Source organism: Chelon labrosus (assembly GCF_963514085.1).
Source record: "Chelon labrosus genome assembly, chromosome: 23".
In the NCBI taxonomy this organism is placed as follows: domain Eukaryota; kingdom Metazoa; phylum Chordata; class Actinopteri; order Mugiliformes; family Mugilidae; genus Chelon; species Chelon labrosus.
In genome coordinates this window covers 7,584,525-7,655,412 of record NC_140356.1, presented here as the reverse complement: position 1 = coordinate 7,655,412, position 70,888 = coordinate 7,584,525, and the positions used below count along the sequence as shown (strand labels likewise).

The window sequence follows — 70,888 nt, the reverse complement described above, 5'->3', positions numbered from 1 at the left end:
CCTCGGGTAATTTTTAAATGGGGGTGGGACGTTGTTTTGAAAATGATCAATACCTATTTCTCTTTTTAGCTGAAAGGCTACAGCACATACTGGTGGAGGATCAAGGGACATCAAGAAGACTGAGAGGCGGAAATTATTAGAAAAATGAAACCACAGTAAGAACTTGAGTTTTAAATTGGACGTGTGGAAGGGTTTCGATTATTTTTATTTCATTTTCAGACTACAATTTGCCCAGGACTCGGACCTCAGAAGGTAAATGTGGTACAACACTGTGAGGGATTTTCTTGCAGTGTTACAACAATCCTGAACTCCACATTTAATAATTAAGTGTGTATGAGGCCTATTTCAGACCTCCTGCTGTCAGAATTATCCAGCAACAACAGAGTCTGTGACACCGTGTGGTTAAAGCAAATATTCATTATGAATTTCAATATAGCAGTCTGGTCTCGTGGGGGGAGCTGGGTACACTAAACTTTCGCAACGCTGGCTCCAGCCGAACTGATGACAGAGTATCCCTAAGAGTCTGTCACAGCATCCAGCTCTGATCTAGGGTAAGATTTCTACTGATTAATGGGACAGTATATTGGACTGCTGACAGTTTACATCAAGGATGGGAATGCATGTGTCTTAGAGGACCAATCAAATGCCTGCGTCAGAGCCAGCTGGAATAACTGGGATCCAGTAGTTTAAATAAACAGAGGCTTTGAGAAGATTCCACCGTGTGATTAATGGTAAACATTATCGCTCATAAACACTGGCAAGAGAGATGTAAGCAGGAAAGAGTGTCACGCCTTTAACAATGCATCAGAGCCAGTGTGAAATAATGACATAAGATTCTTGTGCTAGTTCGGTATGGAGTCCAACCAGTATCTCTCTCCAACAAACATTTCTCCAACATTTTGAACTCTTGAGTTGTGCGCAACGTCAGCCCAAAAACAACAGCACTAACCTTGTGAGCATAAATGAGGCCCTACCACGTCGACTGCATCTAGTTCCATACAACCAAACCATTTGAAGTGATTTGAAATGGTAGTACTTCCCAGAGACTGTTTCCAGATTCCTGGAAAAAAATGGGCCACCAGTTTTAAAGGCAAGGTCACACCGGAGGTCACAAAGACCTAATAAAACTGCCTCGATAGAAGAATCTGATCCTGCTGACGAGGCAGGTAATATTGCGACTGTCATACTGTTGGTGTAGTGAGATGGATCAAATCTCAACAGCTTGCACAATGCGCTCGTGGACTAACTAGACGGCAAATTGTTCTCGGAAGTGAAGGTAACCATCCTAATGTGGGAGCATATTGGCTATCATGTGACGATTTAACCTTTGAGGGCAAAGGCCAGTGTTTTAAAGGGTTCCAGTGGATAACACACAACAACTATCCAGTCATAGTTTACAGACTGACAAGCAACTTGAGACCCAGGAGTTTGGTTGAGAGACCCTTGAGCAAACAGTTCACACTTAAACGTAACAGTTTTAAGCAACCACAATGGTTTTGTTTTAAGGTATTTGCTTGATAAAAGTGTGTTAACTTGCAGGGAAACCTCTCAAAAAGACACTTCATTTTGGCATCGCTGAGATAAAGTACCAAAAACTGCAGTTCCTCAAATGGCCACTTGAGGCTGACTCCGAAACCGAGTCAACCTCCATAGACCTCCATGTTAAAATGATCCTCTTTATAGCAGAAATAAATGTTTATACAACTCTTTGAATTAAATCAAGGCTTAAAATTCATTATGAATGGCTTCTTTGATTGACAGTGCACTGGGCTCCACACACTCTCCACCTCTTTGACCACTTCTGACTGAGCTGGGAGAAGGAGTCAGGTACTGCCAAGATGGCGACGAGCAATGTCACACATGTTGAGCTTCAAAGTGGCTCTTTAGGAATCCTATAGGCGACACCACAGAGGGTCTGCTCACCTCTACATCCACTCCATGGCCAGTTCAGTAGCTTGACAATGAAAGAACAAATTGGAGCCCATACAGAAGCCTTTCTTCCCCTGAACTGGAAGCAACCATGAATGCTAACGAGTTGATCAGCCCAGTCGGAGCTAATTTGCATACTGATATCAGATAAAATTGGAGGCACAATCAAGATAACAAGATGGTATTGTGCTGGTGTGTACATGCAGAGACCTTCAGTTCTGTGTCATTATCCAGATAACATGTCCAGATGCAGATCACATGTTAGAGCCAGGAGTATTTTTAGGTCTTAAGCCTTCCTTGCATGATATTTTCATCTTTATTTGAATTTTCCACAGAGTCCACAGAGTTTATTTGTGAACTTGTCCAAAAGTGACACCTAGCATCAGCTGTATGGCTTCCTAACAATCTTGTGATCTGAGCCTCAGGAGAAAAAGCTGTTTGTGGAAGTAGCTCTTACGGATGTTAATGAGAAATGGAAACGGCCTGTTACTGTTAACGGCTGAAATTTAATTAGTGAATGCACTGTAAAAACACATGACATTCTCGGTGGAATCCTTTTTTTTCCAAGCCATCACAATTAATTGAATCGCTTGAAGAACGCTGCGCAGAGAAGCCTTAACGCCTTCTCCAATCACACCGACGGACAAGCAAACTCCGAGACACACGGATGGACGGACTGACAAACATCCACGCAAACACGCCACATCACTTCAGCTCATTACCCTCTGGCAGCAGCGGAGGTGCTTGTGTCTGCCGTGGACTCAATTACTTCCACCCTCCTTCTTCCTTCCTTTGGATGTGACATGAATAACCACACTATGATTACCTCCAGCTCTGTGATGCGCCACAACCCTCCCACTCAAAAGACTTTGTGTAATTAAAATCAAGACGGCCAAAAAAAAAAAAAAAAAAAAAGCCTGGGAAATAACTCGGAGTGTCAGGACGGAAGAAAGAAGAAAAAGAAGAAAATGAGACGGCTAGGAGAAGATGAAGTGAGGCGGGGTGTGAGGAGTCTCTGTTATCTGGTCTGATTACTGAGAGAGAAAACCAAGACGGACGGTATGGAACGGAAACTTAAAGATGTGTCTCTCCTTTATGATAAAAGGCAGAGGGAGTAGCTTTAATTTGACTCACGGACCCAAAACTCATATAATGCAGAGTCTGCAAACCGCTCAGGGCCGTCTCATTGATAACAACTTTTCTGAGTCAAGTTGAAACGTAAAATAAATTCCTCATTATACATTCAGAATATCTGAAGAGTTTTGAAGCTCAGTGTGGAACTCTGGACGTCGCCATCTTGGCAGCATGGGCACCCTCCTCTTACTCAAGCCAGCTGCTTCTTTAATTGTTCATAACTTTAAGCCGTTATAGAATTTGACCGGTTTTAGGTCATGCCATTTTATCACATAGGTTTTCTGGCGACTGACTCGTCTTTGGAGACAGGCTCAATTTCTGTTATTAGCTTCATTTTTCAGTCTCGGAGGCCAAAAGTAACCCAAGGCAGGTAAAAATTAGTTTCAACCTTGTGATTTAAGTGTACAAACATGTGTTTTCAGTAAATATTAAATGTGATTGGGATAAAAATGGGCAAAACAAATATCTGAAAACCCCAAATCAACTTGAAACCTGAGTTGCACAGCTTAAAAGAAAACATCCCTCAACTGAAGAGACGCTAAGGCAAATTGTTTTGGTTTTGTCAGCACAATTAAAAGTAGAAAGTGGCTAGAGGTAAAAGAGCAGTCATGCCAAGTGTTGTGACAAAGAAAGGAGAAGCAGACCACCCTTCTCAGGTGTTCCTTTATCCTCATCACATGGCTTCAAACCGACCAATAGAAACAAAGATGCTGAATTGGCTCCTGACAGGAAACAGGTGCGGCGCTTCTCCCGCTCTGAAAAGGACTGCCTTGTGATTTGTGTCTCTTGTATGAATAATAAAGCCTTGTTCTGCCTTGATTAAGTTTGATTTTATGTAGAGCTAATGAGCTGACAAATCTGCATCTTGGTGTGAAGCCTTGGTGTAAGCACACACAACAAGGAACCGAGCTCTTTTTTTCTTTTTTCTCAGATGATTAGCAGCAAAACAGATTCACCTGTGAAGTTGACAAGCTGATCCACCACACCAGTGTGAAAAAGACATTTAACATTTACCAAAGTCATTAAGATTTAATCACAACAAAACACCAACTTAATATAAACTAGATGAAGCTAGCGACAGAAAAAATGTTATTTACGCTGCTGCAGGATAAAAGCGCTCAGTGTGTTTGTTGTGTTTATTTAGCAACCAGTAATGAATCAGTGCCGCAAAATGTGGCAGCTAGTGTTAACTCAGGAGATCAGTCACTCAAATGTTGCTATTTTCATCCCTGGTGAGTGCTGTTCTGTTGGATTTATCATAACTGTGAGCTTTAAACAGCTGCTCGCCGCATCTGGACACAACACTGACGACTAAAACGTAAAGCTGCAGGCTGGGAAACTAAAACATGACGCTAAACTGTTCCATAGAGCCACAAAGCCTGGTGATAATTCTCTGTAAATTAGTCAACACAAGTGACACCTTTCATGCTGCATGCAGTAATTTCAGAAATTAGCGGTGCTTCCATGTAAGAGACCCATTTCACGGCGCATGTGGCAGTAAGATAGGCAGGTTGTATTCATGACGGTACAGTTTTAGTAAGCCCCAAACCAGAATACACATCACAGCCATCATTACTATTTATGGTTACTGTGTTGATGTGTAAAATGTCCCCTATTGTGGGATTCATGACTTCATAAGTAGAATATTTGGATAACATCCATGAGTGGCGTCTACAACTTTCTGTGTTGTAACTTCAAGCTCACAGTTTCCATTTGAAGGAAGTATTAAACCTTCAATCCTTTCGAGGGATGTCTTGATCTTTGTAGGGAGATTGGTATCAGGGCTCATCCAAGCATTTTTAAAATGATCAGATCGGATTAGATCGGATCTTTGGTAGTTGTTTGTTTCATAAACCAAAACCATGTCCCTGGTGGGTCAAAATGTCTTCTCCTTCTTCCTATGTTTTAATGAGTAACGTCAAAGCTGAAAAAAAATAAATAAAAAAAAAAAAATAGGAAGAAGAATCAAAATCTCGTGACTAAACATGTCAGCTTTGTGGAAGTACTTTACTCTGGAAAATGTGTCAACCAGGCGGCAATCTGTAAATTATGCAATGTGGATGTTTGGCGTCGTGGTAGGACCAACTTGAAACCCCACCAAAATGGAATACAACAAACCCTGAACGCTGTGTTTAAAAGAAGCAGCTCCATATCCCTCTATGTAAATGAAAAATATTTACATAGAGGGATATGGAGTTCATGGCGTTGGACCAGCCCATTTCTGTGGCAGAGATCACAAGTTTTCACCGTCTGTTGGAGCTTCTGGAGCCAAGGTACGAGCTACTGCCTCAACAATACATTAACTTTGACAGCTCTGTTTATTGGACTAATACAGCTGCCAGGGCACACGTGATCTAGGAGAATACAAGTACAGACAAGAAAAGCCTTTATGAATCACCAGGGGAGGACGTTTTGTTTATTTTAGATGGGATCGGGACTCTAATTGGCCCGATAGTCAATCAGTAACGGATCGGAGGGCGAAGAAACTTGATCAAGAAATTCCCTAGTGTTGATTCCTTCCAACAGAGTTCGTGAGCTTGTGGCTACAAAGATTTCTTGGTGTTCAGGTGGTAACATCAGCTTTAAGTTGTGACCATGCCACTGTCAGGCAACTGCTGGCATCTAGAAACTACCAAGGTTCAGTCTAGCAAGCCAACAACCAGGTAACTTAATGTAGGACATGCAAAGGTAGAATAAAAAAAATTCTATATCAGTTTTATTTGCCTGGAGAAGGTATATCCGTATCCTTTAACTCTTCTACCAACACAGTTTATTTTTTCAAATTCGTTTCTGTGAAGCTTTTCCAATGTGACATTACAAAACATGCATCAAGATACGTTGATGGAAACGTGACTATTGTTGGAATAAAAATCTTGTGCGGTTTAGTGAATGTGGCCACGTTTATTTATTACCTCGAGGGGCCCAACATTCAGCCCAGTCACACGTGTCGACATCAGCCATCTATATCCTGTCAGAGCCGCGCACGAACTCAATAACACACACAAACACACCACTCCAAGTCGTCCTTCTGGAGGACAGCAGAAAATGAGGCGCCGACAACCAGCAGCTTTTCCAGTGTTTTTCTGGTGACAAGCAGCAGCAGAAGCAGCAGCACACTGAATTACAAACACACACACACACACATAGAGGCTCTCTGTCAGACAGCCACGACCTTAGATGTAATGTGTAGACAGATGCTGTTCTTCATTTATTATCTCCAGGGCATTTGCTGTGCCTTTGTGAATGGCAGAAATATGAATTGGACTTTTACCAGCTCATCGGATGTAAACCCCCATCGAGCATTTCATTAGAACACCTGTACTTCAGCCGTTACGTGGAGTAGCAGCAGTGTAATGAATAGAAGTGTCTAGATGAAGTTAAACATTAAAATGTGATCTCAGTGACTTTGACCAATTGATCGTTGGTCTGACTGTTCCTGAAACTGCTGATCTCGTGGGACTTTCACAGCAATAGTCTCTGGAGTTTACTCCAAATGGTGCGAAAAACAAAAGACATCCTCTGAGCGGTGGAGCTGAGGTCAGAGGAGAATGACCAAACGGGTTGGAGGAGATTGAAAGGTTGTGCAAACTCAGTTAACCACTCGTTACAACTGCGCTGAGAGGGAAAGCATCTCAGAATACACAACATGAAGTTTGGACAGCTGAAGAAGACTGGTTTGAAGAATATCTATTACTGCTAAGGCTGCAGACGGAGGATCAGGCAGCTGCTGCTGGTTTTCTTGGCACACTCTGGCCTCCTTAATACCTGTCAATACATCACAAACACCTACAGTTTTAACAGGAATGTTTAGACTTTTTATATCCACTGGAGATGAAACCAGTTATTATCAAATCAATACCTACAACGTCTGTGTCGGCTGTGTGTTTTCCCTTTTAAAGCTGTCAAGGGCTGAACTAACTGGAGTAACCTTGTGAGCCTTTCCATTCAAAATTAAATATTTTCCCTATCTATCTTTGGCAAGGTCATATTAGTTATTAGGACAGTCCCTTCCCCAACCAACCTCCCAACCTCATGCAAACACATCTCTTATTCAGTGGAAAGATTCATTTGTGTCTAAAGAAAATCCAAAAATCCAGGCTGTTAATTATCTTCAGGGTTGGTTTTCTCTGCTCGGCGCGTGGTTCACAGAAACATTAATGCAAGCCGAAGCCCGGCCTTTGATGGCTTAACAAATCTGCCTCTGTTCAAAGAAGCAAGCATGCTTCGACAGCCAGGGAGACAAGAGAATCACAATTAAAACAAGCTAGTTAAAAGCTCAAACAGCGCCGCTACAAAGCGCCGGTCGTGTTCCTCCTTTTTCAAACGCCGGGTCGTGACACTCTCGGTAATCTGCGGGTTATATCTGCTTGATGCGTTCCCTCCTTCATCCTAAACATCTGCCAGTCAGTCACACAAACCACCCCCCATCCTCCCCCGCTCAACGCCCCCCTCCCACCTGCGTTCCCTCCTCTTCAGACGTGTGCCAAATAAACATCATTAAAAGCAGGCGGCGTTGCCCCCATGCGACACCCACCATGCGTGTCGGGTAAACACCACAACAGCTCATTAGCATGTAAAGTCATCAAATTACAGTGTGTGAGAGAAAGAGGATGCGATGACTCTTCTGTATATGTGTAGGAATGTGTATCTACAGTGCGAAGAAGCTAAGCTTTACATGTCCAGGCATGTGTGTGCGTGTACTCACCCTGCTTCACGCATGGACGCCTGCGCGTACGTGGCTCCGAGCAGCGGGGAGCACAGTTCATTGTGCAATAAGCAAACTTCTGTTAAAATATTCATGAGCGGCCTCCTCGGCGGGGTGCAGCAGGTTGAGTCGGGTCGAGCTCATTTAAACAGCAGAGTGAGCTAAAACGGAAGGAGAGGCTCTGGAGAGCTCTGGTTAGTCGAGGTCAGCGGTTGGAAAAACCTTTTGCAGAAGTGACAAAAGAGTCGAAATACCAACATTTGATGGTTTGAAAAATGTTCCAGAAAGCTTTGAAAAGTCTTGGAGGTGTCTGGTAGAGCATGTTCTTTTTGTCAGTATAAAGATTAAAGGCAAAGACTGGTCATATAGCTGTTGGTTCATCTTTTTGCAGCAATTTATGATGTGGAAGTAACTGTTGATTACACAATGTAATGTCTACAGGATATTGACAAAACCAGGGTTTTGATTGGTTCCCTGTAAGTCGACCACCGGCTAGCAACTCTCCTGGGGAAAGAAAAGAAGGCTTGACACAAAGGAAGTGTGGCCCCCTGGCTATGAGTGACTTTTCCCAGTTGGACGGCGGAAGCTGCACACTGCTAAACAAAGAGAGACGTTCAGTCAGAGGAGGCAAAGACGGCAAGAGGCAGGGTGGTAGGAACCGAGGAAAAACAACAGCGAGCCTAACAAAGGAAGTGCAACAGACTGTTCAAAACACACATGCCACGTGTGGCTGTTGCCGCTGATGGATGGATGGATGGATAGATAGATAATACTGTGTAAAAAATAAAAAATAAAAAATACAATAGTGGCAGCAATGACCACAGTCCAGTTGGTTCCTCACAGGGAGGTGTTGTAGAGTCGCATAGCCTGAGGGACAAACGACCTCCTCAACTTGTCCGTGGAGCAGGACAGAGACAGCAGCCTGTCACTGAACCAGCTTCTCTGCCTGACTATGGTGTCATGTAGAGGGTGGTGGACATTGTTCATGATGGACCTGAGTTTGTTCAAGGTCCTTGCCTCTGCCACCGATGTCAGGGACTACAGCTCTGCCCCTACCACAGAGCCCGCCTTCTGGATCAGTTTGTCCAGGCGCAAGGTGCCCTTCTCCTTAGTGCTGCCTCCCCAGCACACCACAGCGTAGAAGAGGGCACTGGCGACGATAGTCTGGTAGAACATGTCCAGCAGCTTCCGGCAGATATTAAACGACCTTAGCCTCCTGAGGAAACAGCTCTGACCTTTTTTGTTTACTGAATCTATGTTAGCTGACCAGTCCAGTTTGTGATCCAGATGTAGACCCAGGTACTTATAGGTCTGAACCACCTCTACACACTCCCCGTTGATGGTTCCAGGCTGCAGGTAGGGCCTAGACCTCCGGAAATCCACTACCATCTCCTTGGTTTTAGCTGTATTGATGAGAAGGTGGTTCGCTCCGCACCATGAGACAAAGTTGTTCACCAGATTATTGTACTCCTGCTTTTGTCCATCCCTGATACAACCTACAACTGCTGCTGGTCAGAAGAAAACTAAGACTGCAGCAAGACTACTACTAAGCTAATGGTAGTTTAAGAAAGAGCATATGTTTTGGTTAATCAAAAAATTACTGAAACCAATAAAAATAAACCAAGCTCTCAAAATGAATCGGAACTAACTAGAAAGCAAAAAGTCCAAATTAAAAACAAAACTAAAACTAATAACGATGAGAAACCCCCAGAGTGTACTGAATTTGCAATGACTGCATTTGTCATTTGCATGTTGAAATAATCTTTTAAGACCTTATTTGGCATCAATCACATCAACTCTAAAATTTTGTAAACTTTTGTCCATGATTAAAGATCAGGTTCAGGGTTTTTTTTTGTATTTGTCAAAAGCTTTTTTGGACCACCTATGGCCTCCATACATACCAGAATCATCTGTGCTTTTTATCAATGTAAATACAGAATACAATAAACATGAACTGTATGCATGTGTTTCATTGTTTTTTAATAAAAGATTTGACAAATGGAAGACACTATGTGTATATATATATATATATAATATATAATATACACATATGTAAATGTACTGAGTTTAAGTATGAAAAGCCTTCTGCAGTGATAATTTTTCTAAAGGCGGCTATGGAAATGAAACAAGAACAAGAAAAAACATTAAAAAATATGCCGAGAGAAAACCATTATAGTGTGTCAGGATCCCACAGCCCGTTGATTTTGGATTTAACAGACAAAAGCCAAACACGGTTAAACAGCACAGCGAGGCAGAGCAAACAAAAAGTCCCTCATTAGAGCTAATTCAGAGACGAGCCGCAGCCAGAGTACCAAAGTGCAAACAAACCGTGGCATAACTTTCTCAAATATTACGAGTTTATTATTTGACACAACAGCATGAGGTTGACTTATTTGATCCCGGACACATTTTTCCTTGCATAAGCTACAATTGCACCGCTGTTAGATTAAATGCTGTAAGCCATGGCTGGGTTTCAGGTAGCTGCGGCAGCGGTGGTGGTAGCAGCACAGCACTGGTTTCTCCTCCTCCTTCATTATACAGCAAACAGCTGGAGGCCTCGGGGAAGGTTGCGAGAGTTTTAGGTGTGTGTGTGTGTGAGAGAGAGAGAGAGTCCTGAGGGAAGGTTTTGGACGTAATTGGCATCGGCATGTCAAATGTTTCCGTGAACCAAGCTGGCACTCCTTTACGTCAAAAAAAAAAAACCTCCCTGTTCCCAACAAACGGAGCAGAGCATGAATGCGAATAAGTCCGCCGACCCCTGAGTGACTTTTAGCATCCCAGCGCTACAGGCAATAAGCGTGGAAACAGGACCGGGGGAGGGGGGATACAAAATCAGTTTATTAAAATGGATATACAAAAAAATATATACTGTGACTGGTAGATAATCTGAAATGACCCCTGGGAGATCGAAAACATCCAATAAGGTGATGATTTTCTGACGAAGGAGAAGCCACAATCTCTCGTCTAACCACACATTTTATGCTAATTCTGCTGGAACAATTCAAAGTGATGAGGCTTCATCCTTGATGATCTGAACAGACTTGAAACACCTCGCAGGATAAATATAGATATTAATGAGGAGAGAAAAATCTTTCTCCTTCTTTTTTTTTGAAACTGCTTAATACAGTTAAGATGCAGAGCTTACATTAATACCAACCATTATGCGACTACGTCAAGTCTGCTGACAAAGAATTATTTGCTAATGAATGCGAATTAGCTTAAATAATGACCACATTAACATAACTACTTATGTTCAATATATCACAGAGATACGGCGCAGGCACTAAGCAGCTCAAGTGCCTTTCATTTATCATGGTTCTGCCTAATTTATATTGCGTGTTTTAATATTTGATGGCACATATTTATTTTCCATTTTAGGATATGTTTTCTCATACGTATTCACCGCTCGTGGTTAATCTTCACCGGCTAATATTAGTCTTTCTATTGTTAGAGACTGGATGAACATTTTTGCCGTGGTAGGGATGGTCTGGAAAGGGTTGTTTATGGTTGTTCTCAAGCGGATATTTGATATGTTTTAGTTAGTAAATTACCAGATAAAGTACAGGTGGGTTACTTTTGGGACAGATAACATCTTTCTGTGTGAGACAAACGCAAAGCACTGTTTTTGGGACTGCCACTCAAAAACATGACTCTACAGATGTAAATAAATCCTTGCATTAAAGAATCTAAAGCTTTGGAAGCCCCCTTCCCAGTTTGAAATACCTCATTTGGTCAGATTAGAATCAAAAAATACGAAGTATATATATATATTTTGGGTGAAAAAATATTGTGACATCCAGTAGACAAAAATAGTCAAAAATCACAAAAATTCTGACAAAAATTTTGTTAGGTCTCAGGAGGATAGTTGAATGTTCAGATTAATTATTTTGTTCTGTTTACTAGTTGCTTACGCCTCTCTTCTAGTGCTAACCAGAATTTGCCTGGGAACCAGCCCAGCTTCCCCCGCACAAAAGCATTTGGTGGTGGAAAGGTGGTCATTTTGTTGGGAACTGATTATCTGCCAGGCCAGTCAAATCATTTGGGTGGGCTTTATGTGCTCTTCAGTAAACTGTACCAACCAATATTCTGAGAGATTTGTGAAACTAAATAAAGTTACGTTAGAGTTTTGAAGGCTAACTGGATGCTGATATAATAGCTAGCTAGCTAGCAAAGAGCGCAATAAATCTGTTGTTACGTAGCTAGCTAGCTAGATTTTTGGGGGGAAAATGATAAATTACTCAGCCTGACAAACTTTTTATGGACACAACCATACATAACCTTTTGTAAAGGGGTGATGTGTCTAAACATTTGTGCTAGTTTCCATGGAATAACCATGAACTAAGGCTGCTAAGGGAGTTCTTTGCATTTTATTTTTTTTAACATAATGTTATTATCAAATCACAATGTCTCTTTCACCCCTCCTTTGACCTCCATATATCAAAAATGGCAGCCCTGTGCCAGAGAGAGAGATCGAGGCTGACTAACTTCTAATTACCAGTAGTTATGGACAGCACTGCTATCAGCCATTATCACCAGCCAGAGGCTTTTATGGTCTTTCTGTGGCTGCTGTTTCTCTCTCATGCTCTCTGGAAGCCCCTTCCCAGTTTGAAATACCTCATTTGGCTGCTGTAAAAACAGTGTGTGGCTTGTTTTGTGAATTAGCAGGCAACGCGGCCCCGCGGACACAAATGGCTGCTTCCTCTCAGCGTGGGTTTACCTCTGGTAGTGTTTGTCGCGTCATGAGCAAGAGGTTCACCGGGAGGGTAAAGCTGACAACCGGATCTGCATAAAAGAGCCATCATCCGTAGAGACAAAGAGGTGCTGCCGATGAAGCCGCTCCTCGGAGCTGTTTTGGGTGAGAATCCAATTAGAAGAGCGTTATTGAACCGTGTGTGCTCACCAAACGCTGATTGGTGTTCTGATCGGATCTGACTTAGCGGCCGATATCTAGTTCTGTGTGAAAATTCTATTGTTTGTCTTTTTGCAGATGTCATTTGAGTACATTTTGTAATAAATATCATTAACGTCCATGATGGCAGGAGAAGCACATGTATCATGCTAGGGTGTGTGTGTGTGTGTGTGTGTCATTATGCTACGTGCTGACAGCTGCTAGAAGCGAGAGTTATAGCCACAGTGGCCTGCTACCCTTTAGGGGTGGCATCATTTCAACATTCAACGCAGGGCAGGCAGCCTTTCTTCTCCAACACACACACCTCAACTCACCTCAGCTAATGACAGTCCACTTAACACACAAACAGACCACACAGTCCTGGACGTGTCTGTTCAAAAACAGCAAAATCATTCCTGTAATTTCTCAAGTGGCCATTAATAATTTCTTTCTGGCACAGCATAGAGTGCACCATAGAGAATGTCAAATCCTATTAGGCACAAAAATGACTTTTAATTGGATGGAACTGTATACTGAATTTTTTTAATTTAAAAAGTATTAATATAAAAGCAAAATAACAATTTGGTTTAGTGAGTGTAGCAGTGCAGGAAAGCCTAACTAAGAACAGACAGAATCACTTTGTTCATGAAACTAAATTTGATTAAAATCTGGAGGAAGTGGAAGAAATGTATTTACCTCAGACGCCCTTCCTTTGTTTAATGTGTATTTTTTCGTTTGGTCATTTTATGGTTATATATATATATATATATATATATATATATATATATATATTAATTTCCTTCATGGCAAAGCCCCCATGTTCTGTTTAAACATTTCCAAACATGCCTTATTTACTCAGATGAAGAAACTCGTATCTCTGACCTCACCGTGGTTCAGATTTCGGCGGCACAGATGTTCTCCGTCCTGGTGGCCGATCAGAGCTTCGCTCAGGTTCACTGCAGCTACGTTGGGAGTTAAACCAAGTCACCAAACTCCACAAACTTTTAGAGAGGAAAAATCAAAGTTAAGGGCTGACGTGCCCCAAAACGTACAGCTCTGACACCAGAGTACAGCCTTCGTGCTCACAGAGAAAAGGTCTCATCGGGCCACATCAGTGAAAACACCTGTGCAGGTGAAGCATATAATGATTTGACAAGTGGGAAACAGGAGCTCCTGTTGAGTATGAAGAGGAGAAAGAAGGTGAATGAATGCCCTGTTCTAGAAATGTACCAAGGTATTAAAAATGTAGCTTGTAATGCCACTAAACTATAAAGTCTGGTATAGACTGCTGCTCACCACTGGATGAATAATGAGGTTGATAAGTACTTCCACATTATCATGCTACTTTTCTAAATTAGTTTTAGCTCAAAGCACCGGTGAGCCAAGGTTCATCTGAGTTTGACAAACCTATAAGTGTAGGCACCTTTGGTCCAAACTTAAAGCAGACTATATGATGAATTTTAAGTGGCAAGGGTGTGTAAGACCTTCATCTATTCTTGATCTAAAAGAATGATTAGAACCACTCTCAGGCTTAATTAACTTTTACTTTTGGGCCTTGTATTCATTAAACATGTTTTTCAGGTGTAAAGGTTACAATATCTAGTTTAGATAGCATAGGAGCTGTTAGCTTCATGTGAAGGCTGTTAACTACAAGGCTAGCTAGAGCTTAGCTAAAGGTTAGCTAAGTTTCTGGTCGAACTATGTGGAATATAGTTAAGACTACTTTAAGTCGGTGTATCTTTATGTAACTTACCGTTTAAACTGTATCAAGGCTTGAAGTTATGCATATTTAAGGCCGTAGTCATTTTGAATGACAGGTGGGGGGCCCTCAAAGGTTGCTAGCTGTCTGCCTAGGTATCCCCCGCCTTTGATCCAGCTGTTCAAATCATGAATTAGCAGGAACTTAGGCAGCGTCAGGCACTGCCAAGATGGCCGCAGCCGTAGACCCCACACTGAGCTTCAAAACCTCTCTTCAGGAAACCGAGTTGTGACGCCGTTTTATATCCAGACAGTGGTTGCATATAGTGCTGACTACTTTTGTAATTAAGTTTGAACATTTAGCATCTGCAGCTAGCGAGCTCTGGAGCAGCTTACACTTTTGTAATATTTGTGTCAGCACTTAAAGCACTTATACAGTTCTGAGGTCTCGGACGCGTATGAATGCAAGTACACACATCATGCCCCAGAGTGGACAAGGAGACTGAGCTGAGCTGTCAAAACTATGTCACCATTTTGTCATGGCATGCTAATGGTAAATGATGCCACGTTTGTCAGCTCTCTCACGGGCAGACTAAAAATACAGTGAATCCATCAAACTAAGCAGCAGGATACTCAGAAGCCTCTGAATGACTCCGAGGTGTCATTAACAGTGTCCCTGAAATCTGTCCGTGACATTGCTTCTCTTGCCTTGTCTTGAAACGGAGCGTTCACTCTCACTTGCCTGTTCATTAGGTACACTGGTGAAAATGAATGCATTCTAATACACTGCTCAAAAACACTGAAGGAACAGTTTTTAATCAGAGTACAGCGTCAAGTCAGTTAGACTTCTGGGTTATTGATGTGGTCAGTTAAGTAGCAGAGGGGGTTGTCAATCAATGTCAGCTGCTTTAGTGTGAAATTAACAACAGGTGCACTAGAGGGGGAACATTGAGACAGGAATGGTTTTACAGGTGGAGGTCACGATATCCCCCCCCCCCCCCCCCCCCCCCCCACACACACACACACACCTTTTATTTTCTGACTGTTTTTCACTAGTCCCGCTCCTCCAGGATGGCACATCAGTACACACACCAAATTGCCAAAAGGTTTGCTGTGTCTTCCAGCGCGGTCTCAAGAGCATGAAGGAGATTCTTCAACCCGTCAGCAGGACCGGTGTCTGCTCCTTTGCGCAAGAAGGAACAACAGGATGAGTGCTGCCAGAGCAACTACAACATGACCTCCAGCAGGCCACTGGTGTGAATGTTTCTGACCACACAATCAGAAACAGACTTCATGAGGGTGGCCTGAGGGCCCGACGTCCTCTAGTGGGCCCTGCGCTCACTGCCCGGCACCGCGGAGCTCGACTGGCACTGGCACGCATACAAGCACGTGGGGGCCATGCAAACTACTGAGTTGCATTTTAAGTTGCTGCTCTGTAGGTTGATAGTTTTTATCTCCATCAAACGATGTGGCATCCTCTCATCCCTAACACATTACCCAGTCCATATCAGTATCCAACATGATTTTGTTTCCCATTGAGATCTGATGTATTTTCAATGTGTTCTTTAAATTTTCCTTTCATAACGGTTCAGTTTATGTTGAAACAGTGTGAGAAAGGTTGTAATTAAACTGGATGATCATTGTGGAGGATGTAGTTTGTGGCGCAGTTAAACTGGATTAAATCAAACGCTAAAGTGGTTATTTATCATACCCCACCTTCTAAAATAGGCATGTCAAAATAATAGAAACGTGTCAATAAAACACAATTCGATAGCACTAAGATTTAATGCAGGATTGTTATATTAGGATGCATGCAGTACCTAATGAACTGGCAAGTGAGTGTAAGGCTGTCGTGGAGGATATATCGTCAGTACAGATTTGTGAAGGAGCCACCTTCTTTAAACACAATGACAAAAAAAAAGAATTCTGATTTAGAGATACGCGTTTGAGCTTTCGGGTTTTTCTAATTATAAGACCGTCACTGGAATTTTTAACTTTTAAGATTTTCTGTTTCAAATCTCCTTTTTAATCTTCATTTCTTCCATTCAAACTTTCGACTTATTTTCATTTTTAATTCAAGCTCTTTGGTCCTCATCACGGTCTCTGCAGACGTACCGCGTCTGAGGAGGAACTTTTTTTTTCCCCCCCCGCCGCAATCACGTCCTCCACCCGCTCGGAGTCAGATGTCACCTTGCAATCAGAGCTCACAGACAGACTTGTCATTTTCACCGCTTGAATATGGACTTCATTTCTGCTTCGGCACAAAGGGAAGGTGTGATCCATTACCTGAAAAGAAACCTGAAATGGTGCCATTTAATCCGCACTGTGCTGGATGTAGAACTTTGTGTGTCTCCATCAAGTTGGGGCTTTTTATTTCAGAGGCACGAGGAATGAACAAACACACCAAGAGGAAGTACTGGTGTAGGTTTTTACAAGATTTAATTGTGTTTTGATGCCAAATTTGCATACGCCTGCTTGTAACACTAAACCATGGGGGAAAAAAATACAACATGTTGAAACATATTTTTCTTCTTACCTAAAGAAACGGTCTTGAAATCTTGTTGCCGAGGTCAAACCAGCACACGCAAGATGAAAGTGCAAACAGGCCTTCCTCCACCTCTTTATCGATTCCCTGGCCGCGCAATCACCATAGAAATGGAGTGAGATTTTTCAGCCATGTATAATATGTCAAACCACCTACTTTCTTATTCTTGTGTAGAGACTAAAATACTGAAATATCCTTGAGTGAGAAGGTTAGAAAGCTAACCCTGACCTCTGACCTCCTCTGTGGAGAGGGGAGGTTGAAATGAGAAAACTCTGCCGGCTGACTAGTCTGACATGAGGTCTCACAGTGACCTCATGTGGCGGTAGAGAGGTACTGCAGTGTAGAAAAAAAAGACAGAGGCACAATTGTACCTTAAATTCATTTACTTAAATTAAAAAATGTACATCACATTTTCCTTTACAATAGACATGTCTTTTAAAAACTCAGTGGTTTGTTTTCTTCACTGTACAATAATTTGTATACAAATTCCTCTCTGACAAAAAAAAAGGAAGCCATTTATAGCCACAAATTAATTACTCATTGTAATGGCTGCAGTGATTCCCAGTAACACTCGGGCTTTAATTAGCAGTTAACGGACCAGATAATCTGAGAGCCGCTTCAGTCCACAAAACACGAGTATGCATCCTTTAGAATTTTTAATCCACTTCAGTCTCGATTTCAGATTGAGGCCGTTTTTAGAGCCTTGAGACTATTCGTTTGCGATTCGTCCAAATAGACGGGAGCCCCTGGTTGGGTTACCAACTGTGCAGTCAGTATGGGTCACTCAGACGTTGAGATGTTTGGAAAACTTATCATTAACATTTACACACAGTTAGAGGAACTACATACGCATTTAATACAACGGTGAGGACACCAGCCCGAATGGAGACGACAACACCACTGTTTTTGACAACGAGCGCAGATGAGTCTGTGACCTTTGCAGTCGCTGGAGGCTTCAAAGGAAGATGGTTAACATTTTGACTGGACAACTTCCTTTCTAAAAAGTTAGATGAGAAAATCGATGCCCTCGTGATTGCGTGGGAGATTCAAAGCGTTCTGAGAGGTTTGTACCGAGCGAGGCGGGTTTGGTAAAAGCACACAGTTTTCAGAACAGAAAGCAAGTGCAATAATCAGGACTTCTGATGTATATACTGAACTAAGAAAAACTCAAATAGACTGTGACTCAAAAAAAAAAAAAACCCACCCCAAAACATTTAAATTAACAAAATGTCCCAGTTCTCACTAAGTAAACAGCTACAGCTAGCAACCATTAGCTTAGCAGAGAGCTGAGCTAGCATGGCTCCAGCCTGTATGAAGGTAACTATAGCGACGATATATGTAAGGGAGTAGAATCAGTTTTCTCATCTAACTCTCAGTAAGAAGGAAAACGTTTTTGAGCCATGTTCACATTGCTTTTATTTAAAAAAAAGGAATCCAACTTTAGCTCTTTCTCTACAACTCTTCAAAAGGTGTCACGACTAACTGTCAGAAACACTGATGTTGCCATTTCAGTCCACCATGACCGTCTCTGCTCCGTACGAAGCCCGATGTTTACGGCAACTTCCACTACGCTACAACTCCAGCGATGTTGGATATGACAATTTACATGCTGTGTGAGGTTCAAAATACTGCTCTCGTCGTCACTATGATCGGTGTTGGCTATGTGGCGAGCAGAGACGGCCATGTGAGCGGTGCAGAGTCAACGAGACATCAATTCAAGAACAGCAGTCCAGTCTTCATAACTCCAGAGTCAAAGGAATTCAAACTGGGTGAAACCAAAATAAAAAAAAAGAAAACAGCGTATTTTTTTTTTTTTTACAACCTTCTGTAAACATGAGCGTAGGCAGAATATGGCAGACAGAAACGCAAAGATTTGGCAAAAGAAAAAATAATAATAATGGTAGACATTTAGAACGTGATACATTCTGTGCTTCAACTGAGAGCGGCCTCGTTGGGAGTTTCCCGCCGGGCTGCTCCTCAGAGTTAACAGATGACAAAAGGCTTCAGGTAAAAGCTTTAAGACTACGACGAGCCGTCCGACCACACAGTGAGACTGCTACCTATTTCACCCGTTCGTGGATCAGATTCATCTCTAAACAAAAATAGGAATCCACGTCTGTGAAGGCAGCCCGTTAATAACAGGCTAAATCATACAAATGAAAAAAAATCCTTTAATTTAGACTATAACTGGTTCCATTGCGTCTTTTGCAACTTCATATCCAGTTCAGCTGATTTGAATCAACAATGATGAACAAGAGGATTTGCAGAGAGAAGCCTGTGACACAGAACGTGAGCAACAATGACTAAAGTAAATATTCAAATGTCAAGGTCTCCCTTTAAACTGTGTTTTGTGAAGCCTGGGCTGCTGGGCCTTCACTAAACAGGAGTGTGACCGGAATAGCTACCGTCTCTCTCCAACTAAACTCCTCGCCTCCACTCCTGCATCCCGTCCCCATTCATCTCACAAAACACGCTAAAGTGTCTGATGTAGTTTGGCATTATATTTCTACATATCGAGCTGTTCCGCAAGAACAAAGACCAGCTTCACTCTCCAGAACGGTGACTTAAACTAAAGTGACGCCGAAATATTCTCGCTCAGTCTAGAAACTTCCTCTGCTTCATTGACTACTGTTGAAAAGAAAGAGACTACACCGAGATGACGTGGAAGAGCACTCACTGTGGCGTTACGTAAAAGTGCAAGAAAGAGGCAAAAGATAAGAATATAAAATAATATCATGATTTTTTTTCTTTTTTCTTTTTTTTTTTTAAAGATTATAATCCTGGTTTTGGGATTTGATTCATATTACTGCTCATGGAACCTGAAACAACCTGAACAGCAAAGACGTGTTTAATGAGGATCTGTGATGGATTCTTAAAGTGGCAATCTCAAAGATTTTCTTGTAAATAAATGTCGGTATATTTAACTCGATAAGGTAACACAATGGTGTCTGAGCCTGTGGCCCACTCATCAAACTATGGTCATATTTATATATCTGCATTATCAAGATATTCCTGCTAATGTAATCTCTATTTACAGGCATCTGGATATGAACGCTCCATATTAATTGACTATATTATGAAGTAGTCTCAGGAAATACGATGGGTTAGTCAGTGAACTTAGTGCTTACTGCTATCTGTGATTAGAAATGTGCCTAAAAAAATGACAGCGGCTACTTTTGTGATATTTTCTGACAGCGGATCAGTTTGAAATATTCCATGTTTGAGATTGCCACTTTAAATAATATCTGAACAGTCTTTGTAAAAAGAATCTGTTGGTGGTTTCAAGTTAAAATACCTTCTTCAGAGTGTGACCGGTGCTGACTCAATGAGTCAGACAAAACAGAAATACCATAGGGACTGAGTGGTAGCTTGGAAACTATCGCTAACACTGACCAGTGGAAGTAATGGGCCTTTGAAGACTCAAAAGTGTCAACAATTCCAGTTACTAGTTCTAATAAAGTGCGGGGAGAATACCGGTGATGGAAAATCTCTCTCGTTCTACGAACAGATTGTGCCTTGAAAAGAGAAGTTTAGACATGGGAGGCTATGTTCTCTCACTGCGCCACCTTCCTGAATGGCAGTCGGCGTTGTGCTCTCGTCTTGGACACGACCAGCAGCTCCAGGGCCAAAAGCTGCTCATCCAAAAAGGCATTTAAAAAAAACAAACAAACAAAAAAAAACTATTCACTGCACGTTTTACATACGCACACTTACAAACACCGAAGCGTACATTTTCTGTTTGTTAGACCGACAGTGACGACTACTGCTGAAATGAAGAACCAAAATAATAATGAGACAGCAGTGATGTAAACTAACAGAAAGGCTCTGTGTCAGTCAAATGGTGATCTGACGTCTTCACAGCTAATAATACACATTTAAAAAAAATACAGTCACTGACCACTCACACATATACACTCCTACCATGTTGTTGGGCTATGCCAAGAGGCACCGATCAGTTTAACGTGTAGATAGTTGAACATTGATTTGCTGTGATTTTTAAAGCTAAAGCTTATATAGCTGTTCCTATACATGTCTGGCAGTTAAGAACCACTTTTTCTCTGCTAGTTTTTTTTTTTTTTTTTTTTGTTAGGATTTGTTTTACATCCAGGTTGAGCACTTGTTGAAGTCTTCCTACCACAGTAGACAGCACTCCACTGACTGCGGAATAAAGAGAAAAACTGACACATTTAAGAACACGCGCACACACACTCACACATGCAAACATAGAAACAAGTAGGTCAGGAAAGTAGTCAGCTGGTCAGCGAGGTGGGAGAGGAGAACCAGCCCTCTCACCAGCCTTCAGCTGATTTGATAGAAACCACACTGACCCTCCCTCCTCTGTTAGCAAATTCTGTCCAGTGTGTCATGTGACTAAATACCAGCTACGCCCACATATCCTCTACAACATGGCCGAAGCAGGAAATCCAGCAATCAAAGCCGAGCCATCGTTGAGGAAGCCGACGCCCGTCACCAGAGGAGGAGGAGGCTCACACACACACACACAGCAGAGGAGTGTGGATGTTGAAAGTGTCTTCCAGATGAAACTCAGGAGGCTCTCTGCCTCAGATTTTAGCCCCGGTATGGAGGTATGCTGCTGGACCGCAGGGTATCTACAGCTCTGAGCTGGACGGCGGCTTGGTGGTGGTCATGATCTTCATGTACTGGGTGAAGATGGCCTCGAAAGCTTCATCTCTGTGGATCATGGCACCAAACACCAATGGCTGGAGGAGACAGAGACGCTTTAGCAGTTGCATACATGTTTGAACAGTAGCAGTTAAATTGTTAACCTGTCTTCATCTCTGCGGCGGGGCATTTTTAAGATTATCCAGTGGATTTTAAATGACACACCTCCATTAACGGGTGTCTGAATGTTCTCAACACATGAGAGAACTGTTAATAACTCTGTATATGTGGAAATATGACACAAAACTTAGAGATATTAGAGAAATTTGACAGTAACAAAGAGGTCAGTGTGGACTAGAGTGATGGATTAAACCAGTGATTAATAATAGTCCTGCAATTACCACATTTGGCCACTTGGGGCTGCTAATGTGTACAGTTGCCCAATCCCACTTTTAAGATGATTAAAAATATGATCAAAATATTGTGTCAGCATACATTTTGCAGTACCCCTTACTTCTCTATGACCAGTTGAATAAATTTCATTATCAATAAAAAAAAGTCCCATGGAAACTGGTCTGCTGCTACCAACTACTGTAGGTAAGTATAAATTCAAGGTCTTCAAGAACAAGTCACAAACTTCCTGTAGTTGTTACATACGCCTATCTAGCTCAACCTGAATGGTTTTATACAAGTGATCAATATATTATACATGTATCTAAACATAATTTTTCAGTCTACTGTATGTGTCTATAAAACAGTCTGTACCTTCTGAGTGGAAGGAGTGGCTATAGAGATGCCCATCCCACTTCCTGGTAGGACTGACAACACTTTGTACTGTAGAGGACAAAACAAGACATTATTGGAGTAGCTGCACATTATAATACACAAAAATAAGATGTTTTAGGATGTTCTTGACTAGATGTACCTTTTGTATGTCAGTGATGTCCACCAGCTTGATGACTTTATTCTTCTTGGAAGAGCTGGATCTGGAGCTGGAGCTCTCAAAGCACAGGTAACTGTCAGAGTGACAAAACAAAACAGGCAACTAAGTGAACGGTCTTCTTGTCAGTCAGGTGTAATCTCAGCAGGACAGCTGTCCAGCTTGATGCTCCTCTGATTGACAGATACAGGGAGGGAGAAAGATTCGGTGCAACTTGAAACCACAAACTCTCGATTCCCTGCGCCTCCCTCCACTGTAAGAATAACTACTTCTTCTATCCCGCAGCCTGAGATCCGATGAAAAGAAAAGCTCTCCTGAGAGGCAGACTTACTTCTCTGAGACGTAAAGCATTCCATTCCTGATGTAGTCCGTGGGCATCTTCCGGTCTCTGTTTATTAAGCAGCACCTCCAGCCGTTCTCACACACTGAGAACAGACAATAGAGAGAACACTCTGGTTAAAAAATAAACACGACAGTTATGTAACACAGGTATCTTTTTGTCTTTTGCGGAATTGTTATGTAAATATCACTTGCCAAACTCTCTTCTCTTTCACTTTTTTCATATGAGGTATTTTGTTAAAGAACTTCCCAAACTGTCCTCCTGACACTTTGATAGATGCCCTCTTATCAGTAGGCCCTAATCAAGGGAAATGCATCTCGATTTCTCTTTACTGGTCACCTTGAGGTCTTTAATGTTGATAAGAACAGCATGGGAGGACAAGCTGAATGTGAAACTAACAGTCAATGGTATACTGCCTTAAATTTAGTTCACTCTTCTTCTGTATGAGCTCTGCAAGGCTTAATCTGATACAAGACCCTTCATAAAATTCATTATACAAATGCTGAACTGGCCAGAATCTATGCTTCCATGATGATGTAACCAGATGTAAACAGTCCCCAGCTAATAACACACATGTTTTAGTCTTGCCCAAAGTTGGCGGCTTTTTGGGAGAGTGTTTTTAAGACCCTGGGCAGAGCTTATGGGCAAATCACTTCCTCTAATCCATTATTGGCCGGCACCCCTCCTGAAACTAACCTCCCCATGACAACAAAGCAAGCTTTGGCTTTTACAACCTTGCTACCCCAGAGGCTGAACTTGTTCGAAATAGAGGCTTGTCTGCACCTTAACACATGATAACTGGATCAAGAAAGAGCTCTATAACTTAAAGCTTGAAAAAATTAGATTCTCACTCAGTTCAGTGGTTGAGTTAAGACATTCCAAGAGACATGGAGGCCTGGAGGTCTGGACGTGGTAAACTCTCTTAACAAACTCTCTTTTCCAGGCCTGGAGGCGGACTAAGCTTCTCTTTCCAATGCTATTTTCTCCCTTAGCAACAACAGCAGCCCCCCCCCCCCCCCCTTTGTATGAGCGGGTATGTTGTTTGTCTAATGTCCCTGTTTTGCTCTGGCCTGAAAGGGGTTTGTTCACATGGTGGGAAGGGACAAGAGGGTTATTGACATTCCACTGTCTGGATGCACAATTATTTCTGTCTACTACCGCTGCATGTATGTACGCACAAAAAATCCTTTTCAATAAATAAATAAAAGGTTGCAAAAAAATTAATAAGTAAATAAACATGTGTGCAACCTGGTTCTAAACCACTGTGAGAAAAATCTACAGAATGAACAGTTTCTCTGCCTATTTGTTTAAACTGTGAAGCAATGAAAGTTTGGAGCTGTAGTAAGTCCCCTCACCCGGCAGAGGGCGCTCAGACTCCGGCAGGTTGAAGATCTCATGAAAGGCCCCCTTCTTGGTGCTGTGAGAGCGACCCGTGTCTTCCTCTCTGCTCACCCCACATGGGATGGTGGCGAGGCTGCCCCGAGAAACAACAGGCTGAACCTGATGAGCGATGGAGGATGGGGCACAGACGAGAAGAAAAAGGAGGACAGGATGAAAGGAGGACAGAAGTGAGGAAAAGACGAGGCAAAGGGATGTATGGAAGATAAAAAGAGGATGTGAAAACATGAAAAACACGAGGAGGGGAAGAAGGATAGAGAGGGAGAAACGGTAAGAGTCTGTACACATTTGACTGGACGACAGCTTCCCAGTGCTATAAACACTAGTGGCCAAACTTAAAACAGCCTCCTCAACTTTTCATACTGCATTAGGTGCTTTGCTGCGTGTGCACTTCTTTGCAGCAGGCTCAGGTGTGACGTGCAAAGCAGAGGGTGAGGCTATCATTCACTCAGCATCCGTACAGTACAGCAGTACAGACAGTTGTAAAGTACAAAAAATACTTGTTAGTTTGTGAGAAACAATAATCATTTTTAGTAAAAAAACACACTCTTGAACTACGAAGCAGCCACCTCTGGGGTTGAAAAAAGAAGCCAACACAGGAGAAAATCGGCCAAATGTGGCATACAAAAAAAAAATAGCTGGAGTGATTGGTCGTACACAAGCGTCAACCAATGGGATTGAAAAATGAAGCCAATGTGCAGTTCCTCAAATGACCACTTGAGGCTGGCCTCGAAAGTAAGTCGATTCCTGTCGACTTCCGTGTTTAAATGATCAACTTTACAGCAGAAACAAACATTCCTACTGTTTGATAGTATCAGGTCTGAAAGCATAATTAATGCCGTGGCTGCTTTAAGTAACAGGTGAGTGCTATCAAAGCTGGGAGGCGAGGCTAGCTGTCGGCCTCAGCTCCCAGCCTTTCACGCTCCACCTCTTTCTGAATAAACTATGAAGATGGCGACTGCTGGAGCCACGAAACTGCTCCGAAGTCATGGATTGTTCGTCCATCCAAGTTATATACAGTTTACAGTTTTATGTGATAAACGGACTTTATAAAAACTAACAGCAACTACACTTTAGGATCAATTACTATGTTCACTGAGGACTAGGGAGGATTTAATGAGCTAACACGAAATGACATTGGTCAGGGTTTTCTGTGTGGAACTACTCAGGAAACATACTGCTACTTCTCACAAAGAAATGGATCAAAAGTGTCAACGGTCTTGAAAATGTTGAACAGCACATGTATAGAAATCAATCCGCTGTAATGTTAAATAACATACAGTGAGAAAACTCTAAAGCTTTTTTGAAATTGTGGACTATTCTTTACGATGACTTTTTGATCCATTCTGTTCAAAATCACTGATAGCCAGTTCCAAGGTGTGTCACACATCGCACACACCCACACATCACACATCACACACACCCACACACGCTTTGAGGTGAGCTGGCGGCACATCCAGGCACAGTAGAGGAACCAAAGGGAGACACACTGGAGTCCCTACCTTCTCAATGACAGAGAGCTGAGAGAGAGAAACGACAGAGTACACCTGTGACTGAGGCCACAGCAGACATTCCACACACTCAAACATTCATGTAAAGAGACATCAGGTATCTGTGTGGCGTGTGCCGACCCGCCGTCTGTTCTGGGCCACGCGGCGAGAACAGAGAGTGAGCGGCTGAGTTGTGATGTATTATTGATAGGAGAGATGATATTTTGATACTTGATATTGATCTCTCTCTTCTCTTTGCTCGACCGCAGGAGAATAAGTGGGAGGAGGACTGGCACTTTAGTGGGTGGGTATCAAAGACTGACCCTGGCTGACAGATGATGGATTAGCTACATTTTGTCGATTGGATATGAGCACGAGTTTTATTAAATATTATTAAGACAAGCGTCCGTGTTGGAGTAGCTCACTGGGTACGTCTATAGAAATAACTCAAATCTACAGTGGATGGCAAACGCATCACTGCAGAAGTATCATATTTGAACTATATATCTCAGAGGCTTAGCCCACGCCATGCTCAGTCATCTGTGTTTACACGTCAGTTTGTTTAGGAAAACAAGCCCCTTCGAGAGGAGGAAGTGAAGGGGGTGGGAAATGTGGCTCCCTTACCCGCCGCGACACAGTGGCGTTGGTCCTCTCTTTGAGCTGGGGGTCGGTGGGAAGGCTGTTCCACACGATGTGGGGAGTGTCGTATTTGTCCCGAAGCTTCGGACAGCTCTTGAACAGGAAGTCTATGATGAAGAACTTGATACCAGCATACAGGCCTGAAGAGAGGAGAAATGGACACAGATGTGAAAAAAGCTGCTTTGGAAGGAGTGGGTATCAAAGGTACTCCTTTCAAATCATTCTTCAAATATCAGTGCTACTCATGGTATAGCCTTTTGTATTCTTCACTCTGATTGTTTCACATGATTCAGCAACTTTCCCAACTCAATATTTTTATAACACATGTTACAGCTATATTCAGATAGAGTTGGGACATTATGCTCATGCTAGCAGATGGGTCCCTTGAAAGGAGGTCCCATGCCAATTAATTTAAAGCGTACATCCAGCACTCACTGCTCTATTTAGTACTGATGCAGATTTCAGAATTATTATCTGCGTTGCACATCGTCAATGGCTCTAATCCACTCCTGTCACCATTTTCTGTTCTATTTTTCATGAATGTAGCGATGTGGTTAGCTAGTTATTGTACGACGGAATAAAGTGCCCATTGTTAATCCTGTCCACTCGCTCTGATTAGTCCATTGTTTCTCCATCTTGTATAAATCATTGAGCAAATGTGAACCATGGACCGTGTCAGCCATTAGCGTCACATTAATTAGAAAAGACACTTTCATCCCGGGCTGATCATTACCCACTTTCACTATGAAGTTAAACAGTGAGCTGGGCCACAACACAGATGTGAGACTGCAAATGTAACATTTACCTATTAGCACAATGTAGGTCTTGAACATACAGTGATTTTTGTTGTCTTGTCTCTTTTATTTCCACTAGTAAGGGGGTGCATTTAGGACACAGGGCCAACTGTAAGTATGGCCGAATAAACATAGCCTTTGTGTAAACCTCTTGTAAGGAAATGTGAGCCCACTTGTTTACAGGAAAAAGTAGTAACAAACATTATCAGATAAGCATGCAAATAGCCTGCAGTTGAACTTTAACAGACAGATGGAGAGAATACTGGATTTTCTGTTCAGTAAAGCTTAGGAACAGAGGAGAGCCTAACGTCAAATTGAGGAAGATATCCAAATGAATGCCAAAATAAAAATGAGAGTTCTATGCAATGGAAAAAAAACGGAGAGAGGCGGCTCGATCTTGTCCTCTCTGTCAGACAGAGTATCAACATAGCTGGAGGACACAGAAGCCACCACTAGAAAAGGTCCTGCTGGGAGAGGCTAACTCGATGTGCTTAAGAGTGAAACTACAACAGTGCTCGTATGATCCTGGTAAAGCTAGGGCTGACTGGGGCTGTTCCGGCCCAAGGCAGGTGGCTCACACTGCATGGATGCCCTTAGCTGATGTTACATAAAGAAACTTTGACTGAATTAATATTAATATCTGTCTGGCAGCTAAATAAAGTCAAGTTGTGTTTTTCTGATGTAAGCCATGCCAAGAATAATGGCCAAAAACAATGTGAAAAACTTCAAATGACATCATTTCAACGCCTCAATATTCCCTAGAAGTCTTACAGCACATAAGCTTTCTGAGAGAACATAGCGAAAACCAAGTTACGCAAGTTCTGTATGAATGCATTTGTTTGTGTGTACTGGATTGAGTAATGCATTCATCCAGGGCCCACGTGTACTATGTGCAGCATGTCCGATGGATAAAGCAGCTCTGTGTACGTCTCTCACCCATCATGAAGCCCATTAGTTTGTATGGCAGGATGCAGGAGGTGATGAAAGCCACCCATAGGCAGACGTAAAGTTTCCGGGTGCTCTCTGGCTGCACCCACATAAACAAGCTGACAGACAAACGTACAGACACACACACAGAGGGAAAGAGAAAAACAGATTAAGTTACATCGTAATGATTGCTTAGATGGTTGATTGTTAGAGTAAAATACTTTTTAAACGTACTTCTTTATCTTCTCCAAAACATCTGCCATCTTACCAAAAAGGTTCTGTAAAGAAAGTTGAAGCAGTGCATGAACCACTAGAACTGACTTATTGTTGCACTCTGATTTGATAATAAACATGAACCTGTGCTGCACCTGTGCTTTTTGTGCAACGTCAAGTACAAGCTGGAACTTCTCAGACACAGTCAAGTCTTCCTTCGGAGGCTCCTGTGTACGACAAAAAGACAAATTAGAAAAACTACATGCTGACCTGTGGTGGAAATATGCAAACAGGAAACAGGAAGTTGTCTTACCATGGGTTCAGAGACCTCAGGCACAATGCTCCACTGGATCCTCCAACCTCTGGAAAAGAAAAAGGTGTAATAATACTTTTCTACAGAAGTATATAAAGTGTTTGGATGAAATCAGGTCAACAAACTACTCCCCAAACTCTTAAGAACTTTTATTGTGACCAAGTGTCCTAGTTTGATAGTCTGAGTCCAGACAAATGTCTGACAAGTACTAATGTGCCCTCATTTCATAATGATCTTAAGATAGCCCACTTTAAAAGGGATTTTATTGTTTTACAGCTTCAGTAGCTGCGTGTATAAACAGGGGCTTACCTTGTTTGCTATCATGTGTTGGTCTTTTGCAGTGACAATTAGAATTACAAGAAATACAATACACACATGTGTGTATGTTTTAACCATAGCCAGAACATTTGGTATGAGGCTTGCCACCCACAGTGCAAATCTGTTCACTACCAGCACAGCTGTGGCCACAGTGTTTAACTTTCAATATAGTTTTGTCACACAGAATGCACGATACATGGTTCAGCTAAACAATCCAATAAGAACTGGTGCCATGGGTGTTCCTCTGATACAGGACTGTCCACTGACTCAATCATGTTTTTACCTGGCGATGAGGTAATTTAAGGACAAGCGCAGGATAGCCAGGAAGAGGAACATGGGAATGGCCCAGCCATGCCAAGCAGCATTCATGTAAATCTGAAGGGAAGAGGAAACACAGTACAATATGTATGCAGTTTAACACTATGTAGTACAATATGCATTTTGTTTCTGGTGATTGGTTAACTGAGCAGTTAACAGCGGCTGCAGAAGGTTCAAAGTCGCCACGTTTTATTTGACAAGCAGCTCAAGGAAACTGTGCAGCTTTAAGTATATCGATGATAAGATTAAAGAATGAGGTGCCCTGGTCTGACCCTGATCTGACTTATTTCATTTCGGGTGATATAATGGCAGAGGGCGATGTACCATTAGTCACATGTCTACACTAAAGCAGGGTCAACTCTAGACACCAAGATGGTCTTGGCATGATACGGTCACAGTCGGTGGGCTGAAGATGATTTAGCATAATCACTGACTGTGGACATTAATGCAGATCTGATTAGAGCTCTGCAGTCTTTGGCAGAGTCACTGCAACACATCACTGTGAAGCAGAAATAACTTCATTTAATTTCCTGGTCATGTAACAAGGCCGTGAGGCCAAATGGGGTCAGAGTGACACTATAGATCTCACATTTCTATTTAAGCTTAGACATCAACAAGAATTAAGGCCCTGTAGTTAAAGGCCTCTGACAACTAGTCAAGTTGCAGTTTACATCCAAGCCTGTCCAAACTGATTAATACAACTGTGCTTTGTAGAACGCTATGATGTCAGATCACATGACCTTGGATTATCAGAATCAATGTTTGTACCAAGAAATAATAAAGAGAAGAAATTCTGTTTCATCAATATAATAAACATACGTACGAATGGGCAGACAACCAGCCTCCAGGCATGGTTGTAGCCGAAATAAACATTGGTTTGTAGCAATAGTAGAAAAGGTGTGCACTCACAATGAAGGCAATAGCTGAGGTGTAGACGGAGTGCCAATTAGATAAGGCGGAGAGGTTCCTTAAGAAGTTGGTGACAGGTCTCGCTCCTCTCTCTGAAACAACAGGGGCAGAGGGAAATATTCAGTGTTGTTTAATTCTAATACAAGGAACAGAACAACATTGTGTGTCTTGTATTGATATACACTCACTTGCTATTTCATCAGGTACACTGGTGAAAACACACACTATCTAATATAACAGTCCTTGACTTAATCTCATCTTCATGAAGGTTAAGGTATTCAGCATTTTGACAGCACATCTCTGTTTTATTCAATCCAGTTTAACAGCATTACAAACAACATCTTCCAAAATGATAATGCAGTTCAATTACAACCTTTGTAACGCTGTTTCAACAAAAACTGAACACCATAACCTCCATAAAGCTATGATTTAATGCAGGACTGTTATATTAGAATACGTTTGGTTAACTAGTGTACTTAATAAAATGGCAAGAGAGGGTACATTGTATTAATTATGATGTACCTAATATGTACTTCTGAAAAGGAGAAGTTGTATCCTTAAGAAAAGCCATATAAGTTAAGGTATGTTTTTACAGTGGATCTGAGTCCATTCCAGACTGAATAACATGTTTGAATGATGAATGCCAAATAATGTATTCCTACTGTACAGGTCTGTAGTATACATTGTTATAGAATGACGTATATGTATGCAGTGGCTAACAAGCAAAGGTGATATTCTAACAGCTGCTTCTGTTAAGAGTGTGTTTGAGTACTCACTGAGGCGTCTCATATTTTCTGTCAACCTGGATGGAAAACACAAGAAATGAAGGTCAGGATACACGTAGATGCTCACGTACAAGCACTTGAAAAGAAAACTCTGCTTTATGTGCGAGAGGAGGTGGCGACACTTCGGCCTTCGCCGGTTTGGTATGACTCACTCTCCTTTATAGAGGAGCAGAGAAAGACGCAGAAGAGAAACCAAATGTGAAAAAAGCTTCCAACTTCCTCTGTCGTGTCTCTGCGCAAAATAAAAAGCTGATATGAAATAATCATCTAGGAACCAACGCAATGACACAGTGAGTCAGCCACAGTGTATGTGTAGCACATTCTGATTATCAAAAGACGACTCCTGCTTGGCTATAAACCTTTAGTACTCCCCTGCTGCTGTCTGAATGTCTTATTCCACATCTCTTTCAACAGCCGCAGAACCCGTACCTGAGGACAGACACTTCATGTTCTGATGAAAAGCAGATTTCACCCACCTTTTAGCACTTAGCGGTTCCTCTGCCTCCACAGTGTTTTCCTCCGGCTGGAAGCGGAAGTCTTCGATGTAAACCCCGAAGCGCTCGTACAGCCACTTCTGCAGCCTTGAACTCCAGACCTCCTTCTGCTGTTTATCTGCTGAAGGGAGCAGACACATCCAAGTTAGGTTAACTCATCAATGAATTTGTCTCATGGATTGTCATCGGGTCCAGACTGAACCAATTAAACCTGCTCTGGTGTGCATGGAGCGGTCATAATAATTTAGAAATTAACAAAGTAAGAGAGAGAATTGGACTGTGGTATCTTTTTATTGCTATCCCCAAACCAAAAACGTGAGAGCAAAGAGGAAGGGAACTGATGTAACAGTTTGCATCTGCTGCCATGTAAGATACAGCTATTAGCATAGCCAGCTAACTACTTTGAGTCCTGTAATACATTTTTCTAAGGGGAAAATGTCACCAACTTACAGGTTATGGGTTATGTTATAATGACTAATAAGGATCCTAATCTAACCTTAATATTCAAGAATGATATGCTGCATGAAGTCATCCATGAAATCAGAGGCATGTAGTGTTGCTTCTAACCTTACAGTTTCACGTGGTGAATGTGGCCTTTTAGCTTAAGAGGAGAGGAGCTTAGCCTAATTGTTTATGCTGAAGTGCCCCTGAGCAAAGACCAGACCCCTCAGCTGCTGTGGTGAAACCTCACATTTATTTCCCGTGGTTGAACTGAGCAGCCGCTCCAGGTGACAAACTGCCCGAGTGCTCTGGCAAATCTCCCGAAAATAATAAAAGTGAACCAAAGTGAAAACTTTCTTTCTGCTGCCTACATTCTGTAACAAGTCCATTTAATTTGAAGTTTGCACAGGTACCTAACGTCCCATCCGCGCCAATTACTCCGTTCAGCCTTTCACCTTTCACTAATTATGCCTTTCTCTGTTCCTGTATCTAAACAAGTCCTAGCACACACATTCCTAATCTATCTCGACGCAACAGTGGCACCGACGCACGCCTCCGATGCCAGCTGGAGCTCAGGCGTGTCTGCCCCAGATGAAGTGATCTACAATCATAACCCATTTTCCGAAATTAGCCTCTCTGTCTTTCCCTCCCATTCCCTTTTACTGAGACCACACACACACACACACACACACACAGGGTGTAGGTCATTACCAGTCAAAGTACGGAAAACTGTAATTCAGACACATCAACAACGTCAGACTTTTGCTGCAGTAGTAAGCTCTCGTCTCCTCTGTCTGGCGCGTTTAAAAAATTAAATGATTAAAATAAAAACCACACTATGAAGACCTGACATAATGGTAACAAATAACCTCCACAGTACAATAACTTTTGACGCATTAATGCGGTTTGTTGTATTTTTTCATTGCTCCATACAGCACACTGGATTTCACCTCGCTAGTGTGTATCTGTGTGTGTAGTCACGCACTCTACGCGCTGCTTTATGTCCTACAATAACCCACGGACACTTCCGACACAGTCTGTCCTTACTGAGCACCGCCACACACACCCTACATCCCCACCTCCCATGCACGCACACACACACACACACACACACACACACACACACACACACACACACTAACACTCTTCTTGATTTACTCCCACACTCTAAAGACGTCACAGCCATCCTTCCCCACTCATTTCCTGTCAGTTCCACAAACTCCCACTCACCCCCACACCCACCACTCTCTCTCGCTCTCTCTCTCTTTCTCTCTCTCTTGTCCTCTAATGGTCTCACCTGTTCCATTGTTTGAGGGCGACTGCTGTTTTCGGGGAGGCTGCGGCGGAGAGTCCTCTAGCCTGAAGTGGGGAAAGAGAAGAGGGTCTGTCATGTGTCAGTCTCACTTCTGTATTGTCAGAGCTGCTGGAAGTCCTCAGGAAGATCACGTGTTAATACGAGGAGAGCTGCTGAGCTGGATAAATCAACAACTGTCACAAGACGCACAGAGGCACGTATAGAGACAAGAAGCAACTTAGTTCAACTGTCACATATCTCATTAATTAAAAAGTTATAAATGTACACAGAAATGAATGAAACAGCACTCAGAGTTTATTAGCTTTGGAAAGCGTCTCTAGTTGGAAATAACCGAAAAATTAAAGCTTAAAAATACTACGTTGATCTTCTCTCCAAGGAAAACAAAGTAATTATTTGCCACTTTTGGTTTTCAAGAGAACTAATTTAGTTTTGTTTTACAGGTTCCTAATCATTTACAAGTAGCAACTCCACAGCTGTGCTCAAGGGTATGTGGGTATTAGTTATGCTACGCTCACATGCATTTCTCCAGCTGGATAGTGCAGACAAGGGATTAAGTGAGGAAAACTTCCTAGGTCATGGTACATTACTTCACCTCTTACAAACCCCTAAACCGTCTCCGACATTCCTCAGGCTAATCACTTGGAGATCACTGGAGGAATTTCCCATTGGCAGTCAGAGGAGTATCATCTGATCGCACACAAGCGCACATGCAGAGCCATACATGTGGCTTGTGGTTGCCAAGAGATGCAGGTTTATCCTGACACCAGCATGGCTTCTGTGTCACCGCTTGGCAAGTCCGACTGGCGCGTGACTCGTCTCTGTTTTTTCCTCTCGCTCTTTCCATCTCCCTTGAAACCCACAAACACACCTCCTTGTGGAACTCCCCGCCTACCAAGCTGCTAAGGCTACTATTTATAACGAAAACCTTGGGAAGCACTAGCACACACGCACACCATCCGACTTGACCCATGATAAACTCGGCCCAGCTTAAGTGTTACAAAGTGCAGTGTCACCGTTTCCTGTCTTTCACTCATTATTGCTTCCCATCTGGCACATTCAGTCTTCATCTCCTGTCGTCCAGGCTGCGCCCTTGACTCTGCTTTATGTCTTCCTGTCTTACCTGGTTTTGAGCACCTCGTTCATCTTCTGCTCCAGGTCTATCCTTTTGCTCCGCTCTCTCTCCAGCTCCTGCCGCAGGGAGTCCACATTGGTCTCTTCCCGCAGCTTCCTCAGCTCCTCCTCTGGAAAACAAAACATCCAAATTGGACATAAGCAACTCTGAACTCTGTTATGAAAACAATGAAATCCAAAGAGCTCTGCTCACATGGTCATGATAAGTATGAGCGGAGGTATTTCCAATTTAATTTATGTGGACAATTTTCTACAGCGTCTCAGATAAGCAACCATATCATTTCCAACTTCAACTTCACTAAAACACACAATCAAATCTAAAAAAATCTGATTTAAGCAAGGAACATTTTTGCTTTGAAGGTGGAATGAATTTCTAAATGGAGAACTTTTGTTTGTGTATCTCTCATTTCATCTCTCCTTTCATCTGCATCCTTCACCTTCACCTGTCCCCCATGCTTCCTCTTTGTCAATCAGCTCTTAGCATCAAGTGGTTTCAGGTATCTGGTCTTTCAAAGCCCGGGGTGCAACATCAGCAGTGTTTCCTCTCACTCTATTGTCCCCGACTAAAGGGACACATGAATATTGGAGGAGGGAAGGCAATGAAAGTGTGCACGTGTGCAGAAGTCACGGTGAATCGATGCAAAGCATGCATGAAGTCGATTAGAAAACAAGAGGAAAGTACAGATCCCGTTCTCCAAACAGGGTTTCTGATGGACAGCAAGACTCATCGAGTCCGTCTATGGACACAAAAAAACACAAGAAACGTCACCTGAACCAGTTGTAACAGATGCTAACGGTCCGAACAGTAAAGACAGTGATAAAAGCAGAGCTGCGAACTCTGCTAATTGAAATACATATCACCTGACTCCCTTTACTCTTCCGGAGATCATTTCATCACACAGGCAGAAGCGGATTCGTATTACAAGAATTCTGCTGCCACATTCTCACCACCCAATCTCATATCTCACTCCCGTCCTTTATCTCTTCCCATTAACGCTAATAAAACATTCATTACCAGAACCTCCTGCAGCTAAAGCATCAGCACCCTGGGTGCTCTTCCAGAGAGAGGACGAGGACCCTGGGTGCTCTTCCAGAGAGAGGACATATACCGTATCTCCACGTCCTTTTGAAAATCACTTGCACTGACGCATAAGAGAACATAAGCTATGATTCTTTCCTCTATTACATCATGAAACGTGACTCCTTTCATGCATTCAGCCCTCCAGCACAGTTTGCCTATATCCTTCACCCCATCTGCTAACAGTTTAACTGTTTATAGTGGAGCATTCGTGTATCTAAACAGGACAAATAGAATGACGGCATGTGCGTTTATGTGTGCGTAAGAGTAAGCAAGAGGCCGGCCAAAGGTTGCAACGGGCTAAGCAGCTTAATGCTGGCTGGGCTTCTCTGTGCCAGGAGATCTACAGCCAGCAGTAAACCTATTAAGACAAATGGCTAACAGTAGCAGCAGTGCACTATGGTTGGTGCAGGCAGAATAGGATCAGTAGTTTATGATATGCTATACCCAACACTAAACAACAACAACGCTTGACACTGAGAATGAGTTTAAAATGACTCAATTATGCTTTGCTCTTCCTGTTAAACGTTGTACGGCAGCGGAAACCGAGACTCACTCCTGATTAAAAATGAACACGACAGGGCAGCCAGGATTAACTTGGTGGCAAATTTAAACCTGTCTTAATAGCTTTTGAGTGACGCAAAGATGATGTGGCAATCAGGTGAACATTAATTACCTATTCCACATCCACCTGAACAAAAGCAACACAAGCATTAATTTGGTCCACTTAGTTAAATTAAGTCTAATATTAAAGCAGGAAACTCCAGTATGTGCCATCAGACGACGCTAATGCTAATGGAAACTTAACATTTCCTGCTGCTGCGTCTTCACATTAAAAGCATTTAACTGGCAAAACATCAACAACAACACAGATGATTCTCATTATGTTTTAGTCACACAAAATAGAACGTGTTTACTGCTAACATTTACCAAAACTATCTGTCTATACAACAAAACAGCAGCCGTGAACTCAGGGTCACAGTGAGCTGTTAGATGAAGGGTTGCAGGCAACAGACTGTACACCCCCAACTTCTTAGCAAGGAAACCAGTTCCAGACCAGACACACTTAACTCTTATCAGAACATGGGTCTACTAACACGCCATTTGGATTTCACTATGGGCGTGTTTGAACCGATTTGTTGTAAACAAAATTAACTCCACGGTGCTCGGGGAACATGGATTACTGTTGCTGTTACTCTTTGGCTCAGCAAAAAGCCCAACCAAACAATTTGATTGGCAAAGCGGACATTGCTGCAGCAAAATCAGTTGCCAACGGAACAACTCCAGACCAAATATTTTATTGCCGGGGGAAGTCAGTCTGGCTTCCACGGAAATCACTTCTATTTTTTATTGATTAAGAATGACTCATTTCAAGATTGCTCGCCCTAAAAAGGGTGCAGGAGTTCATTTAGTTCATGGTTTCAAAGTGCATTAGATCATATCATAATGTCAGTAACAATCCTTAATGTGCAACTGACCTATTTGTCCTTTTACTGCCACTGTTGCCGTCACTCATTGATACTTTCAAAGTCCTAATCCTGTTTACCTTTTACCGTCTTACTACACCACCCCTCCCATTTCCTCACTCTATACTGAATGCCAGTCCCTCCCTTTTACTTGTGTTATTATTCCTATGTGTTTAAGATCCTCCTTACACATTTCCTCTCTGTAGTTTCCTTCCTTCCATACTGGCCATATCCTTCCTAACACAAGAAAGAGAGATGCCTCATTTCAACAGTGAACTGCATTGGGGCCACAAGTGTGTGGTACAGGACAGAATGTATAGAATATGCTTAGTGTGTAAGACAGCGAAATATAGAATAGAGTCACTTCCTTGTTCCATAGAGGCCCTCCACGTTAGATAGCATATTAATAATACTGTCAACACGCCTGTTCTGCTTCTAAAATTGGATCGCTGTCTTCTATATTTAAATCTTCATCCTGGGTTACCATATCACAGGGTCTCTTTGGCCGATATGAAGGCTAGTATCTAGATCATTTATCTGTAACACAGACAGGAGATTAGCTAAATGCTCACATTTAATGGCGCTGACCTTTTCTCTTCTGTGGGCTTTCCGTGGAACTGATTTCTGTCAAAACATAAAAACTAAAGAACTTCCAATTGATTGTGTGCATATTATCGTCTAATAAAGATTTTCAAAACAGCAATCCCAGCGATGGTGAAGGCAGTTAATAAATTAATAAGGATGGCAATAATGGTGATGTCAGCTTTATCAAACTTTGGCCAGAGGCAAGAACAAACCTTCTCTTGCAAAAGTAGAAACAGACTGCTCTGAACGGAAAGGTTGTTTGTGGGATATCTGATACATTCTAGTCCCACTGTCATCTGGTTATTAGAGTCAAAATCGGAGATAATGTTGTAGCGTGTACAGTTGAGGTGTCACAAGACAGCAACAACCGACCATGGAGCATCATTTCACTTTCTGTATAATCCCAATTTATGATTTTCATAATCAACACCACACAGAATCCAAAAAGTTAAATTATCATATTATTAAGTTAACATTAACGACTGGATAGCCGTTTTTATTGTAATGGCCCATTACTGTAGGAGAACTGCTATTTTCAGCTGACCAGAGACAAGGCTGGATAAAGTTGCTGTGGTTGACTTGGTTAAAGATGATCAGATGACCACATGTATGGTGACAAATGGGCAAATTTGATCTATAACACTGAGACAGAAGTTGGCATAAACACTAACTGGTGCAATAAAGATGAGGCTATCAAATGCTAAACTTTGTTTACCTGCGCAGGCTTGTTCAGCTGATTGCAATGTTGGCTAATGCCCAAATGCTACATAATCTTACAATGTACATATACATTAGCCAATAAATTCCTGAGTTTGAAGCTGACAAACTTACTGAGGTTGAGGTTACTTTTATGGCTTTTGATTTTATCAACGGCTCCACTATAAAGAAGCTCAAAGCTGTCAAAGGTGTAGTCCTCCATCTTGCACACAGCCATTCGTCTCTGCAATCGGCTAGTCCCTGGGACACTCCCACAGGTACGGGATGGAAGAGTGGCCGACTTGGTTTTTTCCTGAAATCGAGCCATGGCTGCAGATTCCTTTAGTCCGGCACGGCTTGTTTAGGCCCCACTGCTAAGTGATGATTTAAAAACTCCTTGAAGCCCATCAGAGTTCAGGTAAATGCTCCATGTCCAATCCAGTGGCAAAGCAGAGATCATGGACAGGTTCCTCTGAGCTAATTTATAACTAGCAACACAACAAGCTATTGTGACAGGCCTCCACACACAGAGGCATGGTCAGTGATCAGAGCTGGTCTGAGTGCGCTGGGCTCTGGGCAGAAAGAGAAGGAGGGCAGCCGAGGCAGGGAGAGGTGGGGCTTTGCTGGGTGGCCAGCGCGTTAAGAGGGCCTGGAATCTGAGATTTCTGAACGCAGTGGAGTTGTCAGACACGCACACATTATGCATGTTCATGTGTCAGTGCAGGCTTGTGTGTGCCTATCAGATTTGTGGTGTGTTTGGCTTGTGCAAGTTGATATTTGTGTGCGGGTGAGGACAGGCGAGTGCACATGAGGAATGGACATACTGTGCAAGAAAAGCAAACTGCTTTTCATCTAAGCAGGCAAAGTTGTTCAAGACCTCAAAGGAAAAGTACTGTGCGAGGTTTTTAATCCAGGCCAGAGACAATGGCTCCTTTCATTGAAGAAGGTGGGGGCACAGGGAGTTTAGAAAGAGAGAGAGAGAGAGAGAGAATCAGCTGCTTCACATTGGCCTCTCATTGTTCCCATTCACTACAGTGATTGCCACAACACTTGTTGACTTGAACAGAGAGGAAGGCTGAGCTTTGAGGCCGATATGCAGACGTTAATACGCCATGCACTGATCAAGGAAAACGTGAACAGGATGTTGGGGTAGAGAAGACAATGTAAGCCCATCACAGGTCATCACATCATTTGTCCACCTTTTTTTTTCTAAGACATGTTCTTTTAGTTTTACCCTTGTCTTAGAAATGCACATAAAGCACAGATCACACTTAAACTTTAACTACACATCCTCATTCTGCAAGTGTCAAGTTCACAACAACGAACTTGACACTTTTTTTAAAGTGGTTCTGCATGAATTACAGCTTCAAATTACCACAAGTTAATGATTTACTCTAAGATTTATTCATTCACAATTCTCTCTCCAATACTCTAGTTTGACCCATCTTCCTTGTAATGCCAATCAGGTTGTACTTAGACTGAAGAAAGAATAAATATTCCTTATTTTATCCTAATCTAAAATTCTCTTTTCTCTCAGTGGCCTGTTTCCACTCTGGCCCTGATATCTTTGGATGCCCTAGATTTCACTCACTTGGTTTCACTTTTATCCCCCCTCTACAACATCAGGTCGACATCATGACTAAATCTTCAACTGTCCTCCCCGCAACATCAAAACAACAACACTTCCTATCTTGTGTCATGCTGTGTCTACTGACCTGTTGTTCATGTAGCATTGAGCCAGACTCCTTGACAGGCAGCGTGTGTGGGCTTTACTGTATGTCTGCCTTGTCTCTGTGTGGACGGCAATGTTAATGAGTGTTTGTGTGAAGCCTCAAATATTTATTTATGGAGACGTAGGCATGTAATAAATAATCTAGATTAACAATGTTCTATAATCTAATCTTCTGTCAGCAGGGACGGCACCAGCTGCTTGTTTGGAGAGCGGTAATCACATAATAGATGTCATTACATCAGATATCTGGTCGAGACTGCAGTCTCCTCTCAGCAAGTGCGTTCAGGGTACCATTAATGGTTCTTGAAAGATGACATGCAGTTCATTGGAGGGCACAGAAGGGCCGTACATCCTCGTGTTAGTCATTTAGCTTACTGCTTTTATCCATACGCAGTTCAACACGTCACATACAGTACTTGGCAGTGGGCATGCCGCATTGACAAAACAATTGGGTGTTCATTTCCACTTGGTGAACTTCGTCTCTCTGCCCACACGGCCACCTGTTGCATTCTCACCGACCTGAATACAGCTCAAGAATGATGAGTAAACACTACTGGATCCAACCTCATGAGAGTACAGCACAATCCAAATGTTAAAACTGTGACACAGAAAAGAGTACAGCAAGAGAAATAATGTAGCTCATGTACAATGGGATATCTGTACCAGTTGTATGCGTACAAAGAGAATCAATTACTTTATTTTCTCTAAAGCTCACCTCTGACAGAAAAGAGCATCTCCTTAACAGGCTCTGTGAAAGATGTCTTCATTATCATGCAGCCTATACTGCAGCTGCCTATTTAGGAAGACAATGAATTATTGTGTCAGTACAAGCAATGAGCGATGAAGCAGACTCCTTCAGAATAATCACTTGCATAATTATCTCAAAGAATACAAAGAGTTTTCAGTTACAAGCATTTTCTTCTGCATTCCATCACTCCACATTTGCAATATGCCCAATTACAGAAATAAATATATATATTTTTGTGCTCCGTTCAGTCACTGTCACCCTAATGCTATATATTCTCATCTAACAACTCAGAAACACAGCTATGTGCAACATAGCTTTGAATTTATAGTCTGTTTTTGTGGTTTGCTATAGTTTACTGTAGATAATGAAGAAGCAGCATCACATCCAGCTATTTTCAGGGCTGTCACAATCTCCGGGTGGCAGGAGGATACAATGGACACTAAAATATTTAAGGGAATGTTGGTATGTACTGCACTACCGTCTTTCTGCGGTTTCAACCAACACGCATTACAAGTCTTCACAAACAAAACGGTGCATTTATATTACAAAATGCTGCCCGTATTCCTAGAGGACACACAGCACTCTGTATACAGGCAGTCAGATTTACTGCTAAGTAAAAAACTGAAAACCAAACTCAATCCAATTCAAAGCTTCAGGGGAAATCAGAGACATTTTGCTGTACACAAATTCAACTCCACAGTGCTCAGATGATTTGTATGACTATGTCGCTTTTACTCTTTTGTCCATCACGCCTGAATCCCGCCCAAATGATTTGGTTAGCCTGGCAGATGTCTGCTGAGGCATAATCTGTTCCCAACAGAGTGGTTTCAGACCAACCACAACAATTTTGGAAAGTTGTGTACACAAAATTGTTGGCGCCCAAGTAGCACCGCCAGTCAAAACTTTCAAACTTGTGAAAGTGACGGCAGAGGAAGCTGCAGCTCTTGAAGTCGGAACAGGAAAGGTCTGACCATACGAGTCACAAGTGTAACAAGTGTCACCACTGTCGTTTCCAGGGAGCGCAGAACTTGCCGTGCTGAATTTGAAACAACACTACCCTGTCAGAATTCAACAACCATGCATGTACCCAATGTACTAGAAGAATGTGTCCTATCCTTAAAGTGTTAATTTCCGTCAGTGGCAAATAAAACATTTGCACACTACCGTCTATTTGACGAACGCAACTGGGGTGTACTCACCAATAACAGTTCCAGTCATGGTGTGTTTATGATTATTATATGGCATTACGGAGAAAGCACTGCATTTCAGACCCAGTTCATCTCTGATGCCATTAGCTTTCACATGTGCTGTCACTGTGCAGCCTTTCTGTGTGTGTTCCTGTGCCCTGTGTGAAGTAGGACAGCCGCTAGGACACTATCGATCAGCCAGTCACTGTGGAGCATCAAGCATGGCCTGTTCCACTGCAGTGACCTTCAATGCACGACCTCGCGCAGGATAGCCTCCCTCTCACACACACAAATACACATCAAGTTGTTTCCAGTGGTGGTAAAACCAATAAACACCAATCAAGGGAGGGCCTGTCTTTTACACTGTGCAATGTGAGATTATAGGAGCTCTACGACATGTACACACTTCAGCCTGCCAGGAGAGACGGCGACACAAAAATACCCAGCGCATGTACTGTGTGCTTTTGTGTGATTTGTGCTTTTTTTTTTGTTTGCCAATATTGTTTCAGCTCCAAGTACAAATTAGGTTTGGAGACAGAAAAAGGATGAGGGCAAACAGACACTGTGGTATGAGTGATATAGAATAAGGGATAATAGCAAGAGAGAACCAAGAGGAGAAAGACATAAAAGCTTAGCAAATTAAGCCTGCTCATATAATGACACGAGGAGATTGCCACTCACACTACCATCCCTTCCATATTAGCACTAGCAAGAGGGTCAATTCAGCTCAGCTCTGTTTCCCATGGGACACTTCTAGATGATGTATCCCTTTGCCTTTACATCCTTCCCTATAATAATCACAGATACATCACAGGGTTATCACTCAAGGAAACTGTGTTCTCCGAGAGCTTATCGTAAATCTTGGTGTACGTAACGTGCAGACAGAACACTCGCATGCACACGTGCCCGCATTATTCACTGCAGACATGACGTGCAGATACACTGCTGAACTGCTTAATAATAATCTACACTTCCATTGTGTTTGTGTCCTCTGTGGTTTCTATTATAAAACTCCAACCTTACAAAGCTCTGCAGAATAGAAGATCAAGGCAGCCAGCCAGTCGGCACATAATGAAGAAACCTAACCTAATTATTAAATTACCAAGGACTTCATAATGTGTGTTAGCAGCTGAAGATTGCTTTTGACTTACCATTAAAACAATAATACATAAACAATAGCATTTGAACACTTGGCAACACTATATATTAATATTGATATCTTCTTTTACAAAATGTAATTTTGAGTCATACAATCCATACTGTAATAACATCGATGTATATCGTAATGTAGTACATTTTCTCTGTGGAGAAAGGCTGTGCACATTAAATATTCATTAAATATTCAGACAGGAAGGTTTTTCTTTTCACCTGGCAGATTCCTAATCCAGCAACACAATAGAGCAGCAGCTCCCAATTCACTGAACTACTCACAATGGCATTATACTGAGAGATGTTAAAAGAATAGCTAGCTGGCTTTAACATGCTAGCTGGATTTAACATGCTAGCTGGCTTTAGCATGCTAGCTGGCTTTAACATGGGGCCATCGATTGCCAGATGAAATAACACAATAGTGACTGAGACTACGTCAATGAAAGTATTGTAACATTTATATATTTGCATCATCAGTGGATTATTTTGAACATTTTAAAGGAGTAATGGAACAAGAAGAAGCAGCCACAGTGAGCTGTTAGATGAAGAGCTGCATTCAACAGGCTCCACAACCCCCATCTGACCAGGTGACCAACTCCCTTTCATTGTGCCCTGCTGACTCATCAGATCAAAGACTTATAGATTAAGGCCAATTAATCCCAGACGTCTTTATTTAACCACATTTACCGTTACTATAGTAGTACTACAGTTATCAGCACAGCTAATTACCAGAAGGGGTATGTGGGTCATTTTTTTTTATGTAATGAGTGAAGTGGCTCTCTTACTTAACAGACAATGGAGCCTACTGCTGCACTTCACTCTGTGAAGGCAGAATGAGGTGAATGCACATTGTATTTATTCAATGATGATAACATTAAGAGCGAGCGCTGGCCCTTTAAACTAATCTGATTAGTGTGTTGAGTGGGTGTGTGCGCATAAACACAAACATAAAAAGGAGACAAGAGCAAAGGGGAAGAAAACTGAAGGAAGCTGCAACGCAACAGAATGCCTTCACAACCCCTGCTGCATATGTGTGTGTGTGTGTGTGTGTGTGTGTGTGTGTGTGTGTGTGTGTGTGTTTGCCTTCTTCTATGTAATCTCACGCCCCGGAAACATAGCTACAAATTAACTAGTTGAGTCTCCTCAGAATAGCATGGATCAATCACAACAAATGCCGAGGGAAAAGACAAGGGTCACAGTATCACACACATGCCATCTGGAATGGAAACTCATGCCTCCTGTGAAGGCAAGAGACAATACACTTAAGCGGTGTGTTTGTTTTAGCATGCAGCGTGGGCCTTGGCTTTATTTTAGGCAGCAGAGAGAAAGACGTCAGAGTGAGAGAGAGAGAAAGAGAGAGAGAGAGAGAAAGAAAGAGAGAGAAAATACGCCTACACTCAGTTCACTCTGGATATGAAAGAGATCCAAGAAGACTAAATAATTTCTTGGGTTAAAGCCTGATGCAACACGGACACTCAAGATTTAAAATGATCTGAGTCAGTTTCTTTTGCTCCCATTTCCTAACAGAGCCCTAATGCCTGGTCCCACTGGAACTGCAGTGTTTTTAGTGTGCAAAGGCCGAATCACTTTCTTTATCCACTCTGAAAGAAACAACACCATAATGTGAACAGCACAGTGAAATTAAACACAGCAGACAAGTAGAGCTAAAAAGCCTGCGACGAGAAAAATGGAGCTCATTCATATTTTAGAGGTTTAGCTGATGAACTCATCTATAGTAACTTAAAATTAATGAGCACGATGTGCTGGCTGTTAGTAAATGGTGACCTTTTACGAACCCTTAAGCTCGGTTTACACTCATACAACCGGGCTACGCAGAGCCTACGGTGTAGGGGGCTACACCAGAGAAAGCATTTGTACCCGTGTGCTGGTATTGTTCTTTAATTGCGCCAATAAAACGTGAGGCGCCAACTGGTCGGCTGTATTGAGTCGGAGTGTATTGATCAATTAATAAAAGTCTGTAACTGTCAATGAAATGTCTGGAAATGGTGAAAAATGGGTATTACAATCTGCCGCAACTCGCTGATTTTGCCAAAGTATTTAATTTTCATTAATTTAGGGTTGTCATTCTAAATGGTAAATGGCCTTGATTTTGTATAGCTCTTTTCTACCAATTGGTACTCAAAGCGCTTTACGGTCAAAGACACATCTACCCGTTCGCTCACACAAGCACACACACATTAACACACCAGTGCCACGCACGGGGAGCAACTGGGGGTTCAGTGTCTTGCTCAAGGACACTTCTGCATGTGGCACGTTCCTCTGGTTCGTGGACGACCCGCTCTACCTACTGAGCCACAGCCGCCTACTACAATAGCTATTAACATCCCTAGACAGAAGTCTCCATTGTTAGTAACAGAGTTCACCATTCCTGTACTAGTGATTCAATGGAAACCATGCTGCTTATGCAAACTGAGCAATTCTATTGAAGTTGCTTAACCATGGTATGTGGTCAACTTTTTCAGAAGTGAGACAGGTAGTGATTTCCTGCATTTTTTTGCCACAGAGGCTGATCGGTTTCCTACAACAGTGAGCTGTTGGATGAAGAGCGTCAGGCAACAAGCTGAAGTGTTTGCTGAGGTTTAACCTTAACGTGTCTAAAGTCTTTCACTGTTCAAACTACGGCCAGTTTTCTCACAGTATAGCATGTTGTTTGTCTTAATTAGCTATGTTCCAGAAAATCCATTACACAACACATAAACCTATAATGTCTCGCTACAGGGAATCTTTTGTTTCACCGCGCTAATCCCCTTAGCTTACCAAACTGCATATAAGCATATAAGTCTTTCTAAAAATGACAAATAATCACTTATATAGCAGGCTATACTGTGCAACATACACTCAGCAGTCCATTGTTCACTGCACAATCACAGCAGAGGAAAGCAGAGGAGAGGGCAAAAGAAAGCAGTAGAAATACAGCAGAACAGAGCACAGAGGGCTCAGGACTCCATTAGGTGCTAATGGATTGTCATGCTTCAGAGTTCTCTGAAGTACGGTTACGCTGGTCAGAGATGGGATGAAAGATTGACAGGCGCGAGAGAAATGGATAACCACAGTGAGAGAAGAATGAGAGAGACAGAATACAGTAGAAAAATAAAACAAAGAACTTGGGAGTGGTACTAAAAAAATGACCTAGACGTACTGCTACCCTTTCCCTGTCAGCAACAGAACGCGTGTGAAGGCTGAGCCTCTCATAAATTGCCAAGTGGCTGCCGTCTCAGCCACAGCAACATGTCTTTTCTTAACTCTCTTGGCTCGATGAAGCTCTCACGCCTGTTTTTATCTGCTTCAGTGCTGTGAATCCAGAGTTTACAATAATACGAGAAGGTCACAGTGCTGTGTCTGAAAGAGAGACACGCAGAGCTGAGAGTGACGCAGAAATGGGAAAGAAGTGAACGCCGGGTAGAATGTGAAGGAGCAGCTCGGTGGAAAGGAAAGGAGAGGAAAAGGCAAAAAGAGCTGTAGAAGATTTTTTTTTAGAGCATGGGTGGGTGGAAGAAGAAAAACAAGGGAGCAAGGAAAGGGAAAACAGGAAGGAAAAGAAGTCCCTGAAAGAAAAGCCCATCTAGCTAGCATCCTGACAGTGTGGTAATGAATCCTGTCCTTTTAGCTCAGGCGCAGGCATTATGAGAGAGGACATAGCCTGAAGTATTCTCTTTCGCACACACTCTCTCCCTGTCTATCACTTTCTCTCTAATAGACATACACAGGCTAAAGGGAAAGGAGGGGGGGGGGGACTTCAGTCCATTATACACCACATGACTGACAACGTGCTACAACAGCATAGGACAACCAGTGGCACCACTTATTGGATACCAGGTTTGACACACTCGTAAATGCGTGAGAGCAGGGGACTCAATAAGCATCCTCCGCCGTCCTTTGTTTCAAATTAGTCTTATTTGCCACATTCCCTCTGCCTCTGCACAAAACCCTGTAATTTCTCCCCTAGTCACATTTTCTGGATCTGGTATACGAATGAATCCATCACATCCACAAACCTCCAATTACAGACTGTCAGTGGAGACTGCTGCAAAGCATTTTCATCTTCATTTCAGTTGCAGTGAAGAACGTGATTTTGCCGTGTGGGAGTAAATGTTTTCATACATGACTCAGTCGAACTTAAGCGAGAGTCCACTCTTGACCTTAAGAGCTAGTAGTTTGAAAAACTATGTTAACTCAAGGTCCACTTATACACCACTCCAGTTTTCCTCCATCGGATGGTCCTGTTTTTCCGCTGTACTAACAGAGAGGTGCTGAATGGTTTGTGGTGAGTGCTCTGTCCTTGTGACTTGAAGATTGCAGGTAGATGTTGAGACAGCCCAGCCACGGAGTCCTTGCTGGTTCAGAACAGTCTGTCCTAGTCTGACATTGGCGTGGGATTACTTTTGAGTAGAAGGGTCCTTAACACTGATGTTTCGTGGTTAGAATCAAGTCAACTGGGATCAGAACCACTTCCATGAACAGAGCTTATACATCTGATCAGCTCTTTGTGAGTTCACAGCGGGTAAAACTACCACCACAGATCCAACAAGCACATTTAGCCCTGAACACAGAGTTGTTCTGGAAGTACTCTCCACCATTAAAGCTCTCCAGTTATGCCTGTCTGTTTTTTATCTGACTTGATTCTTGCAATAAATATTATTTAAATGTTACTGAAATTGTAGTGCTGATTCAAAAATTAATTTCACAGTCTGATGTAGCGTGGCGAATTGATTAAAATGATCTCAGCAGCTGCTTGCTTCCATTATAGTCTAGTGTAATTTCATGGCTGCTAACATACAGTTTCCAAAACAGGAAGCTACTGTCATTGTTACTGTCCATCAGATGGCACATTTAGCCAAGTTCATTTGATGTTGTGTGTCGATTTGTCTCCCCTACATGCTTTGGAGTTGATTTGAGAAGCTAGATTTACGTTGCCTTTACAGAACTAGCTGAAATATGCAAAATCTGAAGTAGACAGAAGAGAAATCTTGCAGTGGTTTTATTTGAGCAACACAAGTTGAGCAACACATTACCATTATACGCGTGTGTTAGACCAAAGTTGTACAACACAACCAAGAGACGTGAACAAATCCTGACTGTCATCTGAGACCACAAAGCACAGCAATATCACAAGACATACTTAGGTTGGAGCTAAATGTCACCAAGAGTTGTACATCCCTTTCAAAAAACACAACACAACAATAGTCTTTCTCAACAAAGCTTCTCATCAAATAGTAGCAGCCTCCTGCTACATCTGGTACACAATCAGACACTGCATGGAAGGAAATGTAGATAAGAAACACACTTAATCTCAATCTAATGCTTACTAGCTCAAACAACCTTTCCACCTACGCATACTGTACACAAATGAGTATACACATAACCCTTAGTGTTGGCAGAGGGGTTGCAAGTTCTAAAAAACAGTGTCCAGAAACACGATCCGTGTCCTACACAAAATGGTTTTTGAATATGCTTTCATAAAATCCTTTCGACTGATTTTGTAAACATGTGCCATTTCCTGCATCATCTTGTTAGAAATCTCACTTTGGTCTCATGTGACCGGTTTCGCACGACTAGTCTCACTTGACCAGACAAGGTTAGCCCACGTGTGACAATCCAAAATATAACGGAAACATAACAGATCCAAAACATAACAGAAGAGCACTGTGGGGCCTGGTAGCTGATGTGTGGCAGCATTTAAAAAGCATGAAGAGCTGGAGAGAATTCTATTTTTGAACAACTTGCAACGTTAGTCTTGGGAAAATCTCTTTCATAGCTAAACAAAATTGCTTCAAAACTGAAATTTCTTTTTGAGGATCAATATTGAATTGAATCGGGACAATGTGAATCGGAATTCAATGGAAAGTGGTCGTGTAACACAGCCCTAATCTACACCGTATGTTGTGTGTTTACTCACGTAGGAAATGTTTCTCCAGTAAGGCAATTTCCAAGTGACCTTTGACTTCGTTGAGTCGGTCTGACTCCGACCTCTGGAAGTCCTGGATGGCCGCAGCCATAGTGGGAGACCCCGAACCAGCCTGTGCATCCGTACACACACACATTCACACAGCACATACACACAGATATCACAAACAAACAAAAGAAAAAACAAAAGAAAGACAGATCAGCGTTTAAAATTCCTGATTTGACACAATATGCATACAAGGCAACATAAGCCGGGAGATCCCAGGGAGAGGTCCCAACACATACACAGATTAGCATGGTGCATGACTCACACTAATGTTTCCTCCCGGTTTAAGTCCAGCAGGAGCGAGATAGGAGGAGGAGGAGGAGGAGGAAGGCGAAAGAGAGGAGAATCCCCCTCTTCTGTCTACAGCAACACTGATGACTCAAACAGCACTGACTAAGGGCTTTAACCCTGACACAGACACAACTAGCAACACAACGCGTGTGGAGGTGGACGAAGTGAATGACGGCGATTGCGAGATGACGAACGTATGAGAGAAGAGTGGGTAGAGGGAGAGAGTGTGAGGGAGAAAGGGGTGAGCGGGGTAATGGAGGAAGAGGAAAGGGGAGAGCGAGAGGAGGAGAGAGAGGCGGCTGTGCTAGCGGATGATGAGCACTGCAGGTTGAGCATTGCTGCTCAACTACAGCAAGGGTCCTTTAAGAGACTCCTGCCACACACACACACACACACACACACAGCGCTGCAGCAGCTTCTCCCTGACAGCAACCAGCATGGTTTGTGTGTGCCTGCATAGACACACTGCAATGTCTCTAACTGCAAAAAGAGAGGGAGAGAGACAGCACAGAACTGACAGTGACCTGAAAAGATGTGCTTTGGGAAAGAGCCAAAGCCTAACAAGACAGAAGGGTGGAGAGACGGCGACACAGAGATGGAGAGAGCGTCCCTGAATGAAGAAGCACTTCAAAGAGAACACATAACAGCCTCTTCAGGAAGTGTGTCATGAAGAAGGAGAAGAAGAAGAAGGACAAGAAGGACTGAAAGAGGAGAAAGAGGGTATGAGAATTACATGGAGAAGGGGGGATAAAAGAGAGAACGAAAGCAAAAGGGGAAGAAAAGGCACGAGGGACAAGAAGGAGATGAAAAGAAGTTCTGCTGCATTATGAATGCCACAATCCTCTTTGCATTTTGTCGGCTCTCTGTCAACATGTTGGTCCAAGGATGTTACAAACATAAACGCATCTTCATGGTTTATGCAGGCGTCCGTTCTGAGTCAGAACCTCCTGGTTATCAAAAGTAGGTCAAGTCCTGACGTCACCCCCGGCCGATAATCGTCTGATTAATTATTGTGTTCCCCCTCTCCCTCTGTCATGACTGCGGCTGATGTGAGCTGAGGAATCTCACTGTACCCTGCTCTCAAAACCATCTGCTAAATGTGATGTGTAGCAGGGAACACGGACCAGACATGATCATAGCATGAATGCAAACCCATCAAATACAATTCTTAAAACATCAGTGTTGTAGATATTAATTGCTCCACGCCCCCAATCAGTCAGCGGTTAGTTCTGCTCATAGTGCCGAATCAAGTCTAAAAATAAGACTAATCTTCTCAATCTGGTGTAAAATAGAGACGAAATCGTGTTGCCAAAGCCGTTTACTGCATCGCTTTTATGATGTGGTGTAAGGCAAAATCCAAAATCTATGTTCAGTTTTTCTGAGCTGGGTTTCAAGACACTCTGCTCTCTGAGAGTCTCCACGATTAACACTTCTCCTGACTCTGACTGGATACGTGTGGGTGTGAGCTTGTGGGCCGTGTCAGGGACCAGATTTAATTCACTTCAACTCATCACACTGTGTTTTTTTTTTTTTAACCGCCTAGTGTCCTGCCTACCGAGCCAGAAATCTCAGATCAGTTTCCTCACTGTGGGACTAGTTCTACACCTCTCCTCCTTGGGTCGGCCATTTCCCAGTTATTCCATGAACTTGATAGACTCTGTGTGGATCCAGTCGAGATCTTAAGTCATTTTTTGTCTTCTATTAAGTAATGTTGCACGTACGCCTGGTTGTAAGAGTAGACTGGGCGTAAAATGTGCTTTAAACCCTACATGGAATGAATACTTGTTGCAGCATCTAGGTGTAGCGCTACTTCTGAGACTAAACCTCACACCTTGTCAGTGGCATAAAGGTAAATATCTTGACCAGTCTTCACAGTAAAAATAAAAACATTGATACCATGGCGCAGCTAATGTACAGATTTCCTGATCAGATGGCATCCAGACACATCAGTCTTAAGGATATAAAAGGGAACGTATCAAGAGATTTAGTTTTTTAGCAAGGGTTCATGCAAACAAGATATAGTTATATATAGCTATAGTTTTAGATAAATATTTATCAGAAGGCTGATAGCCAGACATAGCACTTATTGGCATCCAGCTGCTACAATCAATACCTGGTGTGCAGTCCCATCTCTTTAAGGCCTTTTTCTTTTCTTCTTGTCTTCTTGTGTTCAGCCTCTAGATCAACATTCTCATACTTGTTGCCTTAGCACAGGACTGACACACACATATCCTAGTTTACGCTGTAGAGCAGCTCCTGGGATCTCGCACGCTTTAAACACCCAACTCCCTCCCTGTTGTTGTGTGCATTTTAAGCCTGCAACTCTCTCAGGGGGCTCACAGTAGGAGGAGAAATACAGAGGGCGTGATTTCGCAGCCTTGTTGTGCTCATTAACACATGTCACGAGAGACCTCTGCCGCGTTTTGGCCGATTATCGGTCAAACAAGCTGCTGGTGGTATTTTTTTTGCTCTGCCACGTCTGATGTTTAACAATTAACAAACGGATCCGCTCTGTCACAAAAAAGACAAAACAACGGACGCTGACAGACGACAGTGAATGTGAGGCTGTTCCAACCTCCAGACTAAATGAGCACGGTAGCTGCTCTCCAAAAAATCTTCTCTGACAGTGTAACAGCAATGCAGTCAAACTCTACCAGACACACATGGGTATACTGTCTATGCAGCTGTCTATTTCTACTTTCACTTTTATTTCTCCGCCAGTGAAACCACTCCTTCCTGCTCAATTTCCTGCTCAATCAACACAGTGATTTTGAAAATTGTATGAAAAGTACTTTAGTTGTTCCTGGCATGAGGCCTCTCATACCAGTATATACAGTACTACAGTATATGGCACACACAAATAATATAAATCCCTAAAAATAAAAAATAATCTTTGAGGTATACTCAGGTACGCTACAAGACAAACATCTGACCTACTACAGTGATTTAGACAGCAGTCAGTGGTCTTCTTGGGAAATATGACCACAACCCCCTAAAGCAGCGTCAGCTATAACTGTGCATCTCTTCATTAAGTTACCTGGCAATCTTAAACCTACATATTTGGTATTCTACAGTGAATACAAATCCAGATCCATAGAAAGACAACTTTCAGTGTGGCTACTGCTAACATTACAACAAGTCCAAACTGATTACAGCCAGGAATTGTTTCTGGATTTTACTGACATTATATTGCTGATCCTTAGCCCTTAACTGAGAGAGATAAGAGACTTGATTTTCAATCCCAGGGGTAAGATTACAGGCCCATGTATCCATGACTACTGAGGGGACAGCTACTAAAACTGTAATAACAGAGGCTTATTTCCGTAGCGTTATTATTTGAAATGTATTTACACTGTATCTTTGAGACCTCATTTAAAAAATAAATCCATCAATAAACAGTGCATATCCAGAAGGAAGAAATATTATTAAGATATTCAACATACTGACATCATCTCTTGTGGGAATGCTCGTTATTCTTGAATGTGGAATAACATAATCATTTCGGCCCAACTAAAGATATTTGTTCAGGGTAATACTATTCTGAGCAGTGATTCTGGGGAATCAATTGGAAATTATCAAAAAAAAAAGTGCTTCAATTTAACGTAGGCCTTACTGAGTCAACATATCTTTTGTGTGGTTGCTGCACCTGTAGCCACTTGGCTCCTTTAAATGCCCATAACCCACCTTTATTTATGCACACATTCTTTTATTCTTTAACAGTTTGGGTTGCCATGACCACCTTTATCCAAACTGATCCATTACTGCCAAGTTATGGAGTCATTTTTATGTGAATAAAACCCCAAACCCATCTGCTATTCTTCATGGCTTCCCATCTTAACCCCTAATAACAGGTAAACTTTTCTAACTAACTATTTCCTGGTTCAGAAAAAAATGTCTAAATAGTTTTTTTTTTTTTTTTACCTGAACAAATGAACAATATTCCATATATTCTTAAAAGAAGAAACAGATATTAAAGAGAGACAAATGCAATGAGGAAGCTGCTTGATCTAGCAGGAAAAGTAAGAAGCCAATGAGGTCACGTGCAGTCGTCTGTGCAATGACTAAACACCATCTGTCCAATGACATTCTGCCTATTTAATATGGATGACACAGGTTAGTTTGTCAAAAAGTATCAGTGTATTCATTCTGCAGCCCAAGGGCACACTCTGTCCTCTTTTTAACAGATGAGGTAATCAAGGTGAGGTTTAGACCTAGGTCATGTGATCTGATCCTGCAGGGTGGAGACAGGCAGACGTCGCTGCAGTCTGGGTGGGCTCCAGTGTGACAGTAGGGAACCATAAAGGGCAGAGAAGATGAGCATCCGCCTAGCCCTGGCAGGCTTTATATATAAAATGTATAAAACAACATCTTCCATGGGTGAAAGTGCATGCCTCTTTCATGTGTGTGTGTACGTGTCGCAGCAGGGATAAGAGCTAGCTTGGTCTATTTTGGGGCTTCAGAGTGTGACTCATCAGCGCTCTGATGTGGGCGATGCCTCCCCAGTGGGCTGGCGCTCACACACGACAACCCCAGCGCACACGCAGACGCACAAACACCAGCTCACAGTCGCACAGGTGCACACGTGGCATTCTAAGGGCATGCAAATACTGACACGTGTTGCAGATGCGTCGAGAACATGATAAAAGAGCTAGACTATTATGTCACTGATTTGCTTGAAATCGCTAATTTACCACCAGGCCTGATGCAGTTTACAAGGAAAAGTCTTTTACAATCTTCAAACAGACTCCGGTTTAGTTACATCAACTGTCTATTTGAAGAGAAACAAAGGAGGACAAAGATCCCCTGGGCCTTCATTCAGGAAATGATACAATCAAGTCGCTAATCCAGCGTGTTTAATTTGGGTATCTTCCAATCAATGACAGTCATGACGACAATGTTGGTGTTTTCAGTCACAGCAAGGACAAAGGGGAGCATCTAATTTCATGAAATGGGAACAGCATCTAGCGTGGGAGGAAAAAAAATAAATGTTTTTTTTTTTTTTTTACAATTGCGCAAGTTTGCCCTTTTCCCCAATCTCATCACATGTCACGTGTCCTCTCCTCGAGACATCTCGGACTCCAGCCGTCTGAGGCTACATTCCTGTCCTCTTACCTCCTTCATCGCTTTCCCTGCTTTAATCTTTTCTCTCCTCCCATTTTTCATTCCATTCCTGCTTTCCAATATCTGTTCATCTCGCCAGCGCTAGCACTATTTCCGCTCTTGGCAGCCCCTGATTGCCATCTCCGTGTCATGTCCAGAGTTGAAAAATCTTTACCGCTGTCACCTCGTTCATTTCTCTTCATCATTACAAGCCTTTCCTGCGTCCTTCTCCTGTTCAAAAACCACATCAGAAAGGTGAAACAGCGGCTACTGCATGGTTCTCTCCCTCTGTTTTCGTGTTGTGCTAGATCACTCTGAGGCCGGAGCATCTTTTTCAAATAGAATAATTCATGAGTATATAAAAAAAAAACGCCGCCATATGTGTTCGCCCCAGCCAGTCTGTGCTAACACAAACAAAAACAAAAAGATGACTGTTTACTCGGTGTGGACGAGGAACACAAAAAGAAATAAAGATGATAAAGAGAAAGAGAAAATGCTCAAGAGAGGAGAACAGCAAACCATATCCCTTTCTGTGAAACCCAACACACATATGCACTATGTGCCTGATGAGCACTCACAGGGTCTCGCAGGACGTCCTCTGTCTCCCGTAGAGCTGCTCTGGGCTTCAGCTGCATGTCGTCATTACATTCGTTGTCGGAGGCGGGCGGCGACTCGGCCAGATCCGGGAAGTCCTCTCTCGTCCTTGGGCCTCGGAAGCGGATCTTGTCCAGGCGCTTTAGCATGGTCAACACCGCACACCTGGGCTTTACCTTAACATGGCGGACGGCAACCCTGCGGTGCACGATACAAAGGACAGAATGATGAAGTGGCGGCTCGGAAAACTGCCTCCAGGGAACACTCATTAATCCTTCTAATTTGTAAACATTGGTTCTACTTCCTTTTTGTTTGCTCTTCCTAGAGACTACTCGGTTATGAAAGAATAATATTAATACTGGCAAAAACATATATAAGTATTTTCTTCTTTCTCTAACCTCACTCAAATCCAGTATGTACAACAGTGCTGAACTGAAAGCCCTCTCCTTTGCCGCAAACTGGCTAATTAAATAAAAGTGACGAAATACACAACTACCATAATGCAAGGTTGGCACAGCAACAGAATAATATTTTTTATAATTTATGTTTTCCATGGGTACAGGCAATGGGTATATTCTTTCTTATGACTAAAAAGTCATTAATGGGATGTTCTGCTGCTTTTCTTTGTCATGATATAATAGTAGGGCTACAACAACTCATTGATGTCATTGGTGGCGTCCACTACGTGGTGTCCATGGTTGATAGCCAAGTTACAAAACTATTAATTGACAAAAATAATCATTTGTTTTAGGGCTACATTTAATATGTTTGGACTATATACTATTGGACTGGCCCTTCTGATCTATAAATAACTGGTAGATTGATTAATAAAGTCAGTAACTGCCTAAACATACATATATATCAGTTCAAAATCATGTTTATTAGCAATACTAACTAAATAAAGTAACCTTAAGCTTTCTTCAAAAGCTTAAAGAAACCGTTAAGCTTTGGGGAACAACTAAACACACAATTGCCTTAGATTAAAAACAATATTATCTTGTGATTTAAGACAACAAACTCATCTTGTGTTGCTCAGTACAAACACTAATGTCCCCAAAGATGATATAACACAGGACAACCTCTAATTTTAAATGGTACCGATGTAAATGGCCTTGCTTTTATATAGCGCTTTTCTACCTATTGGTACTCAAAGCGCTTTACAGTCACAAACAGATCTACCCATTCCCTCACACATTCACACACCAGTGCCATGCACTGGGAGCAACTGGGGGTTCAGTGTCTTGCTCAAGGACACTTGGGCATGTGGCACATTCCAGGGGATCGAACCGCTAACTCTCTGGTTCGTGGACAACCCGCTCTACCTACTGAAGCCACAGCCGACAGATGTCTCGTTTGCATTTGGGTTTTGCGCTCCCCTTTGCCCTACACAGGAAGATAAGGCAACCACATCCTTTAACTCCACTGCCAGTTGACAGCAGCAGATCTGGCAACCTCATTTATTGATTTCATTTCCATGGCAGGAGTGGTGGCATTGTTGAGAAATGTTGTGAAAGGCTTAATGGCTGTGTTTCGGTGTCAAAAACCCAGATGCAATGATGGCAGGCTGGCTGTTTGAGTCATCACACAGAGCCAGTGTCTCTTCATATGAATAGAAAAACAAGCAAAATGCCAGTCTCCGCTTCGTCTCAAATTCAAATACCCGAATACACAATATTTCACTGTGATAAGTTGCGATGTCGCGATCGGTATCCGGACCGATCAGGGCATTTCTTCAAATGGTTGGATCCGATCAAACTGATCCAAGGCCAATTTTATGCATCTCCTTTACATCTGCTGTGAACCGAAAACCACGTTGAAGAACGTGACTGAACACGTTTTCTGTGTGGTATTACTTTACAGAACTGAGAGATTCCTGTTTTATAGTTTTGTAATGCTTGTCTAAGCAGAATTGTGATTTAGTATTTGCTGTGACAGTGTCAATGTCCAAGTTATACAATATTAATTGTTTTGTCAAAACCAACCAGCTCGGTTGTGCGTATAAGTGTTATTTTTGTGATAAGATCCAGTATAGTTTTAGTTTCTTTAATGTTGTTTATTTTGCACAATGCAGAGGGTTTCACTGTTGTAAAAGTACAATGAAAATCTTTCTTTTTCATAATGCATTGCAGAGTTATTGAACTGTCAAGCATATACGTCTATACTGGATAGATTTTGAAGTTTACTGTACTACAGTTGCACAGTGCACACATGTTCTAGGAGAATACAATAATAAAATGAAAGCCTTTATGAATCACCAGGGAGGGAGATTTAGTTTATTTATTAAACATGTAAAAAATAATTTAAAAAAAAATTGTACCAGGACTCAGATAGGCTGATACTCAGTATTAAATGATCAGGATTGGATCTGGGGCAAAAAATCTTTGTGACATCCCTACTGCTAACATGCTTGTGGACGGCATTGTATTCTTGCTTGCAGCACCGTTTCTGTGAATCTGAGATGCTGACTAAATAAAAAAAACTGTGTGAACCCACTGTAGTACACAGCACATGATTTGACCGAACGCATTAAGTCACAAATAGCTGTCACGACAGGCCAGCATTCTCTCCATCACCTGAGCGCAGAGCTACACGATGTGCATGCTCAGACATGCTGTTTTTTTTGACTGCTGCGATTTGGTAAAAGATTAAGAGCAGTTCTTTATGTAATCCTCGGAGATTACCTAATCTGCTCGACTGAATGACTGTCACACATCAAAATGATGGTTATCTGAGTGAGTTGGCGTCAGACTGTTGCTGCTTGTGACTGACTGTCTAACTGATAAGCTGATTGGCTTGGTGTCAGACTTAGCCGACCGTTAGTCTTAGGTTTCTGTGTAAAAACCTCAATCAGGCTGCCACAATGCCTGGACCTACCAGCCTGCTTTACTCAAAGGTTGTGCATTATTTAGGGGCTTAGTATGAATGAATGAAATGTGATCGACTCACTCACTTCTGTTTCATGTAAATACAGGCATGCTGATCTGATCAATCCTGGTGTATGATCTCTGCAGGAGGCAGAAATCCATCTAGTCAACAATCATGAAGGGCATTCCAGAGCTCTTCATGATGGGTGACCAGTAATTTAATAATTACGATTTATTGCAACCGGTAACTTCTCTGTATAAACACGGCTTGTCTGATGGACATTCGACTGTAATGGGGGAATGGAAACTCCAGGACAACAGCAGGGAGAGGGGCATGCATGACGATCCGTGATCTGATGATTTATATCACAGAACCGATGGTGAAAGTAGCCGGCAGCCAACGACACCACATCCAGTCTGAACAGACAGCACTTTGCTGCACTTTGGCTTCCTGTCTGAAGTCAGGGTAATGGTTGCAATCATGGCAAACTGAGGTGACCCCAGAAACAGTCAGACAGATACACAGAGGCGTTGAATGGTATTTTTAGTGCACAAACCTGACGTTTTACAAATATCACCTTTCCACACACAACCCACCCACACGGCCAAATGTAAGTGGAAATTACAGACGTGACAGGCGGGTTTATATTTGCCCCCTGAGGGGTGAGTGGAAACGGGGTAAGTGGCAGGTTAATAAACACGTCCCTCCACTTGTCAAGACACCTGTCACAAAGAAATCTGTTCTCACGATAAGCACCTGACTCCACTTCCAGCACGCTCAGAGCACAAGCCCAGTCACCCGCTGGTCAGTTCAAACTCAGCATGCAAACGGCCATTTTCAAAAACTACAAAGTATTCAGTGAGTGCCAAAGAAGGCCAAAACATTCCTCCTTAAGATCACGTTACACGTTCCCAGGTTTTCCTATCACTGCCGTGTCTTCTGTCCTGTTTCAGGATTTCTCTCTCCGGTCCAGAGGCAGTTTCAACCGCAACATTTTAAACAAGAGGATGAAAAGATGAAAAGAGAGGACAGGGGGAGAGGGTAGAGGAGGGTGCTCCAGCTCAAGGTCTGGTCGCTGTGGCTTTTACTGTGGAGATATACACACAGCCTTCATGAGTCATTTGCTCGGTTCTGTACAAACACAAACACACCTCCATCTATCTTTACCTAAACTAGAAGTCCCTTCTAGCACACTAGGTAGAGGAGCCATAAAATGTAACACCAGAGCACCAAAGATATGCACGCACACATGCACATGAACCCAAATGACAAGACAGAAAGGCTGACTGTGTTTGTTTATTACTGCATACATTAGTCACGGGTGAGGAGCTTTACAAGTTCGGTGTGAGCCCCCTGTGCAATACACTGTATGTGTGCATGCCCGCGTGCGTCCGAGTAATCTTCTGCTAATGAACTGTAGTAGCCGGAGGTTACTCCTGGTCACACGGGTCACTCTTACGGCAACAGCCAATCCCAATCCCTCCCTGAAATCAGGCTGTAGCTGCCCTCCAGTGAACTTTGGCCTACATACATGTATCTCAGTTGCAATTCCTGCAAACGATTAGATGACTAACAGAGTTATTTCAGCAGCTACTCTAGTGGTCTATTTATCCCGTCAAGTCAAATAAATACAACTACAGAGTGCACGATGTTTCACAGATGTAAGGATTTAAATTTTTCTCCGTTTCAAATATTTTATAAATCCATTTTTACAACATTTATGGATATAATATACCATTACGGTGGTTTTACATTCAGTGGCACTTTATTATTTTTCTTGCTACATTCAAAATAGCGGCAAAAAAGCAGCAAGCTACGATTTACAATGGAAGCTGACGATATGAGGCTTGTTGCTATATACGACAAGCTACATATCAACCGTATTAGACGTTCCAATAACACAGTGACATATTAACCAATCAAACGTCTTCTTTCACCAGCTTTTAAATGACTTGGCGGCGGTATCGGTGGACACGCTTTGCCGCTTTGTAACACTTGTCCCTTGTAGTGTTCACACAGCATTTGTGGTGGGGTCTGTCAGTCCTACATTAGATTCAAATCTCCTTCATAGGTAACAACGTACAAGTTTTGTACGTAAACTTTTCTTTGCATTATACACTGTAATAAGATGTGTATGAGGCTACTGCTAGCCTGCAAACCAAACATCAAATTGCTGCCACTTGACATGAAAAATGCTCAGTTAACACAATGTTTCAGTAACTGTGGCTCGTACGCTCATTACTGTAAAGTCTCACAACTCGGCAGCCATCTTGGAAGGCACTTACGTCAGAACAATGCTGGTCCTTATCCGAAAGAATTTTGAGGGAGCCAAGGGTATGACGTCAATGGTTTCCAGGACATATTAACATGTACAGAATAACTTGATAAAAAAAACGCTTTTGAGTTTGTTTTTTTCTAATCTCTTCTCTGTGATGCCTCTGGATGAACTATTTATCAAAAACAAGTTGGTAATTTTCAGCAAAATTGTCCAAAACTGTGATTTCTATTATTGCAACAGGCCAACTAGTTTATTAGTATAATACAAGTCTGTGTGGTAAACATAAGACACTAGTTGCCATTCCATTATATTGGTAGTTTAATGCCATTAAAACAAAAACAATAGTTCCAGATAGGGTTAGCACTATGAACAGCTTAATGAGTGTGATCACCCTGCAGAGTAACTCTCGTTCAAGCTGAGCAGCCTTATGAGTTCATCAAGGAACACAGAGGCACTTTAGGTGTAATCCTTCACCATCACCCTTGACATCTATAAGAGGATATTATAGCCCCATGAGGTAGAAGTAGCACATCCGGTATGACGTTGTCTATCAATGAAAGAAAAGGAGGAAAGTGGACGCACTCAAAGAGCCCCACACTGAGCACAACAAGCTCACGCCCTCATACAAGTAGACCACTTTCTGTGAAAGCTCATTTTCTGAAACATTAGGCAGTCAGGTTTGCTAATAACCGCTTGTTAGATGAAAATGCCACAGTGTTGTTGTGTTTCCGCTCCGGTGAACGGTGCGAAGCCAGTTTCCTTTTTACAGGTTCTCTCACTCGAATGTGCTGCGTAAACCCATGTAAGGACATCCTGTCTTCATTATCATAAATGCTGCTTAGCTTCTGTAGAAACGGGCCCGGGTATAGACAGGCACTCGCCCATGGAGCTATTCTCAACTTCTGCAAGTTTCATAAGACACTCAGAGGGACAGAGAGAGGGATTAGCATGACCTTTAAATATCCAAACGACAAGCTTTAGCCAGAATGTTCCGACGGGTAGCTGCAACTTTAGTTTCATTCACTTTCCTGCATTCATAATGAAGTGAGAGGCAACAGATGGTCAGGAGACAAAAAACATCAGGCTACCGCCGTGTTGTGTAATAACTGAAACAAAGTATGCTGCCAGGTGCTACTGTAAGAGAACAGAAGCCTTACAATTTTCCATTCAGCCTATGAGAAGCTATTGCCCTAGTCATGAATGGAGGAGAGTCATTTAATAAGACCTATTAGTTTAAGGCTAATCAAAGGTCTCAAGCACAGAGAAACATGTACAAGCACAGCCTCGGCCATCATGTTCTGACACAGGAATAATAGTAGGAACAAGAAGAATACACAAGCGTTTACCTAACCCACTAATGCACTCCTCTAGACGGTGTGTAGCTGGGTGAACAAAAACAAAAGTCTGTTATTACGGCATGTATTTTTTAAAGCCAACACCATATCTGGGCTATTTTTTCTCAGCTTCTGAATGACACAGTTTGTCAGTTTGTGACACGATCGACCACGGGCATCATGTGAGATATACAAGAACAAGAACAAGCAGTTCATTAGCAAACACTTTGAACTAGCCAATGAATTATTAAGATTTACAGTTTCACAAACATTAATATGACAGAACATCATGCTGACTGTGGTTGTGACGCCGAGGCAATTACACACACCTGCCAATTCATTGAGTATACTAGAGAAAACCAATGCATTCTGATGCAACGGCCATGCATTAAACCCTAGCTGCATGAGGGTTACTGTATTCATATGTTCGAAATAACTGAGACAGCCGTTGATTCAACTGTGGTTTGTAGTACTATTGAATGTTATTTCTATTATTTTGACAACCCAGTTTTAGTCAGTGGGCTAGGCTAAATGACAGTAGCACTTTTGTGTTCAGTTCAAGTTCCGGTTTAACATCACCACAAACTACATCCTCCATAATGATCATGCAGTTGAATAACCACCTTTCCGATGCTGTTTTAAACATAAACCGGACATTATAACAGTCACAAAGGTGGATTTAGTGCAGGACTGCTGTATTATTCGATTTCACAAGTGTACCTAATGTTTTGGTACGTGACTTCTCGTTAGCCTTGAACTCAGCACCAGTCCTACTCATTTCGCCATGCGGTTACATAAACATGCATGTAAACAATCAATATTTCCCTAACAACGGCTCAATCTGCCCCCTCCTCATAAAACTGGAGGCACAGCAGCAGCCAGTCGGATCAAACCTAATCAAATTTCAACTGTGTTTGAGGTCAACAAGGCGGCGATCTATTGGGGGGGGCAGGAAACTGAACCCTGTCCCCGCTGATATTTAGGTTTGACGGAGCTCTCAAATGAGAGGTGTCAGAGCTTCCTACCGCAAGTGAACACACCAGCGCTTCCTTCAAGTCATTTATTTAGGCGCATTAAGCGGCACATTAAACAAAGTGCGGGCTGAATTATTTTACCAGTGTGAGAATATTTAAACACATTATTCAGAGATAGGAGTGCAAGGGGTGGTTGTGGATTAAAGACACGGAAACTGTCCTTTAAAAAGAGACAATGGATGTTTTTGAACTGAATCGAAAGCGGACGACCGTTAGTTTGACGTTAGCTCGGCTAACCCCACTGGTTGAACACTGATGTGTCCGTTATACTTAATTAAACGCCGGAGTCTGAAGTTATATAACCTTATAACGGTTCTATATGTTTATTTTCTACCCGCAACGTTAGGAGACACAAAATGAGCCCCAGATAATCCGCATTTTGGATGACACCTCAGAGACATAAAACAATACAGGATTTTGTTAAATAACAGGCGTTTGAATTGAGTCGTAGGGTAGGGAGGTAAAATGAGCGTTCTTACCCAGCACGTAAATCGTAGCAAAGTTTCATGAACACTGAGATTGCCTTTAGTCCGCTTTATCCTTCAGTACACCTGCTGCTGTTGCTGCTGCTCAGTCCGTCCAAATTAGCGCCAGTCTCACGGCGAAAACTGCCTCTCACTTGGTCCATCCATCGCAACCATATCCGCTTTTTTTTTTTCTGAACGCCGAATAAACGTCGTCTCCGTGAACGGTTAGCCTGGGAAACACGGAGCCCGCAAATTGCGAGAGAAATACCAGTTGCGCACCCCTCCTCCCTGGAGAGAGCTCCCTGTGAGGGCCCGGAGCTTGCAGAGATACTAGCAGCCTCGTCTCTTGTTGACTTCGCAGTGACGGCCAGATACCGAGGCCGAGGAAATTTCGTCAGTGTGCGGCGCTGCTTTCTTAAAGGAGCCGCTGGTGGTGAGCGGTGCTTCAGAGGCAGGACGTGAAACGCAGCCGCATCTCCTTACCACCGCCCTGTGGCTGCCACCGTCACGTTTTCATGAATTATAAATCACCTGGGTAAACAATGGCCTCATTACAATGTGATTAGGCGTTACGGTCCCCAAACACCGGGCCGCGGACCAGCCCCCTGCCCGGAAACCATTGGTGATGGGTCGTGTGGTGGCTCAACACATTATGAGAAACATGGTCGGTTGACACAGTGTTAATCAACCAAAAAGAGTAATATTAACATTACTGCAGCAGTATTATTCCTACTGTTAATGTGGTCCAGTTTATTTTATCTTATCCAGTCAAACATACAGTCACTTGTCAAAACATTAAGCATGCATAGCCCACTAATGAAAATTAATATGAATACATTTTAATATAACAGTCCTGCACTAAATTCATCTTATAACAGTTCAGTTTATCTTGAAGCAACACCCGAAAAGATGGTTGTTCAACTGCATGATAATTTTGGAGGATGTAGTTTGTGGTGATGTTAAACTGGATTAAATTAAACACAAAAGTGTTTCTGTTATTTAGCCTAGCCCACTGAAGCCCACCTAAAATTGGTTTGTCAAGTGACAGAAATGTGTGTCGGAATAATTCAATAGCACTACAAACCGCAGCCTTCAAAATGAAACAAACACAGGTGATTCAACAGGTGTCTGTTATTTGAACAAATGCCAAATACCATACCTTTCATGAAGCTAAGATTTAGTGCAAGACTGTTATATTAGAATTCATTCAATGTCACTGTTGTACCCAATGAACTGTCTCGTAAGTGTATTTGATAATGTGAAAATGCCAATTATGATTCTAAAACACATTCTGTTATTTCAAAACGGAGCAGTCTTTCCTTTCTACGAAATTCTAAGGATAGACCTTATTTGCCAAAGGAAATGAACCCAGTTTCAAATCCACTCTGCCTGAAATATAACTCAGGTGAAGAAATATTGAAAGCTACAGGGGGGAAATATTGGATCAAAATATGCTAAACTGTCTTTATCTGTGGAATATACTCAAGCTGCAAACTCCCAGGAGTTCCAGGAATAAAATAAGGAACATGTTTGCTTTTACCTCTAGCCCTGGCTCAAACAGGCTTGTTACATAATCCATCATTTCCACTATTTGGTGTTAACTTCATAGTCTATAACCTTCCCCTGAAAATAATCATGTCAGTCTAAAAAATATGGATAAAATGTGTCAAGGTAGGCACCTTGATCATCTCTCCTTGATAACTTTTAGCTTTTCTGTGTTTAACTTCCTGTATAGTCTATTTCGGTTCATGTGTTAGACGAGTCAATGAGTTCATTCAAATGAATAATGGAGAGTTGGGCTCTTGTAAATAAGACACATCGCTAAAAAAAAAGAATCTAGATTCAAAAGAAAATACACTAACCTTTGCATGTTTGCTATGTCAGACTGTCAGATTCTCCTCGTCTTCTGCAAGCAACAAGAATCCAAGTTAGGAGGTGTTTCCCACCGCTTTGGTGATTATGTTTCTAAGCGTTGAAGTGGTACTGAGATAACAGATTGCCCTGACAATCTTCTTGACGCTGCTTGAGTTCAAATGAGCGAAAAAGAAAAGGGGTTTGAAGGAGCGAAGAGTGGAATAGACAAAAAGTGAGAGAGAAATGAGAGTCGACTGACCCCTGACCCCCTAGATGAGGACGTAGATTACGGGGAAGTAATCACAAGTACCTTCTACGTCTGCTGTCAGACTACCAATGAGCCCAGTGAGGATCACTATAGTCCTGTCTTGACTAGAGCTTTGGCCTGGTTGACCTGCACCTGCTTAGCTACCACCTTCTCGCAAACACCACAGACACACCGTCTGATTGCAGCCTACATAAGAACTCAACACTTGAAAGAGTGTCACCAGCATTTTCTCTACAGTAACCAAGGCACTTTAAAGCATAAAAAGTCATATGTGGCTTACCGTATTCCAAGTGAAGCATCTGATGAGAAGGCATGTTTGTACAGCTTCAGCTGCTACCGACGACAGAGGAGCGATAGTGTATATTTAGATCAACTTCACATTTGTGTAAGCAAATGTGTGTGGCACTGAGAGAGAGGCTTTTCCATAAACAGACTATTTTATCCAGACCTTACATGAAAGACTTTATTTAGAGATTTCTGAAGTTTTCCATAGTGTTTTGCATACCTGATCAGACGATATGAAAAACAGTAGTCCTTTGCTGCCACTCATTAAAATACTGAGGTATGATTTCACTTTGTCACCTGCACCTAATACACCTGCGTTGTGTTTTCCAGGTGAAATCAGACACAGTGTTATATTAACAGCTGATCACAGAAGGATTTTGATTAAGAAAGGATTACAAACAGTCCCACTCTGCTCCACAGAGCTTTGTTGTGTCTTTCAACTTAATGTTTTAGTTTTACAGTCCACAACTTTTCTGCTTTGGTTCACTTTCCTTGGCTTCAATGTTATTCTTGTTATTTTTTTTTCAGATGCAGTGCTCGTTGGCACCTAATATCCATTGTTTCTTTCGTCTGGAGCTGGTGCAGACCAAAACAGAGTTAAAAACAGAGCGAACGCTGGACAGAAACCTAATCCCATATGAATGCTGCGTATTCGCTGGATGTGTTAATGTCTGCCACTATTTTGCTGTCAAATTTTATGATAATGACAAGGGGCATCACTGTTTTGCTCGCAGCTTGTTTATGCTGCACCCTTGTGGCTGGAAATCTGTTACTGCAAATTTGGATTTCACTGGTAAATTCAGTTTACATTTTTTTGGTTTAGCCTTTTTCATAAGATTCGCCTGTAAAACCAGATGCTATTTGATAAATTAGCTGTGCAATAATGTAAATGTTTTGAGGTGAGATTGGGTCAAAGAGGAGTTTCAACTTCATTGTTGTGTTCAGGGTGTACATGTTGTTAAACTGAATGATATTTTGCCAGTCCCAGACACCCTCAGTGAACCAATAATGATTTCTTATGGAAAAGAGATCACTTAGTGACAAACCTACTGACATTTAATCACAAAGCGGTCCCACTCTGTTCTACGGAGCATTCTTTTCTTTCATTGAAGTGTTTTGGTTTTTCAGGCCACAGCTTTACTGCTCTGATTCACTTTCAGATGCACCCAAACATGTTTTTTATAAAACGTATATGTACATTGGAAACACCCAAACACCCTCAGTGATCCCAGCTGTCATGTATAAATCTTTTGTACATTAGCATAAGCAACCTACATAATGTCTCCATCAGACTACCTGTTCATCTATTACAAGACGAAGAAAGTACTGTTCAGTGAGTTTAATTAAGATTGCGGGGGATTTATTTTTTTCCCCCAGGCAACCAATTTATCACACGCATGTTTGATTAAAAACAGAACTAATTATAATCCCTATTTATTAATCCCTACTGTGTAATAATTTGGTACGCAAACATGAACCAGTCTGTTGCTTGAACATAGCTCTGTCCTCTTGTCTGTGTCTCTTTAGGCCTCTTATTTCCTGCAACTGCTGTATCATTGAAAACGACCTTACCAAATTCATTCTGTAAATACTGTAATCTCCGGTGGGAAGCGGCTCAGAGCTGCAGTCATCACAGATGCAGCAAACAATCGGACTAATGCTTTTAGATGGGATTCCCTTCAGTCGTGCTTAGCACACGCGTTCTAACAAAATAACATACAGGCACGGTGGGTTTGCGGCCTGTGATCCTCTTCAGATGTCTTCTAGCAAAAGCACTGCTGCTGAGATCTCCCAAATCCTCCCTCCGCGCTCATTTGGAAACCCCGTAATAAACCGCTTAATCCCAAACCAGCGTTTTCTGAAGGGTTGCACAACCACGCGTGTCTTATGCAACTGGCCGGGCATTCAGAGTCAATTATAGAACAGTTGGGAGGAGGACGGGTGACTAGGCTATACACATTGAGATAAAATGATCAATTAAACACAAACACGTGTTCCTTTTGGTCTCTTTTCAACAAATTCGATACAATTTCAGAACTGTATCTCGTTCAGTGTAATTAAAATATCTAATTCAACTGAGCCAAGTTCAGCTTAAACCCGAGCTAATCCCTGCATGTTTCCAAATTGCAAGTGTCTTGAACTGAAGCTTAAAATTGAACGTTGACCAAAATTCATGTCCAGTTGTTGGAAACTGACACTGGAAACTGATGTGTGGATATAATAAATACAGAATTATTTTCAGCCACATTTGACACTTTGCAAGTCAAAATACTATATCTGCAGCTCCACCAGTTAGGGCGTGTCCAGAAGGAGAGCACTGTTGGACGTTAACCCACGCAGAGAGCTACAGTGAGCCAGCTCAGGATCAAGCATTTCAGACTCACTCAAAATGTATTTTGTTAAAATGTTATCAGACGTTAGCATATAATCACTTTGCAGCTACAGGTGTTTTTTTGTTTTTTGTTTTTAAAAGCGCCTGAAAAGCATTTTTACCCAATAAACTGCACAACAGATTTTTGACACAAACACTCGTTTTCTTTTCATTAATCTCAAATTCACATCTCTGTGTTTTAGAGAGCAAGTGAGTTCCTTTATTACTTAGTCAGAAATAGTTTATATTATACAGAAATGATTAAGTCTGGAAGTTTTTGAGGCTTTTTAAAGCACTGCTATTTGATTTTTGTTACAGATGATTGAAACATACTGTTATATTAATACAAGCAGAAAAGACTCTGAAATGTTAAGACAATCGGAAATATCTACCTCCGTGTTTGAGATTTATGTCTATCATTTGTCGCTCTGATTGGTCAGGGTTAGGCTGTGTTCACACTAGCAGTCATGTTTTTTTGATGCTCCTCTAACGCAGTGATGTGTCAACCAATCGTATGCATTTGCTCCACCTGTTGTATATTCAGTCAAACCCCCAGATGGACGGTGTCACCAAGTGCTTTAGTGAGTTGCAGACAATGTTGATGGCAATGCTGACTGAGTTGTAGCTTTCGTTTTCAAAAATTGCTTAATTGCTTGGCCTTAAAGTTGAGATTACTTCAGTTTGGCAACCTGCCCACTGTGGTGGCCAAAGTTTTGTTTTCACATATCATGTGTGCACTCCCTAACACATTGTGGTTTATCAAGCAACCAGTAAGTGACCATAAGCATTTAAGTGATCTTACATATTAGCTAACATTGGGTACCATGAGCCAAGGTATTTGTTTCACTGTCTCATTTAGGGGGATTTCTCTCCTCATACCATCTATACGTGTGACTTTGCTGTGTCCACCAGTAGATGGCAGAGTTGCACCAGTCACCAACCCTCCCTCATCCTACCTGTTGGTGCTCTGCTCAGTGGCTCCGTCAGGGTGCCAAGCGCAGCTCCCATGGGTCTGAATTATTTAGTTTGCACGGCTGTGATGGGACAGAGATAAAGAGCAGGGTGCAGGGTCAGTCTGATACACCTCCGAGAATAGTTACCTGTGCGTGCTCAGCTTCTCAGGTTTCAAGATGAAGGTTTTATTCCCAAGTGAAATATAGGTAACCTGACAAAATGAAACTTGTTTTGACAGAGTAATCTCTGCTACGGATGTTACCGTAAGAAGATATATATAAAGAAGATATATAGATATAGAGTGTAGCTGCTGTAGACCTAAACAGGTTTCATGAGTGTGACAGCTAGTCCCACTACAAGTCATATTTTGACAGGCCGCCTCTGCTCCAACTTCTTACTTTATCTTTGTCACCTGAGGGAAGTACCGGCTTCAGTTGCCATAACAACTGAACTGAACTAACCGTCCGATGGGCTTTGTGAAACCCGAGGCTGCCGTCTAATCTTTCACTTTGCCTGCTCGCAGTAATTTACTTGGCAGGACCCGGTGGCAGCACCTGTAGCCTATGTGTACGTGTTTGACTTGGCGCAGATGTCATTTCCTGGGTCTGGTGTGGCCTCTGACCCTCCAAAAAAGAAAAGCCGGTACATCTGTGTTAGCCTAGACCACCTATACTAAGACATGGAGAGAAAAGGGAGGGATTCATTCACTTGACTTCTCTCTTCCCAAAACTATCCCTCATGGTTCCGTCTGACCCAGTCTTTTGATCCATGGCCATCTGATCCATCTCCCCTAATCAGGCACATACGGCTGAAAACAAATTCCAGAAAACATTAAAAACTGTAGCTGCCTTTCCTTGCAATGCCTGAGCAAAGAGCTAGGTCTTTAAGTGGGCTCAGCTGTCGAGACAATGGAAATGATGCGTGTTACTTATAGCAAAATTATGTTAAGAAATAATACTTTTTAATTAAAAATATTTGATGCAACCACACGCCTTTGCTTAAGTAGCAAAATTTAGATGAGTAATTGGACGCCTCTACATCTATGCTAAAACAAATCTACAGCTAGCAACCGGTTAGCTTAACAGCATATTAAAAAAGAGAAAGAAATATGGGGAAACAGTTACGTGACGTTTTCAAAATGTAAAAAAAAAAAATCCTCTTACATTCACTCTTTAACATGGGTTTTACATAAAACAGTTTTAAATAAGTATATTTATCCAAGTAATTTATTCTGCTTACCTGGCTAGCCGTTTCCTTCTGGTTCCGGTATATACACCAAGCTAAGCTAAGCCAAGCTAACGAACTGCTGGCTGTAGCTAAATATTTATGTTACAGTCTCTACACTGCACATAAAGACGGAGTAGTCGCTTTAAATTGTCTAAAAATATCCACACCAAAAGTTATACTTGGTGAAATAAATGAATGTTTGCCTATGATGAGCTAACAAATGCACCAACTACACTCCACCTTATCAGGAACACCTGTTCAGCTGCTCATTAACGCTAATATCTAATCAGCCAATCACATTCCAGCAACTCATTTAGGCTTGTATACATGATCATGGCAATCCACTGGAAATAAAATCCAGTATCAAGAAAGGTGATTTAAGTGATCTTAAAGGTGCTATGGTTATTGGTGCAAGATGTGAAGGTCTGAGTATTTCAAAAAGAGAAGCTATCCAGTGAGGCGCAGTTTACTTCTGATGATGCCAGAGGACTGACTGGTTCAAGCTGATAGAAAGGCAACAGTTGTACCCAAGGTATGCAGAAGAACATCTCTGAACTCACAACAAGAACATGGGTTACTTCAGCAGAAGGCCACACTGAGTACGCTCCTGACAGCTAAGAACAGGACACTGAGGAAACTACAGTTTCCAACGGATCACCAAAATTGGACAATACAAGATTGGAAAAACGTTACCAGTCTAAAGAGTCGCAATTTTCTACATTTGGATGGTAGGGTCAGAATTTGGCATTACTTACTTACCATGCTTGTCCTTGTATGACCACATCTTCTGATGGCTACTTCCAGCATGGTTAATGGTAACACCCAATGTCACAAAAGTAAAAAAAAAAAAAAATTATCTCAAACCCAATTTGTAGAGAATGGCATTCAGTCCTCTGTCTGAACTCAAATAACCAACACAGTCGCCAGATCTCAATCCAAGGGAGATGTGGTGGAACGGGAGATTAACGTCATGGACGTGCAGCCGTCAAATCTGAAGCAACTGCTGATGCTATCATGTTGATATAGACTAAACTTCGTGAGGAGTGTTCCTGGCACCTTGTTGAATA

At 42.2% G+C, this 70,888-nt stretch overlaps 1 protein-coding gene across 6 annotated transcripts; it reads right to left on the bottom strand.

Annotated features, from left to right (window-relative positions):
• Window positions 1–17,120: 17,120 nt before the first annotated feature.
• On the bottom strand, window positions 17,121–63,332 carry gramd4a (GRAM domain containing 4a). 6 transcript variants are annotated; one of them, XM_084573117.1, is made up of 20 exons: window positions 62,875–63,332; window positions 54,869–55,082; window positions 48,846–48,966; window positions 34,277–34,397; window positions 33,139–33,200; window positions 31,383–31,521; window positions 30,898–30,923; window positions 30,122–30,213; window positions 29,178–29,269; window positions 28,577–28,625; window positions 28,419–28,490; window positions 28,285–28,328; window positions 28,060–28,169; window positions 26,315–26,469; window positions 25,628–25,720; window positions 24,158–24,302; window positions 22,794–22,887; window positions 22,448–22,538; window positions 22,288–22,356; window positions 17,121–21,620 (listed from the first exon to the last, which is right to left on the bottom strand). In XM_084573117.1, exons 1-20 carry the CDS (start codon window positions 62,901–62,903, stop codon window positions 21,510–21,512), a joined length of 1,929 nt encoding a protein of 642 aa, XP_084429243.1. In that variant the 5' UTR covers window positions 62,904–63,332; the 3' UTR covers window positions 17,121–21,509. The 6 variants fall into 6 exon arrangements, with proteins under 6 accessions (XP_084429243.1, XP_084429245.1, XP_084429244.1 ...); XM_084573119.1 differs by having other exon boundaries at window positions 25,703–25,720; XM_084573118.1 differs by having other exon boundaries at window positions 31,383–31,518.
• Between the last annotated feature and the right edge of the window lie 7,556 nt (window positions 63,333–70,888).

Coding starts and splice junctions, on each gene's coding strand:
- gramd4a (XM_084573117.1), bottom strand. CDS start 62,903: ATGAAACTTTGCTACGATTTACGTGCTGG. Junction 48,967..54,868: donor AGGACGTCCTGCGAGACCCT/GTGAGTGCTCAT, acceptor ACGGATGCACAG/GCTGGTTCGGGGTCTCCCAC. Junction 24,303..25,627: donor CAGCTCACCTCAAAGCGTGT/GTGGGTGTGTGT, acceptor ATCGCTCATCAG/GTTCAGCCTGTTGTTTCTCG.